The sequence below is a fragment of the Patiria miniata genome, unplaced genomic scaffold (assembly GCF_015706575.1).
Source record: "Patiria miniata isolate m_02_andy unplaced genomic scaffold, ASM1570657v1 HiC_scaffold_3, whole genome shotgun sequence".
Lineage (NCBI taxonomy): Eukaryota > Metazoa > Echinodermata > Asteroidea > Valvatida > Asterinidae > Patiria > Patiria miniata.
This window is the reverse complement of record NW_024037069.1, coordinates 8506815-8578903: the sequence shown is the minus strand read 5'-3', so window position 1 is coordinate 8578903 and position 72089 is coordinate 8506815. Positions and strand designations below refer to the sequence as shown.

At 42.8% G+C, this 72089-nt stretch overlaps 3 protein-coding genes across 4 annotated transcripts; 2 read left to right on the top strand and 1 right to left on the bottom strand.

Annotated features, from left to right (window-relative positions):
• Window positions 1-1114: 1114 nt before the first annotated feature.
• LOC119738066 (potassium channel subfamily K member 2-like) lies at window positions 1115-5934 on the bottom strand. Its single transcript, XM_038212791.1, has 2 exons — window positions 5195-5934; window positions 1115-3289 (listed from the first exon to the last, which is right to left on the bottom strand). Exons 1-2 carry the CDS (start codon window positions 5529-5531, stop codon window positions 2325-2327), a joined length of 1302 nt encoding a protein of 433 aa, XP_038068719.1. The 5' UTR covers window positions 5532-5934; the 3' UTR covers window positions 1115-2324.
• A 5645-nt stretch (window positions 5935-11579) lies between these two features.
• LOC119738372 (solute carrier organic anion transporter family member 2A1-like) lies at window positions 11580-25044 on the top strand. 2 transcript variants are annotated; one of them, XM_038213244.1, is made up of 8 exons: window positions 11582-12505; window positions 16295-16642; window positions 17555-17719; window positions 19077-19281; window positions 20983-21121; window positions 21534-21727; window positions 22207-22268; window positions 23874-25044. In XM_038213244.1, exons 1-8 carry the CDS (start codon window positions 11809-11811, stop codon window positions 24137-24139), a joined length of 2076 nt encoding a protein of 691 aa, XP_038069172.1. In that variant the 5' UTR covers window positions 11582-11808; the 3' UTR covers window positions 24140-25044. The 2 variants fall into 2 exon arrangements, with proteins under 2 accessions (XP_038069173.1, XP_038069172.1); XM_038213245.1 differs by lacking the exon at window positions 17555-17719 and having other exon boundaries at window positions 11580-12505.
• Window positions 25045-33715: 8671 nt separating this feature from the next.
• Window positions 33716-70686, top strand: LOC119736430 (solute carrier organic anion transporter family member 2A1-like). The gene is made up of 8 exons (XM_038210448.1): window positions 33716-34373; window positions 36272-36619; window positions 37515-37679; window positions 42219-42423; window positions 44351-44489; window positions 67811-68004; window positions 68487-68548; window positions 70160-70686. Exons 1-8 carry the CDS (start codon window positions 33716-33718, stop codon window positions 70423-70425), a joined length of 2037 nt encoding a protein of 678 aa, XP_038066376.1. The 3' UTR covers window positions 70426-70686.
• Window positions 70687-72089: the final 1403 nt, after the last annotated feature.

Genomic DNA, 72089 nt, shown 5'->3' with positions numbered 1-72089 from the left:
GAAGTCGACTTGACCTTCGAAGCCCTCAGCCCCGATGAATTCCGGGGATTCTGGATCGCCTTTGACCCGGCTGATGCGACGCTCAGCGTGGAAAATAAGGACGAGACACACCCTTTATTGATGGAGGCGATGGGTAAAGGTGTCCTCAGTAATCCAATACCCGTACGAGCGTTTGGTATTCAGTCGTCCTCACAGGCCGAATGGTATCTTCTCTGGCACCAAAACTGTTGAGTGATATTTTTTCCTGTTAAGTTACTGCCCCATTATACCTAGAGCAATGGGTCAAGTATTAAAGTAAAAGATCCTCGGAGGGTATTACATCGACATCTTTGGGTAATAACGTTAGAACAAAATGTCATTTGTTGTAGCAAAAGATTAACCCTATTTATATCCCAATACATGTACACGTATTTTCGACTCGAATCTACCCCAACTATTGGAGATATGGTGAACAACATATTAGGAGGGCGCTATTTAGTTTGAGTAAATACCATAGACATTACATGTAATAAAACCAAGACTTTACCAAATAAAACAGCGCCCTCTTATTGTGCCTGCTATAATTATTTCAAAAAGGCTAATAGTGGCGTCTTTACAGTGTCCAAGGCCTTGCCCGAATTACTTGGCTACGGTTGAATATTGCACACACAGCTGTGGAAGCGTTTTTGCGACGTTATTTCCGGATTCTTATAAATTTGGAAGTACCATGTGCGTCGCCAGGTTTTTTTTCCGGGGGGGGGGGCAGAAACACCGCGGCGAACCCCTTCTCCTAGCGATAAGTGTTACTGGGTTCTTTAACGTGCATTACACAACACACGGGACCTACGGCTTTACGTCCCATCCGAAGGACGAAGCAATACTGGTAAAGTGCCTTGCTCAAGAGCACAAGCAACATTTTCCCACGGTCAGGACTCGAACCCGTGTACCACGACACACGAGTCGAACACCGTAACCATTGGACCACAGCGCCCCGTCATTTAACAGCAATACTGCTTTTTTTTTTTAGGGGGGAGGTCCCCCTCTTGGCCCCACAACACACCCCCACACCCCTCGCGACGCCCATAGGAAGTACATAGTGATCCTTTTAAAATGCGCTGAAAATTAGAAACAATCAGTTTTTTTAGCGGAGTTAAAATGTTTTAATACATGCTTTTTTAATGAACATTTGTGTCTCAGTTAACCTTATCTCAATTTTCGTTTTGCCACTTTACAGGGTGTTTTGTGCCTTTTTTGTTTTATGCTAATACAAATTTCCATATTCATGAGCAAAATTGTGATGTCATTCCAGGCAGAAGCCTGTTACAGCTGTTTCAGCGCTGAAGTTGCTAGAATTTCGGATATTTTGCGGCGGCAGGGATGCCTCCTGATGAACGCATGCAAGATTCGCAGCTAGCTACCTGTCCCCATATTTAAAGTCCGAAGGACAATAGGGACAGGGAACCAGACTAAACATAAAGGGATCCAACCAACATTCCTGATATTTTCATCCAACAAAGGAAAGGCACAAAGACCTTCAACGATAATATATCCAGGTGGCAAACTTGTTTGGAATTTTAATTCAATTATTTTCGTCCCGTCCTTGCGATTAAGAGATAATTATTCTATTGCTTGGGGAAAACAACGTATAATATGCAGGTAGTTCGCCAATTGAGGTATACATGTATATAGATACTGCAGTACGTTGCAGATTGAACAGTGTTATGACCATAATTATTATGGGCCGTTGTTTTTTTCTGACACGGTAGATATGAAATGTCTTAAGAAGGTGTGTTGAAAAGGGACATTGAAATTAACCGTAAAATAATTAAATCCACCCATAATTTTATAGAGCTCTCAATAGACCACAATAATGCTAAATACATTTAAAAAAAATCAAACAGATATTACGTCACTACAAAATGGAAAATGTTTTATTTAAAATGTTAGAAAAAATTATGTTAGTCAACCATACATCACGTTTTGGAAATTGTTCTATGTTTAAAACTAAATCTAAAACTTCAAATTCATTAATACACTTAAAAACAAATACCATCGTACAAAAATAATACATGTTGTTACAAAAATACTTGTGGATATTATATTTGTTTTGTTCCCTGTACACGAGTTTTCATATATTAAATTTAAAAGAAAATAATCTTTAAACAGTATGTTACAAAGAAAACTTGGGTTGTGCACCTTAATAAAAATACTATCAAAAATAAACATGATTTCGACAATGAAAAACACGATATTAGTGCTCGGGGTGTTAGTTTTTGTCAGTCCAAACCCTCCATAAATTGCATAATAGAAAGCTAAATTACTAGTTGGCAAGAATGAATCCTGTTTCACGTGTGATCCCCCATGGATGGGCTCTTGAAAGCAGCGCGCCCGTATTCGTCCTTTGAAATAGTATAGATACATGTATTCCCATTTCTTTCAGTAACGTGACCGTTGCCCGTGGATGACCGGTGCACAGAGAGTTCGTCTGCTGCTAACTTCTTACTGTCAGAACTATCGGTCGGTGACACTGTGCACAAGGTGCCGTTGGACTCTGATAGGCAAGTGTCTATGACGATCTCTTCATAATCCGGTGGTACATCTTCCTTGTGGTTGCTAAGCGACCGCATCTCAAACGCCGCTTCTTCGGCGTCAGTCAGTCCCAAGTCCGCGGTTTTAAAATCTGAGCAAGAATCTGTCATCCTAGCGGATAACAGATTCGGCACGTGACTCAGCGCAATTTCATTTTCCAGCATGGTGTTCATGCGTTCCCGCCCTTTCTTGCTCTTCGGGCGTTCGACCTGGTAGCTGTTTGAAGGTACGATTGATTTCTTGACCGCTTTATTGGCACGCTCCGCAATGGCCGATGATAGCGCCACCAGGAGGCTGAGGCCCAGTATCACGTACAGCACCATGCAAATCTTGAGCACCCACCTAGCTGCCAGTGTGAAATCCGGATGATTACCCACCACCAAATCCCCAAATCCAATTGTCGTCAAGGTGATGAAGAGGTAGTACACCGCCGTCAAGGTGTACCATTTTTCAATGTATCCAAGCACGACGGCCGGAACCTGGAGCAGTATCGCGTACAACACCACTATGGTAAGGAGGACCATGACGGTCTTCCGTAATCGGGCAAACCTGAGGCAGAGAAGTAGGATGTTGTCAGCCTTGTCCAGTGCTTTGGTCCAGTATGCTGTCAGAGAGCGTGAAATGACACCTATAACCCATGCTGTAAGGGGTAGTCCAATGGCACCGTAGATCATGCAGACCAATTGGCCCATTGGTGTCTGAGGCGTAATGTCTCCGTAGCCTGTACAGGCAAAAACAAATTGAAATTAATTAATTGAACGATTAATGGTGGAGTGGCGCGGGGGGGGGGGGGGGTCGAACTAATTACCTGTAATTAGTATGAAGGCTTGTTATGTCAGATCAATGGTACATGGTCATGAAATAATACTCTTTACTTCACGTAGTGAGCCGGAAAGGGTGCTTCAGTATATACAAGTGCCACTATATGTATCATATGCATTCCGTTTCAACTTTGCCCAATCGCCACTCGGCCCATTTAAAAAACTGCTCACAATTTACAGAAGTACATGTACTCTCTTAAAACGTGTACAACCAAACACGATTTGCAAAAGATCTTTTCTCTTATTCGTGAAATGCAGTGTAAAGGCCAAAGTCTTTTGGGAGTCGTGAAATTTTTCTTCAGTATTTTCTAACTACATGTACACTTTCGTAAATCACTAAATCATGTTTTTTTTTAACACTTGCAATTACTGGCGATAATAAAAGTTATTTACGGTGAAGAAAAATCTGGCGACAAGGATAACTATGGTGTACCCACAGTACACACCGTACACACCCATAATTTTGTACCCATTTGTTTAATTGGAGGTTTTATGTTTCTGCTGAAAAAAAAACCACAAATAAAACTTATGCAAGGTCTTTAATAAAAGTACTTTGGTTGATTATATGCCTTTCTAGGCTCTGAACGGCGTTTCCCACGAATGATCGTATTACATATAGTTGCAAAGATTTGGGGTTCACAATGTTTAAAACTCAATGAAATTGTTTTCGAATAATGAACGCTTTGAATGCCTTGTCATGCTTGGAATGCTTTATGCACTGTTCGAAACACAAGAACCCAAGGCAAAAACTGACCATCGTCTGGCGTAAACAAACAGGGCTTTCAAACACCTTCTTCACAAAATTTCATACATTGTGTGGACTCTCTCTGGAAAGAATTCCATACAAGGCCACCACTCAAACACCCTGCACGAAGTCAATGGGCCAAGACAGAAAATATTAAAGTGTTATCAAAAGAATTTTGCACTCCTACAATAGTGTTTCTTCATCAGATTTACATCTTTTGGTACTTTACAGGTCATATTAAGGAATATGAGTGGTGGCCTTGTATGGAAATGTTTTCTTTTCTCTGAGCTATACATCACTGAAATAATTGGTAAGTAAACAATCTGAAACATTACATTGTTGCCATCTTCTGGCCAATGCGCACTTAGTGTGGGCTAGCCCCATAAATGTGGCCAATTTACTGGACTACCTCCGTAAATAAAGGCCACACTTCCACCAAGCATACTCACCCTCTTTATAGGCTAATCAGAAAGTGCTGCCTTTTTCAGATGTCTAATTTTTGTAAAATTTCATGATGAAATTTTGATACACAAACGTGTGCAAACGAATCTGGAAATTTCACGAAAAAAAGACATCTGAAAAAGGCAGCACTTTCTGATTAGCCTATAAAGAGGGTGAGTATGCTTCTTAACCAAAACTAAACTACTAAGCCTACATGTAAAAATCAAAATTCGACAAAGTTTGACATGTTTTTTTACATGATGGTGGAAGTGTGGCCTTTATTTACGGAGGTAGTCCAGTAAATTGGCCACATCTATGGGGCTAAGTGTGGGCCAAACAGAAGACCTGTGGCAAATTAAGTGGCAATGTGGCGAAGTGGTTTGGGGTGTTCTGTTCTGAGTAGGTTGAAGTGGATATAGGAAATTGCCTCAAATGCTTTTTAAGATTTATTTCTAAATTTGTTTGTTCCTGACCATTTATGACGATGGTAGGAACTTGAAATCTTCCTCCAAAGTTTTAGAAAAGTTCACGAAAAGCTAGTGTCTTATGGGCCGTCTCAAACACTTTCTCTTTTTCCGTGTAGGTCTAAATCTTCGCGTGCACGGACGCAAATCCTTACCGATTGTAGTGACAATGGTGGCTGAGAAGAAGAAGGAGTTAGGAAGATCCCAGACACTTCTCTCCTTGTCCACACGAGTATTTTGACCATGGTGATGGTCCTCGTTGAAATCTACCACGCCCCTGTCTGCCCCCGCTACCAATACTTTGCTGTAGTGGAACAACTCGTCTCTGGAGATGCAGGGATGGGAGTCCAGAAACTCCTCCATGGCTTGGAAGAAGGTGGCTTCCGCCAGCTTCTCTTCGGGGTGTTCAATTGCCCTGAATAGGAAAGCACCCGCCAGAAGGTAACCAATGAACAGAAACCATGCAATCAGCATCAGCTGCCAACGTTTCATGGTGTATGGAGTATAGTTTGGAGTCGGTGTGGTATACAAAATATAGTCGGTCGATCGCCGTACACGTTTGATACGGGATCACCCTGAGCTAGTGTGTTTCCGTTTTTGGTCGGTAGAAGTTTCCATGTGTACGGGCCCGCTTGGTACGATGTGCCTCACACAATTGACAGTCTCTGTAGCGATGTTGCGTGATCAGAAACACTCAAGCTACACGTCCTGTGTTCTCGATATATTAATATCCGTCCGCCCTAAAGGTCTATAACATTCATTTGCCGCTCTTACATATACATGTGTAACGTTGTTGGCCTCTCCTGTTCAAGAAATACCCATACACCATTCTACGTGTAGTGTACATTCCACGAACACATCTGTTACTAGTGAAAGCCGCAATTGTTGAGCGCCCACACCAACAAGAGCGTCCCGCCTGACTGATTTTCTAAATCCCCGGACAGCAAGGCCTAATTCATATTCAACCGTTTGTGGTTTTGTGTCTGGAGGTTCAGCTTAACTGCAGGTAAACCGAGGGTCTTTAACCTATAAACGCACCTCCGTGCTTTTATTATTGAAATACATGACTACAACAAGTAGCATTTCCCTCAAGGTATTTGTTGTTTGGCGGACAAACGGTCGCTTGTTTGCCCTTTTAAAACTTTTAATGGTGAGACAGCGTACGTGGGTATACATTGTATAGAGTAAAAAGTAACAACAGTAATAAAATATTCCGATGTGATTGTACGTTTTCTAAAGCATATCAGAGACTGGATGATTATAAGGACATAATAAAGATCCAAAATGGCTACCATTATGGCCTAAAATTGCGTGCATTTACCTTTTCCTCAGATATTATCAAGTAGTCTTTCCAAACCTCAGTATTGATGAGCTTCATGAATTTCACAAAGTTACTGGCACAGGCACCCTAACAAAAAAAAAGGGAAATCATGTGGCAAAAAATGTCAACATATTGATATTTAGCCCCCCCTTAAAAAAAATACAAACAAAAAGTGGGATAAATGAGGTGTCCGTAAATTGGGCTAAAAATTAGGCGAAGGGTTGCCTGACGTGGTATGGGGGACCTGAAGAAGTTGAAGGAAATCCCCCAAAATAAGAGATTATTGTTGTTTTCAATAATTATGTCTACGTCGAAACGTTTCCTTAAAAATAATTTTGTGAATTTCCTTAAACTTGTTCAAGTCTCCCACGTTAGCCAACCCTTCACCTACTTTTAGCCCAATTTACGGACACCTTGTTTTCAAAACCCCGTTTTTGCTTTCTGGTCTAAATATCACAATGTTATCATTGTTCACATGATTTTTCATAAAGTTTAATTGGGTAACTGTGCCAGTAAGAAACTAGGTGATTTTGAAGCCCAACAATTCTGAGATTTAGCAAGACTACTTGATGATATCTGGAGACAAGGGAATTGCGCGCAATTTTAGGGTATAAATTATTGTAGCCATTTTGGATCGTTACTATGTCCTCGTAATTATTCAGTCACTTATGCTTTAGAAAATGCTATTGGTGTAAGGATGTGTAAGTGAAATAAAATCACCAAATATACTTTTCAATTTTTTTTAAAATATACCCAAATATGGGATCAAAATAGTATATTACACTGCTGATATTTACAGTTTAGGCAAATTAGGCACCCTTCCCAGATGATTTTCATATGTCACCCCTTCTAGCTATCTTCTTTGAGACAATATGAATATATCTGCCAGGTTTGGTGCTTTGGACCAGTCGGTCACGATCTTGTCAAAAATTTGGTCTAAGCCACCTGACTACCACCGCGTTTACACTTGCGCCATTCCATGTAAAGCAGATTAATCCAAGCCTATTAGTCCGGCCTCATCTTGTTTACTGTGCATCAGTGTGGAGTCCCTTCAAAGCCACCAATAAGCAGAAGATCGAGATGTTTCAACAAAGAGCTGCCCCTCTTATCACCACCACCTATAGCTGGGACAATACTACATCTGGTACTGCTCTTTTTGCAAAACTGAAACTCCACCCTGGAAAACAGGAGATATGTACAGCGCCTCACAAACTCAAACAGAATCATCACCGGACAGATAGGCGTTAAACTTCTACCTGAAATAACCATGAGACAGCCAGAAATAAAAACCCGATGCTCAAAACTACTTTCAGATCCCCTATATCAAAGGACTCCAACACTCATTCTTCTATCAGACTAGCAATGATTGAAACAACCTCCCTCAGCAAATTACTGAAACCAAACAATTAAGTGATGCTCTCAGATCTTTCAGCACTCATCAATAGTCCATCCCCGATCATGCCCACCCCTTCAAAGCCGAGTAATGTTCCTGCAGGAGCTTATCAGCTACATTAATCAAAATCAAAATGAAAATGAAATACCGTGTGCGCAGCGAATTCAATACACTATTAGAAAATGATGTGAGTACGGGGTCCGGACACATGCGACTATCCTGCCGGAAAAAAGTCGCATGTTGATCACCATTTTAGTTGGCCATTACATTTTCATCGGGCACACTATGTGCGCTGTGTACGTCGAGATGTAGCCTATGTGTGAAATTACCACACCAAAAAAAGTGATGGAATCGCCAACTATATTAACCAAGGGAATATGCTTGTTGTCTTAAAAACAGTGCATGAAGCGATCTTCCATGCTTATGTCGCCGCTGAAATAGACCTTATGCGTTTAAGGCGGAGTTAGAGGGCAATGGTTAGAGGGCATGATGTGTTCAATGTAACAAAATTAAAAGAAACAAACAACGCCCTCTGAGATACCTGCAACGCATAAGGTATTGAGCTCTATAAGCAGACGAACAATAAATTCCCTTGTCAGAGTCGTTGTACGTACGTGCCTCGTTAAGTTGGGACACGTATTAAATAAGAGATATACGTATTCATATAACTGAGACGTGGAAGGAGAAACCAATTGTGTCTGTTGACCTCTGTTTCCTGATTACACCATTTTAATGCACTTAAAAGTGCATGGATGAATGAACCTTCGTTCGCCGAATATTGGTATCACGCGTAGACCTAGACTATAAATGAAATTCAGCAGAAAATTTGACGACCGTAATACCATTTACAGTCGACTCTCGTGATAACAAGGTCGATGGGACTAGCCAAATTACCTCTTTATAACAGGAATGTTGTTATAAAAGGACAGCGAAACAAAGAAACACAAAGAGAACCTGAGATTTGGGACCTCAGAATTTGCTCTTTGTAAGCAGAACCTCTTTAAATTATAAAAGTGCTCTTTATAATGAGAGTTGACTGTAACTCTGTGGTCAAGCCGAAAAGCTTGTCAAGGACAGAGGTCATTGATCTGAAAAATCAGTGGATATGGCATCACACCCAGCTCCAATCTTTAAAAAAAAATAATAATAAAACACCATGCATGAGTTTTTCTCTTCACTTCTGCTTAATTCAATTCTGTTCAGTCAATCAAGCAGAATGTAAACCGAATTCGTAAATGTTTCAAAAGAAATTTTGGTTCATACCGGTGTGGACGGAGTTTCTGTGCCCCCCAAATTCTGCCCCCCCCCCCCCCTCCAGAAAACTGTTGCTTGGCTTGTGAAGGTTATTGTGTATCCCAATCCCGAGACAGTTTATCCTAGGTTATTCTGTCCGCATAACAGGGATTATGGTCTAATGGAGAATCCCCCATATGCGGATGATATCCCCTACGCACGACTCGCTGGAACTACTTTACTAAGCTTATCTAATAGTCCCCCGCTCCTTTTGCGCAGATTCCACGCGTTTTGCCAGATAACACAAATACAAGAAAAGGGCAAATAATCTCTCATGTTGGTCAACAAATATCACGAGCATGTAAAGAAAAAAAATTAGAACCACTTATAAAGATTAGTTTAGTGTATAAATAGAGTTACACTAGGGGAAAATTCCCCTGGGGGCAGAATCCCCTGGCTTGGGGACACGTTTTCCTAGGGAATTCCGTCCCCTGGAGAGTGTGTGCGTGGGTGGGTGTGTGTGTGTGGGGGGGGGGGGGGGGGAGCAGAATTCCCTGCCACACTGGCATCATTGCCACACGCACAAGCCACGCTGTTTTCAACGCATCATTGAGGCGAAAACAACCATATAGTTCGACTACCTTCACTCGCACGCAGGATGCATGGTTGGACGACTCTAGTCGACTATTTTGAACCGGAGCCTGGTGACGTTTTTACCAGCGTTTGACATGTTTTTGCATGTATTATATTAGTATTAGTGCGCATGCCAAGATGTTATTATCTGATACGCGTTGAGCACTTTCATTTGGGAACTGTCATCGAGCATCTGAACAGCGCCTTAGGGGTGCCAGGCCAGTAAATCGGTCCGAAATTGCCTACGCCGGCTTATAACTAAATCACGATTTGCATGTCCTCAAACTCTTCAATATTTGAGCATATTGTGGCCCATGAGGGTTTGTAAACAAATATGGGTGGAAGCCGTGCACAGGACTGTGAGCTTGAGTTTCAGTGAAGTTTGGATGAAATTGGGGCCCTAAAAGTGCTCTATTTTCCAATAGAGTGTAGACACCGTTTTTCAAAATGGCGATGGGCTTCAGCACTATTTTAAGGGGTGATCGTCTTCGAATGGAAATTTCTCCTAAAAGTCATCAGGTTACCCCCATAAATTTGAAAACAAAATTAACGATGATGTAATAAGCTTTGATTTGATGAGTGTCCCGAATACCTTGGAGAGTTGTAAGGATTTTTTTCCCGAATTTCTGAAGTGGGGGCATTTATCATTAGGGTCTATATATGGCAGTTTATTTACTGGTCTGCAACCCCTAATTCTTTCGTCCACGGTGTCCTATAATGGCGCCACGTGCATACACCATTTATAGCAAGTGACGTACCCACAACTCTTTGCGAGGCTTGCGTTTCCTTCTAAGCCTTAAAAAAAGGATAAACGGTACAATCTGCCTTGGAGTGATGGGGGCGAGCAAATAGTCATTACCCGAAAACCGTCATGCAGTGTATTAGTTTCACGCATGATGTCGATATTAGGACTGGAGGTAAACTCATGGCATACGTTTTTTTCTCAAACCTCGACTTTGTTCCGGTGTCAAATGAAATTTAGAGTTCCATGAAATCCGATCCCTTTTACCTTAAAATGGACCTTGCTTTTTATGTTTGATGATGTTGATTGGACCAAAATTTAAAATGTCAATATTTGAAATAACGGAAATACCTCAATGCCTGTATTATTTCAAATAGGTGAACAGGTGTAATGACATTAATAAATGTAACTTTATAAAATATATAGAGGCCTATGAGTTACAAACTAAACAAAGAGATACGAGACACATAAAATAAACACAGCATCACACTTTACATTCTCATTTACAAGTTCGTGTCAACAGTTAATTTTATTTCACACCACACTAAATCAATGACAATTTAATGACTTCTATATAACAATATTCTTGCGCTTTTCTTGCTCACTTGATCATTTCTTGCTCGTTTCATTCCTTGTTCATTTTTGCTTATTTGCTCATTTCTTGCTCTTTTCTTGCTCATTTGCTTATTTCTTGCTCATAATTTGCTCATTTGCTCATTTCCTTTATCAATTCGTGCTCATATGCTCATTTGGCCGCCCATCTCTTTTCTCTGATCAAAGAATGAGGATAGCAACGATTTGCGAAATGAGCAGATGAGTAAGAAATGATCAAGTGAGCACGAAAAGCGCAAGAATATCGTTATATAGAAGTCATTAAATTGTTATTGATTGAGTGTGGTGTGAAATAAAATAAACTGTTGACACGAACTTGTAAATGAGAATGTAAAATGTGATGCTGTGTTTATTTTACGTGTCTCGTATCTCTTTGTTTGGTCGTCTTTTATAACTCATAGGCCTATATATATTTTATAAAGTTACATTAATTAATTTCATAACACCTGTTCACCTATTTGAAATAATAAATGCATTGAGGTATTTCCGTTATGAATGCTGTGGGTAAACCATGATCTTATTTGCATAAACTATTGTTGTTTTAAGAAAAAGGTTAAGTCAGAGAATGGACTAGGAACTGTAGATTCGCGCAAGAATGGAGGCGAACTGCATAAGCACGAATCCACAGTTCCTTGTCCGTTCTCCTTAACCCCTTAAGTACGGGGTGTAAGGGGACATTCCTCCACACATAGAGCAAGTGGCCCGCATGACTGCACAGCCTTTGTGTGGTAGTGGGACTGCACAAAAGCAGCAGCTGTGGAACTACCCACTAGCCGTGTGCCACGGCATACCACAGCTGGCAACTGCATTCCAATGAGGATTAGCGGCCGCGGGCATGACCGCTTCACGTGCGCATGGGGAGAAGGAACATATCATGGCGGAATCTTCTGCAAAATACTCGAAAACTCTGGACATTTTACCGGCTCGCGAAGCGGATGGGTGCGGCATTTGTTGCTGGGAGCCGCCTTTCCTAAAGCGCTTGGCCCGGCCCTGGGTGTTTCTGGTGGCAATGTGTGTCCACACAGCCATCGATGGCATCAACATTGGTATGCATACGGGCACCATCACCACCGTGGAAGCTCACTTCCAGCTCACGCTGAGCGAGCTGGGAAGCATGACTACCGTCTATTGCGTCGGGGGAATCCTCGGTATCCTCCTGGCCTTCTGCGTCGGCACGGTGGTCCCAGGCTGCAAGCCTTGCCTGCTTGGTGTCTCTGGGATATCACTTGGCCTTGGTGGGTTGATGTATGCCCTGCCGGCCTTTCTTCATGATCTTTACCTTCCCCCAAGTGTTGTGCTGGCAACTGGCGACAACTCCACGCAGGGCTTCGCCGGCGAGACTTCTGCCTGTTACGACTCGGACATCACCGAGGAATGTTCATCTGTGAGTGACGATGTTGCCGTCGATTCTGCCTCCATGTCGCTATTCTACCTGGGGATGTTTTTGCAAGGCGTTGGTATGATATCCTATCCGATCGGTATGGCATACGTAGCTGATTTTTCATCGCCTGGAACCACTGCGGTTTACATGGGTAAGGGAAACACTGAGCGATAGCACGCCGCCAAATTAAACCAACAACATTTGTTTTTGACACGATTGACTGACGGACAAAGACTAAGTATGAAGTCAGAGACAGAAAAGTGTTTGACATTTGTGAAGATTGCCACGGGTAGAAGTGGTGTACTTATGGGGCCCCACGCCACCCCCCCCTTTGCTGGGGAACTCTCTCTCCCTTTCGTGCCCCGCTCAGAAATTGGGGGAGGCAAGATTGGATATTTTTTATTTACAACCCCATTAAATGGTGTGAATACCGCCCCTTAGTCCCATAAATGTGACGGAAATACTGGACTACCTCCATATTTAACGTCACACATCCCACATGTCGTATAAGCACGGAGGGTCCTGTTACTAGGGGAGCCGAAAATTAATTAAAGATCGAAATTATTTTGTCAGCAGAAAATCAACCCAGCTATAGTATGCCTGCTAAATAGCACAAAATCGTTAAATTCGGTACCTTCAGAGGTCTAGTTATCCAAAAATCATGGTAATTCGTCAAAGAATGCAGACGGTTTTGAAAAAGCGTGGTGTCTCTGATATTTACCAGACTGTTTCCCGGCCACCCTAATCATAGTCAAAAGGCCAATGGGGTCAGGGAACCAGACAAGAGCATTAATCATCTACAGAGCGTGCGTCAACTTTGGCATATCACTTGCCTGTCATTCCAAAATCTTTGGCGCTCTGTGAAGTACCCGGATGCAATACGCGGCCGTGGATGTTCGCTCGTACCCCCCGCCCTGCAAACAGGACGCTGGGATACTCTGATGAATTCACGCTCTGATTTTATTGGCTGGATTTTGCGTGACCAGTGAGCTGCGCGTCATCAAGGTCATGACTCTGCAAGGTTTGAAACGGCCGTTTAAGACTGATTCATTACTCTTTTATTCCAGTTTAGAGATGTTTTTTTCTCGTTGAAAAGCGTAATAATGTAGGAAATTCTGTTTAACTTATCTGTGTTTTAAATTTACAATTCCCGTCACTCGCTCAGGCTCCGTTTCGAATCACGAACGTTCTGATTGCATTATGCGATGCTCAAAATTTTGTCCACATGGTCCGCAATGAAACAGAAATCACATCCGGTATGGAATTCGCGCAATTCTATGGGAAGTTTTCGGATAGCATTTGCGCCCATTGTTTAACTACGGTCTTGAACAGCTGCAGCCAGATTCTTTATACATAGGTCATAGGCCATTTCCTTCACAAGATTCTGTGAAGCTCATCAGAGTATCCCAGCGTCCTGTTTGCAGGGACGGGGGGGGTGGGGGGGGGGGTACGAGCTAACCGTGGATGAAGTTCGCACACAAGAGGGCGCGCTTCACTGCAGAGGGCTTCAAAGATTTTGGAATAACAGGCAACAGCAGCAGTGCGCTTTGCCAAAGTTTTGAAAAAAGCATGGCGTCTCTGATATTTACCAGACTGTTTCCCAGCCACGCTAATTATAGTGTAACATATGGATTTGGCTATAGTCTTTGGGTTGTTTGACTATACTATATGTTAGGATAGGGTAGCTGTGGCTAAGAGCAGGATGAACTGATGACTACGAAGATTATACAAAGACACACTGGTAATGACTATGAGCTCGGCTATATGGAAAACTGGTTTATTTTCAAGAACTCAATATTCTACCGGGATTGTGTATGTACAGAACTATAACCTCAGACCATACGGCTGCATCAGCTTATGGGTATGGCTGGGTACCAGAATACAGAAGTTGGAGACAGAAGACAGAGGTTCTGAAGAGTTTTGTAGATGAAGACTGGCCAGAGCATAGGGCTGAATCAGCTTATGGCTATGCCTCTGGTTTCCCAGGGAGAAGAAGAAGAACTCAATGAAAGTGGGAAAATGTGGACATTTTATACAGTTTCAGAGGGACCACTTGGAGTGAAAATAGGAGATGATGTCATATAAGGAAAACATAACTTATATGACATCATTTCTGAGTAAAGGTAGACTGACCATAGACTGACGTAATGGTCAGTCTGGGGGAGTACCCTTATGAGGTCACTTTCCCCTGTACAAGGGTTAAATCACAGTCTTGGTATGCTGTGGGTGTATTGCTTGGAAAAGAGTGACGTGAAGACCTTGGGTGTAATGTGGAACACCTGTTGTGAGAGTGGTATCAGGGATGTGTGCTCAGGGTCAGTCTAAATGTTGGTTTTACAATAGTCAAAAGGCCAATGGGGTCAGGGAACCAGACAAGAGCTTTAATCATCTACTGAGCGTGCGTCAACTTTGGCAAAGCGCACTGTTGCTATCACTTGCCTGTCATTCCAAAATCTTTGGCGCTCTGTGAAGTACCCGGATGCAATACGCGGCCGCGGATGAAGAGCGCATCAAGAGGGCGCGCTTCACTGCAGAGGGCTTCAAAGATTTTGGAATGACAGGCAACAGCAACGCTGCGCTTTGCCAAAGTTGACGCACGCTCAGTAGATGATTAAAGCTCTTGTCTGATCCCCTGACCCCATTGGCCTTTTGACTATAATTAGGGTGGCCGGGAAACAGTCTGGTAAATATCAGAGACGCCATGCTTTTTCAAAACCGTCTGCATTCTTTGACGAATTACCATGATTTTTGGATAACTAGACCTCTGAAGGTACCAAATTTAACGATTTTGTGCTATTTAGCAGGCATACTATAGCTGGGTTGATTTTCTGCTGATAAAATAATTTCGATCTTTAATTAATTTTCGGCTCCCCTAGCAACGGGACCCTCCGTGCTTATACCACATGTGGGATATGTGACGTTAAATGTGGAGGTAGTCCAGTATTTCCGTCACATTTATGGGACTAACCGCCCCTGAGCTGGAGGCCGGTAACATCCCCCCCCCTTTGGGATTTATTTTTTGGTATGGCAAAAATGAACTTTCTGTTGTTTAAATCCCCATAAGAAAAGTCCTCATTAAGTGCCCCACCGCCTATATTGTTCCCGGGTAGTAGGGGCGGATGCGCCATTTCTGCATTTAGTAGGTGTTCTATGCAAGTGTTGTATAAATGCACCATTTCGTACAATCCCCGTTTTACGCGCATTCCCAAAGTTTCACCTCCGAGTGTATTGCCTGTTGATAACAGTTAGCCAGTCGGCTTGTTGGGGCCCATATTCGTTTTGGGGTACAATGCTTGAAACTCACAGGATCATGACTTAACGATACCTCAAGAAGTTCAAAACCACTTGATGTCTTTTATGGGCGGGTAATTACTTTAAAAACCTGGGGGCTTCGCGCGCAGAAAACGATTCAGATAATTATATGTCACTTTTCGTTTGTGGTTTGTTTCCCATCCAGTATCATAGTGAACGGGGAGGACGAATGTTTACATGTCACATCATAATAAAATGGTATTCAATTGTATATTCTTCACTTCGGCTAAAGAACAATACTAGGAAAACACTCTGCTGGGATTGAAATTGGCATCAGGTGGATTTTGGTTTTATAGTGTTTCATAATCCCTGAAAATTTCGAATTGCATATGTGAGATGATATTTACTTACCATAAGCCAGCTGACTAAGTGTAGTAAAAATGTGGTAACTTCGTTTAAAATGACATTGTCACCGGCATCCCCCAGCCGATTGAGAACAAATAACGGGGGGGGGGGGGGGGGGGGGGGGGGGGGGGGGGGGGGGGGGGGCTGGATCTGGATAACTGCACTCTTCGGTGACTCTTCAGTGACACAACTGTAGGGTACAATATGCCTGGAGGGTAATTGTGGTAACGCTCCTTTTATCAATGGTTTTAGTTTTAAAACCTGCGGCACGTCTCGATTTCAGGCATCATCAATGCGGTCCTGGGCATTGGACCAGTTGTCGGGGTCATGCTGGCCGCAGCCTTCATCGGTATCTGGGTGGACTTCTACCGGCTGGTTGGAGCTGAGACCGACCTGTCCCTGGGCCCGGGAGACCCGGACTGGATCGGAGCGTGGTGGCTGGGCTTCATCGTCCTTGCTGTTCTCTTTTGCCTCTCGGCCGCTCTCTTCCCGCTTTTCCCGCGCCGGATGCCGTCATCAGCACATCGCCAGCCTGATGACGAGCACGAGACAACGGAGAAGTTCACAAGTAACGAGACACACGAGGCTGAGAACGACAACGAAGGGAACCATCAGTTTTTGGACATCAAAGGTAAGCATAATAAGTAACTAATCCAAAATGGCCTTTCTTTAAAAGCGAGGCCGCCATTATTCAGTATGTCCGGCTTATACTCGGCGCAAAATGTGCGTGCTACTGCAATTTTGTGACGTCACGCCAATTTTACGGGCTACGAAATTCGCGAATATTAAATAACTCGGTGAATTACGTCACAAACGTTTCATGATGTGAATGTTGTGGTGTAAGCTAAGCCCTTCCAGCCGCTTTTTAAAAGAAAAGAAATGGCAGAGGCACAAAAATTGAGCATAGCAGAACTATACTGCAAATGACGTCGGTTCAGGTTTCCCTTCCTATTATTAATGTTTCACCTCCTAGTGTTCAATCAGCGGTTCCGCTGCTCCGTCAAAAACAGTGAGATAAACTGCCAACATTTTGTGATCCTGTCGAATGACACCTTGCAGGTTTTTTCATCCATCCTGGAAAGGAAGGGACAAAATCGGCCTGATTATTCTGGAAGTGTGACAGTTAATCAAGACCAAAGGAAATTCTGTTTCACCCACGATTTGGATTTGTTTGAGGAAAAACAGGCATGCATTAACATGTAACCGGATTAGACTTTGATGGCACTTTCGGCCTTTTAGAAAGCCACGAGCTTTTAAACCCCTATCATTTCGAAGTCAATGACGTATTCATCATAATCGTTGTCAACCTCTACAATCCGTTTGTGGACGTCTTGGCAGTACGCGATGTTACGTAGGCTTACTGTTTATTTAACCTACGAGTAGAAATTGAAGAAAAAAATCGGGAAGGAAATTTGTGTTCTTTAATTATGACGGGCAACAGTGATCAGTGTCTTTCAGTGTGATTAGTATCTTTTGTCAAAAACAATAAACTCCGTTGATGTTAGTTTTTGTAATCGTGGTGGGATTTTTTCGGTTGATACAGAGTTCATGTGGACTGTCTGGAGGACTTTGAAGAACCCGACATGTTCCCTGACGTGTCTGTCCCAGAGTACCTTCTATTTCATCATGTACGGCTACGGGATATTCGTCCCCAAGTATCTGGAGGTACAGTTTGGGTACGACAGACAGACTGCTGATCTCTTGACAGGTATGTTTGGAATACATGATGTAACAGGACCGTTATTACTCTATGCAGTTACAATGATCTGAGAGAAATATATATAGTCAAGGGAGATTATAACTCGCTACTGAATTCCTCGGCAATTTGGTTGGAAACTTTACACCATTTTTCAACTAGGGTGATGTTCAAAGCGGACGTTCGTGGACACTATGGGACAAAAGGTGGCGCTCGTCATGGCTGCACAACTGTCGACGTTCGCGGAACGCTTTTAAAAAGGGCACCCATGACAAAAAGGGCACTTGTTAAAAAAGGCAATTGTTAAAAAAGGCACTTGTGCTAAAAAAAAGGACTCTTGCGACAAAACATAAGGGACCCTCCTCGAATGCTACGCCACTGTTATTTTGGATAGGGCAAACTCTGTAGTAGTTACTCATATTTACCCACTCTAAATACCGCTCTCATATTGTGCCCATCGAACCTACAGAAAGGATAATGAAACATTGATGTCCATTGTTTTGACGGTTACTGACGCAATGTGTTGAGACTCTTCGTGGTCTGGAGCATTGAATTCATGAACTGCAGGTAACTCTGCAGGTCTTGTGTGTGTGTGAGTTTGTTTCTGCATTCATTAGGGGACGTTGAACAATAGAGGACAATAGGGTCCCCAATTCCCGAGAGGTCCCCAATTTTGATTCGTGTAAAAAAGTACAATCAAAAGAAGGACAATAGGGGGTCCCCGATTTCAGGCGAATACACACTTGTGTGTCTGTGTCTACAAGCATCACATTCACAGTGTGGACTTCCCTATACAAGTTGTCCACAAAAACCTGCTGGTAGCAGCGACGTTGTGTGGACTTGCCCACGTCCACACAATGTTTCCTCCTCTCCGGAAAACAGGTTTAGAGGCATTTTGGGGTTAGGTTTATCCGTGGCAAAATGAAGAGAAACACTAAAGGGAATCATTGAAAAAAATTGGGTTGAAAGAGTTTTCACAGTGTGAGTAAAATGATTTTTTTCACAGGTTTTTCATAACTACACGAAAACAAAAGAATGTCCACACTAGGTATGTAACGTATGCTAGCTTGTGTGAGTGTCCTTTTGCAAGATGTTTTGTCATTTACTGCTTCTCCCCACCCAGGATTAAACCCGTGACGGCAGAGATGATTAGTGATTGATTTAAGCTGTTTCGTGCTGAAATGGAAGAATTGAGCTGTGTGCTCCCCATGAGATGGTCTTTGAAATGTTTCATTGACTCAAGTGAGCAGGGGCAATAATGATGTGGCGCCTTTGGCACTAAAACTGGTGGTTACACGCGCTTTATAAATATACACTATATTATTTATTATTTTCATAGCTATGATTTATCCGCACGTGTTTTCAACAGGTGTGCTGCTCGCCCCTGCCTACGCCGTTGGGGAACTGTTGGCGGGTTTCTTGGTGAAGAAACTGGAGCTAACACTGCACGGTACCGTCCGCCTGACCTGCGTCGTGCTGACGGCGTGTGTAGTCGGCATGGCTCTGCTCATGGTTATAGGCTGCGCCAACGACAACGTAGTTGGTGTGTTCTCCACCTACGATGGCGTGAGCAGGTAGGGAATCTACACCTCCCAAAGGCACAAGAGGTTGAAAATCGCTCCTGGTACATCTCATACGTACACAACATAATTGTTATATCGAATGATGTGTGGCGCGTAGAAAGGGCTTCGTACCAGTAGTTTTTGTACATCTTGAGGTAGCCCTTACCACATGATGACTGCTAGAGAGACAACATTTACGACTAAGTTCCCAAAGTTGTCATCCCTGGTTTTAAAGGGCTACACAAGTACAGTCTCAGAGTCTCAGGTCTTATGAGGCGTCGGAGTTACGATACGGCCCCGTTTATACGCATGATGCGAATAACTTGAAAGGTTTAATGTTTGTCCTACCTCCTCGTGAGGGCTGTGTTTTGGGGGTTCTTTTTTAAATCATGAGGTCACGTACCCAGGGTCAAACGAAGGACGGGACAGTACATTTCCCGAATCATTGCCACGTGAATGCACTTGGTTCTAGCGCCAAGCCTTACCTAGCCTTTGAATGATTATACAATTAACGTCTTGCACACGTTTTGAGACCAGTTTCATAACATTCAGACGTACCACATGCATTCTTTCGAGCTATTACATTTTCCACGAAGGGGCCGACAAAATAATGACAAATTTGAGATTGAAGTGCACGCTTCGAAACGGTTTAAGACAAACCGTCCCTCCCCCCTGAGTTGACTAACATTTTGCAGAACTGATGCACGAAGGATGGATGCCTTCTTCCCAAGCTCTCCGGGGCTTGTCTTATATAATCTTTCCCCGGCTTGAGAAAATTTACTCACCAGTGCCCTTTAGTCTAGGGGCTAGACGTTGCATGGTTTGATACGCGTAACCCGCCGCCGCGATAACCTGCTGCCGCGAGAGGTCGCTATCACGAGCAACCAACATCGCCCACGGACTTGTCAGTAGCAACGTCAAAGGGAAAGTTCGCGCAAGACCATTGGTTAACCATAGTTCGACTAAAGTTAGCCCGAACTCTGTCTAGTGGACGGTGGTTGACTACGCTAGTCGACTATTTGGAACCAACTTACTGGGGCTGGTTGCATCACTGGTAACCAATAGCCGCGCGCATTCATAACGTACAGCAAGGGAGCCAGGGCCCAGAAGTTTTGCGATGACATTGACCAGCGTTTGACTAGAGACACATTGCTATTAGTGCGCAGGCGTAAGGTACGTCACAAATCAACCATTAGTCGACTAATGGTCCTTGCCCGAACTTGGCCCAGGGTGTCTCCTGAAATCTTCCCCCGAAAAATGAGGGAAACCAGTGCGCATGCATGCGCGACTTTTGCAGGCAATAACGGTCCATTTTCAGTCCCACACATATTACTCACAGCAAAAGAGCTGACCAGTGAAGCTGCACAAAGGTCTTGTTGCATCTTTTATTGTACTTTAAGAAATTTGAGAGTTTGCTTCGGAACTACCATGATTTTTCTGAATTGCACGCTGCATATATTAGGCCAAATAGGTGCGTGCGCATAATACAACTAATAGGAGTTGCCCTAGACTAACGTTTATAGGGCAGTGGGTGCGAGTGAAGTCTTCGAAACGGTTATACTGCATACGCCCCCTCAAACGGGACGGAGATTCTGTATTTTAGCAAAACAACTGCGTGCTTAGATTGCATCTTCACGACGTCCAGTCCTTGATACTGTCATGCCTTTCTAATTTACTCTCCCCTTTTTCTTTTGTTTTCTTTATCTTATGCAGCTCGGCTTCTGTTGATTTGGAAGCACCTTGCAACCACAACTGCTCGTGCTCCATGGCCCTGTACGCACCCGTGTGCTCCAATGCAGGTCTGACGTATTTCTCACCGTGCCACGCCGGATGTAACGTCATCGGTGCCCAAGTAAAATGAAAATGATTTCCTAAAATAATTTAGCTTGCTATCTGAGGCCTTCCAAATGACATCATAGCCAAGTCCAAGTCGTGTTCGTCTATAAGCTGAGAAGTTACCTCGTAAATAATCGGCGGAAAGGTCATTAAAATTATGTTTTAGTTAATTTTTTTTTGGGGGTGGGGTGGGAACAAAGAGTAAAGGATGCCTTAATTGCGTCATTCGGACTATCCCAAAGGTTAATACCATGTTAAATGAAACCATTTTTAATTTTTCTGTTAATTTAAAGAAAAAGGTTGTTTTTCGATAAGTGATATACGAATGAAATAATAGTTGACTGAATATTTTGACACCAGTAGGTAGACTGCTTCAAACTTCCCCTTGGATTCAGATTTCTTTAACCCGTTTTACTCTGAAAATGCAGGGCAACTACTCCGACTGCGCATGCCCGATGATGCTCGGCGATGGAAGTTTGTACTCCACCGCTCGTTCTGCCTCCGTCGTAGACGGCGCTTGCGGGACACAGTGTACATCTGCCGTGCCGTTTCTCCTCGTTCTGACTGGCGTCTTTGTCTTGGCGACTTTCGGAGATCTCCTCCGTCTTACAATAATCGTGAGGTAAGTTAATTATGACGGGGTTGAGACAATAAGGCAAAAGTAGCGAAAACTCAACCAAGGTCTGTAATTTTTTTTTATTACACTAAGGCCCATAACTTTGGCAAGGCCAACGTTTTCAGTTTTCTTTTTTTTGGGGGGGGGGGCCGACTCGAAGAATTTGGAGGGTCTAAAACCTCAGTGAAACAGAAAACGAAGTTGTAGTCAAGTCCGCACAAGTCCTCAAACTTCCTCACAAGTTCACATTGTCCTCACAAGTCCCCACGAGTTCTCACAAACCCTCATAAGTCCTTACAAGTCCTCAAAAATAATCTTGCACGAGTAATAAGCTTTTCAAATTACCTGATAAGTGATAGTTGTGACGCGATAACTTCCAGTTAGACTTTTGACTGACTTATTAAATTTGACTTGTGATTGTGAGTACCCGGCTTGATATCGACGTCACATCAATGCTTCACGTCTATTTTTGTTCTCTGAAACAGGTCAGTGACGTCAGAGAGCAGACTTGTGGCGTTATCTGTGGCCTATTTGACGCAAGTTATTGGTAAGCTCATGAAGTTATGATGACGCGTGATGAAGTTATAAAAATACAATTCTAGAGGCACTATAGCACAGTTTTTACAATGCATTTTTAGACTTTGCATGGTAGAATATACAATTTGGGAACGGGACAGAGGCGTGGCTATGTATTTGTGTGGTGCTTGGCAGATGATGTCCTCGGTATAGTTTTTGGCAATACATTTCGACAAATTAAAGAGGCCGTGAAGGGCGTCACCTAGTAGTTAGCCTCGACTCCATGGGCGCGGGCGCGTTCCCTACACTAACCCCTGGCCGTGATGATGACGTAAATGACGCTGATTGGCTATATTCACAGCGTACTGCGCGCACATTTAAAAGATTGCACGCCGGGCGCGCCCATAATGCGCTCGCGTGCTTTGCACGCAACGTCACGTGCGAAACAGCCTCGACTCCAGGGGCGCGTGCTCGTTCCTTACACTAACCCCTGGCTGTGATGATGACGTAAATGACGCTGAATGGCTACTCACAGCGTACTGCGCGCGCATTTCGAAGATTGCACGCCGGCGCCCCATAATGCGATCGCGTGCTTTGCACGTAACGTCACGTACGAAAAAAAAAATCGGATTCAAAAGTCGCGATGCCTGTACAATATGGATTATGTCAGCCGCTTTTTCGCTATAAAAACCCCTGTATCTGTGGTTGTAAAGGCACGAAAGGGATACGTACATTTAATACAAATCTTTGCTAATTAACACAACGTCCAAACGTTGTGTTTGAAAGGATTGATTCTTCAAAATCACAACTTTTAACATTTTAAGATGGCGTCGGCACGTAAAACGGATAAACTGCAGCCCTAATTATAATGTACCGTATTTTGAAACATTTAAATTACACAATTCCAGGGATTACGATCGCGCAAGGCATGATGGGAAACAACATGGCGCTGCAAGATCGTACCCACGGGGCACGAGGTTGCGTGCGAAAAAAATTGTTATTCAAAAGTAGCGATGCCTGTACGATATGGATTATGGCAGCCTAGTTTTTTTCGCTAAAAAAACCCCTGTATCTTCGGTTGTAAAGGGATGAAAGGGTACGTACATTTAATACAAATCTTTGCTAGATAACGCAACGTCCAAACGTTTTGATTGGAAGGATTGAACTTCAGAGTCACAACTTTTATCATTTTAAAGATGGCGTCGGCAGGTAAAACGGATAAACTGCAGCCTAATTATAATGTTCCATATTTTGACACATTTAAATTACACAATTACAGGGGTTAAGATCGCGCAAGGCATGATGGGAAACAACATGGCGCAGCAAGATCGTACCCATGGGGAACGAGGCTGCCTAGTAGTCACTGGAAACTCTAACCGCGCCCCCTCTTGTCAGATGATGTGTTGTAGAACAAACAAAAAATACTTTGGACATTTTTCGTAAGGCGTGCCCAGTTAAGCAACTTATTGTCAAAGGCACATCAGAATTTGGGATTATTTTCAGGGGAGGGGGATCCGAGGGAGGGGGAGCGGGGAGGGGGAAGGAGGGGGGTTGAAAAGCAAATTGTGCCCAGCAAATTTGACCCCAGTTTATATACACCACTGCCTATGACCTGTAATTCTATTTTTTTCTTTAGGGGTTGTCGCCTCAGGCCAGGTATTCGGAATGGTTATCGACGGGGCGTGCGTAGTGTGGCAGGAATCGTGCGCGGGCCAACAAGGGGCGTGCCTGCTGTACGACAACCGCCCCTACCGGCTGGCCTACAACGGCCTGGCGTTGGCCGTGGGCATCTTCAGCGCCGCCGTCATGTTTCTGGTGCTCCTGTGGCCGACAGGTCGAGATCACCGATCGACGGTACGCCGTGGCGGGCCGGCCATGACATCCGTAACAGCTTCAGTGTAGACGTGTCTTTTGTTTTATTTAATTAATGAAACAACCAACATCCAAGGTGGTTATAATTATTATCATAAGTTACGTCCTTATTTTTTATCTGAAGTTTTGCTTTGGTAGGGTGGCAACATTAGACACAGATGCTGGCCTTATAGACACTATTCTTGTAAAGGAAAAATATAAAAAAGAGAAGTACCAATTTTAAAGACGATTAAGAAGATGTAAAGAAGTAAAAGTAAACAGATTTAAAAGAGAACATAACGTGTGAAATAAAAACATAACACATAACAAAGTAAATCAATGGAACAATTAACGACTACACGCGGGATAAAGGAACGACAATAAAAGTATAATGCACCCAAGACACTTATTAAGAATAAAACTGTATGCAATTTAAACGTGTTGAGCAAAGATTAGTTAAAAACAAGTTATCGAAAGAATATGGAATTCAGAGGCAATATGAGTTAAAAACAAAGTTAGTTGGAGAATATAAAAAAAACACATTGTTCAGAGAAAATAAAAGACCATTATTATTTGCACTCTTCACTTTTATTTATAGGAAGTTTTTTTTCTCGTATTTCTTGCACTGGTATATAGCTGCACGGTTGCAGGTTCGACTTTTTGGTGTCTTTCTATAATAGGGAAATACACCAAAAAGTTTGGCGAAAGAATAATTGATTGAAAAAAAGGGAGAGTCGTTATTCTTCAAATACCAAGCAAAGAAAAGCCATAAAATTATTCAAAGAAGCAAGAGAAGTGGTCGTAGTAATTAACCACACAGTGGCCAAAAAAAGGAATTATAGTAGAATACGTTCATTCAGTACAAACAAATACTGAATTTTCTGTAAATTCTTCTAAATGATTTCGTTGTCTACGTGATTTGTTGAGTGACTAATTAAATATAGAACTGTCCTTAATGTCTGACGACAGGTTGGAGGAATTGTTTTGTTTACAAGGGCCTAACAAAGTTGAAGGATAGAGGCTGATCTGATATTATGTCTAGGAGAAACGACGAAAAAGTGGAGATTTTTTTTATTCGAATGAATCAAAGAATCTCCACCTTTTGGGTAGTTTCTCCAACTTAAACTACGTCCCTCCCGCAACTCTTGTCCGGTTTACAAGGGAACAAAAAGTGCCTATTCTTATTAATGCTTTGCGGTAGGAGATGAACTCGATCCATTGTTCAGCATTGGATAGCTGTGTAAAAGCCTTACTCCCAGGCCCTGTACTGTACGAGGCAAAACGAATGGTCCAAGTCTATGCTCGGTTCTTACAAGTGGGAAGGGAAAAAACTGACTGACCAACCGACCAAACGACCGACCGACCGGTGACCGACTGACCAACCGACCCGACCGATCCACCGAGTGTATCACTCATCACTGAGCCAGACTGGACCTCGAGTGCTGATAAACATGCAAAACAAAATCACTAACACTTACACTTACGATTTAATGGGAATAAGTATCAATTAGGCTTCATAAGCTTTTATGGCCCCATATCTCTTCCAGTACCCGTCGAGCTCATGTTTGAAAGAATTTGTAGTCTTGGCATTCACAAAATAATTTTGTAGATTGTTCCAGGTGTTGACTACTCTCTGGGAGAAAAATCTTGCCTGCATCTCAGAGCTTTGTTCATCCCAGTCTGAAAGATCTTCATGTTGTGTTCTCTTGTTTCTGTTGTGTTGGAGATTTTGAAGAATCTTGTTGGTTTTGTTTTGTCAAATCCGTTGAAAATCTTGACCACTTCTATAAGGTCGCCTCTTGATCTCCTTTGTTCTAGGCTATACAAGTTGAGTACCTCTAGCCTGTCTGGATAGCTAAGATGTCCTCCAGCAGGAACCAGCTTGGTTGCTCTTCTTTGCACTTTCTCCAATGTGTAGATGTCTTTCCGCAGTCCTGGGTTCCATGCTTGGACGCAGTATTCAAGATGAGGCCTTATGTATGTTTTGTACAAAACAGCAAAACTATCCTTGGTTATCAGCTTGAAAGTTTTTTTGATAACTCTGAGCAGACTTTGTACACTGAACAGACGACTTACAGTTGGGAAAGAATCCCATATCTGGCCATCACTTGTAACCCTGTACACAAACCTATGGGACTGGTCTAAACATTTCTAAGTGTTTTCTTAGTAAAAACTCAATTTGTCCCTGCTAATTTCCACTTTTTAGGACATAGTATCACTCTCTGATGGCTGATAGGTCATTTAAGGGGAAAATTACTGATGGCCAGATGTGGGAATCTTTCCTACAGTTGTTGCAGATATACACTCCCAAGTCTTTTTCTTGAGCTGTTTCCTGTAATTTGGTGTCTCTCATCTGCATGGTAGACACATCCTGGGTTGTTGTTTCCCATATGCATGGTTTTGCATTTGTCTGCATAAATCGTAGGAGCCATATCTTGGACCAGTTCAGCAGTGCATCGATATCACTTTGAAGTTTGACTGCGTCTTCCGGTGACTTTATCGTTGTGAACATTTTACTATCATCGGCGAACATCTGAACGATTGAATTTACTATTCCAGGTAAGTCGTTGATGTGCCGGATGAAAAGAAGCGGTCCTTAGGACCGAGCCTTAAGGAACTCCGCTTGCAACGTCTGCATGACTTGATCCAGCATTCCTTACTGCTACTACCTGAGATCTGTCAACTAGAAAACCCTCAATCGCCCACTTGGCTATCTTTCCTTCAATTCCATACGTAGACAGTTTTCCTAGTAGTCGTCTATGTGGGACTGAGTCGAAGGCCGAAAAAGATGATGTCTACCGCTGCCCTCGTCTAGGTCATGGGCAGTGGCGTCGCCAAGGGGGGGGGGGGGGGGGGCACGTGCCCCCCCCCCCCTGGAAAACCTAGTGCCCCCCCGAGTGCCCCCCCATCTGAGATTTGGGTTGGTATAAAAAAATATATATATTTTGTTATATTCAACTCCCATCATCTGAGTTGGTTTTTCATAAGGACAAAGAAGCACAGTAATTCGTATTTTCTTCAAATGAGCATCAAATGTGGCACCATTTTGCATCTAGCCCATCCTCCGTATGCAAACATTTTCCAAAGGGGAGGGGGGCACCCCCTCCCCTTAGACCCCTCCCCCAGGACGGCGATCCGTATCCACCTAAGTGCCCCCCCCCCCATCAAATGCTGGTGCCCCCCTGTGCCCCCCCAGACTGAAAAGTCTGGTGACGCCACTGGTCATGGGTAACCGTTTCTAGTGTTTCAAGCAAGTTTGTCAAACACGATTTACCCTGGGCGAATTCGTGCTGCCTGTCAGTTAAAATAAGGCCATTTTTACTCACTCTTTAGCCAGCAAAATTCACCACAATTGTCATTGGGCAAAGAAAAGGTCTGCAATACTTCAGCAACTAAATTTCAAGACTCGATATTTAATTTGAAGACTCCATTCAATATTTAAAGAAAACTTTTTTCTTTAATATTTTCCATTCATGACTGTGGAGAAATGTGTAGATATAGAGACTAGATCCAGACATGCCAGATGTTTCTTCACAGTTGATTGATGTAGTATTTTTGTTGGACTGGTTGTTTTACGTGTCAGTCTATTTTCTTGTACTGCATGTTTTCAATACCTTAAGGTTTTGGACTCTCACACACCATAGGCGTAGCCAGCGGGGTGGATGGGTGGGGGGGGGGGGGGGGGGGATGTCGGGGGGGGGGGATGTCGGGGGGGGGGGTAAGGGGCTATTTACCCCCCAATATTTTGTAAATACTGCCTTTTTCCATTCAAATGCCCTTTGTTCAACGTGCCCCCCAATTATTTAATTTATAAAGATTGCCCTTTTTTTTACGAAGTGCCTTTTTTTTTTAACAAGTGCCCTTTTCAAAAAAGAAGTTGAGCCTTTTTTTTCTGGCAGGCTGCCGTTTTGGGTGCCTTTTTCAGAATTTCGCACATGTATCGCCCTGAAAAGCACCATATATTGGCCCTTTGTGTGCATAATTGTCGGTTTTGAACAGCGCCCCCTGTCTACAATTCACAACGGATGTGCAAGTGCCCTTTAAAACAATTTTTTACCCCCGCCACATAAAAATGACCGTGCTACGCCCCTGCACACACAGTATTGAGATTTCTAAATGTTCGGATAATCACCGAGTATAAAGCACTTAAAACCTATGGCCTCGACCGATAGACTTACCGAAGCTCAGCAGGCCAAAACCTAGCATGAAACTGCTAACCAAGCCAGCCACTGCCGTAGTGGGGGACAAACTGTCCACAAAATGGGGTAGGAGCACGCCCAGCGACTTGAAACTTCCCAGGCAAATGAAGGCCCAAAAGAAGCGAGAAACTATGATCATCCATCTCCAAGGGTGAGGAGGTGACGGTGGTACGGCCTGGCTGTGCATTTTGACCCGATGGGAGGGACACAGAGTGGACTATCCTGCGAACTGACTGTGAATAGTATCCCAATGCCAATGGTACTAAGGGGCCATTCAAAAGTTTCTTCTTTTTTTTTGTTGCTTTTTATGCTTGATGATGTTGATTGGACCAAATAATTTAAAATTTCAATATTTGAAATAACGGATATACCTCAATGCCTTTGTTATTTCAAATAGGTGAACGGGTGTTATGAAATTAATGAATGTAACTTTATAAAATATATAGAGGCCTATGAGTTATAAAAGACGACTAAACAAAGAGATACGAGACACGTAAATTAAACACAGCATCACATTTTACATTCTCATTTACAAGTTGGTGTCAACAGTTTATTTTATTTCACACCACACTAAATCAATAACAATTTAATGACTTCTATTTAACGATATTCTTGCGCTTTTCGTGCTCAATTGATCATTTCTTGCTCGTTTCATTCCTTGTTCATTTTTGCTCATTTGCTCATTTCTTGCTCTTTTCTTGCTTATTTGCTCATTTCTTGCTCATTAGCTCATTTCCTGATCAATTCGTGCTCATCTGCTCATTTGGCCGCCCATCCTCAAATCTCTTTTCAATGATCAAAGAATGAGCATAGCAACGATTTGTGAATGGCCGGCGAAATGAGCAGATGAGCAAGAATTGATCAGGAAATGAGCAAGAAATGAGTAAGAAAAAAGTAAATGAGCAAGAAATGAGCAGGGAATGAGCAAATTATGAGCAAGAAATGAGCAAATGGGCAAGAAATGAGCAGATGAGCAAGAAATGAGCAAGGAAAGAGCAAATGAGCAAGAAAGAGCAAGTGAGCAAGAAAAGAGCAAGAAAAGGGCAAGAAATGAGCAAATGAGCCAAATGAACAAGGAATGAAACGAGCAAGAAATGAGTAAGAAAAAAGTAAATGAGCAAGAAATGAGCAGGGAATGAGCAAATTATGAGCAAGAAATGAGCAAACAGGCAAGAAATGAGCAAATGAGCAAGAAATGAGCAAATGAGCCAAATGAACAAGGAATGAAACGAGCAAGAACTGATCAAGTGAGCACGAAAAGCGCAAGAATATCGTTATATAGAAGTCATTAAATTGTCATTGATTTAGTGTGGTGTGAAATAAAATAAACTGTTGACACCAACTTGTAAATGAGAATGTAAAATGTGATGCTGTGTTTAATTTACGTGTCTCGTATCTCTTTGTTTAGTCGTCTTTTATAACTCATAGGCCTCTATATATTTTATAAAGTTACATTTATTAATGTCATAACACCTGTTCACCTACTTGGAATAATAAAGGCATTGAGGTATTTCCGTTATTTCAAATATTGAAATTTTATCAAGCATAAAACGCGAAGAAAAGAAGAAGAAAAACAAATTAAATGCTATGAAAGGCCTTTACTGAATAGGCATGTTCAGTACACTTGTAATAACTAACAATACATCGCTTAAAATATGATTTATGTGTACAATTACCTCCTCATCGGGAACCGGCATACAAAAACACACTTAAAAAGTGCGTCCGCTATGTGCTCTCCCTAATAGCCGTCTGTATACCCTTTCTTTTGTATAACCAATTATCTATACAACAGTATGGTGGCCGTTCATTGCCGTTCCCCTTTTTCAGTAAATATTTCAAAATTTACCGCCCTACATAGTTTTCTTTTCAAAATGTTTTAAAAAACTATTTAAGTTAATTCAAAAAAAATAAAATTCTTATAAAAATAATTTCAAAATTAAAATTCTTATAAAAAAATAATTTCAAATTTAAAATGCTTATAAAAATAATTTCAAATTTAAATTTCTTATAAAAATAGTTTCAAATTTAAATTGCTTATAAAAATATTTTCAAATTTAAATTGCTTATAAATAATTTCAAGTTCATGTTTAAAATGAAAGTAGATTTTACACAAAATGAAAGTGATTTCAAAAGTGAACTTCATATTCGTGACGGCCTATGGTTGCCACAGTATCCCACAGTGCTTTGCCGATGGGGATGCATAGAGTTAAACAATTCTATGTGGGGGTGTTGGGCCGCGCGCTGTATCCAATATCGCGCAGTCTAGTACAGGGTAAGGACTAGTAGCAACTCTAGCTTTACAGTTTAGTACAGATCGGTGTCATGGCGGAACCGAAGGACACGAACGTGGGGCCTAGTGCTGACGGTTTTTACTCTCATAATGACGCTTGGAAGGAGGATAATGACCTGAAAGAAGAGATGGACAAGTATGTAAAGCAACTGCTTAAACGAGAGGAGATTCTCAGTGTCTAACCCTATAAATGTGGCCAATTTACAGGACTACCTCCGTAAACATAGGCCACACGTCCACCATGTACAAAAACTTGTCGCACTTTGTCAAATTTTGATTTCCACATTTAGGCTTAGTTTATAGTTTACTTTTGCTTTAGAAGCATACTCACCCTCTTTAAAGTCTAATCAGAAAGTGCTGCCGTTTCAGATTCGTTTGCACATGTTTTCGTATCAAAATTTCATCATGAAATTTCACGAAAACTAGACATCTAAAAAAATGCGACAAGTTTTTGTACATCACGTACATGTACATGTACATGGTGGACGTGTGGCCTATGTTTACGGAGGTAGTCCTGTAAATTGGCCACATTTATGGGGCTAGAAACTGAGAATCTCCTCTCGTTTAAGCAGTTGCTTTACATACTTGTCCATCTCTTCTTTCAGGTCATTATCCTCCTTCCAAGAGTCATTATGAGAGTAAAAACCGTCAGCCAGTGGTGTCGCCAAAGGGGGGCCAGGGGGGGCACGTGCCCCCCCTGGAAAACCTAGTGCCCCCCGAGTGCCCCCCCCATCTGAGATTTGGGTTGGTAAAAAAATATATATATATTTTGTTATATTCAACTCCCATCATCTGAGTTGGTTAAATAGCAATTTCTGGAGATATCTTCAGATCGAATTTAGCATCAAATGTGGCACCATTTTGCATCTAGCCCTAGCCCTGGTGGACTCCCTTTCCTCCCTACGTTACGGAGGGAGTCCTGAGTACACATGTGCTCACAACCGAACGAAAACATTTCTGACCAATAATTTCAATATTTTTACCTTGTTGGAGAAGCTAATTTCTACGTCGTAGTATTCTATGTGTCCTTATCTGTTAGCACGCTGGGTTCAGGAATTCCATATGCGATGCTGACTGACGTCAATCAGGAAAATAAACTCGAAAGCATCGTTAAACTTGTACGTGTTTAGTCTCTTTTCATCAGTTTCTCACCGCCGAGTCTATTCTAGTCGTACATCATGTACGTCTGTACGGTGCAGCGTGTAGTCTGGTTCCCTAGACCGGACAATTATTCCCGACGCTCATTATCACATCTGGTCCGGGGGACAGACTATGCCGCATGAATATGCAGTGCGCACGCGCGATTTGCTTAGTAACCACCCTCATACGCAGGCGCACTTACTTGAAGGTGCGGTCGCTAATCCAATGACCGAGCGTGTTGTCGCGCCAGTTACCAGAAACACGTTTCGGCTTTGGTCATTGGTTGAGCGTTTTCCTGACATCGGTTGGCTGGAGTGACGTCACGGTTCCAACCAAAACTAAACAAATGAGGGCGCTTAGCGTGCGTGCGCGCTTTCGGATTGTACGCACGTACATTTGTACATATCATGTACATTGTACATGACGTACGACTCTGGGAATAAACTGATGAAAAGCGACTACAAACACGTACAAGTTTAACGTTGCTTTGGAGTTTATTTTCCTGATTAACGTCAGTCAGCATCGCATATGGAATTCCTGAACCCAGCGTGCTAACAGATAAGGATACATAGAGTATGTAGGCGTGAAATAAGCTTCTATAACGAGGTAAAACATAACAAAACTCTGGTAAAAATGTTGGGATGGTTTCATGTAGAAAAGTCTTGTCCTGGACGTTAGTCGTATTGCAATGAAGACTTCGTCCAACCTGGGCTACATCTAGCCCATCCTCCGTATGCGAAAATTTTCCAAAGGGGAGGGGGACACCCCCTCCCCTTAGACCCCTCCCCCAGGACGGCGATCCGTATCCACCTAAGTGCCCCCCATCAAATGCTGGTGCCCCCCCTGTGCCCCCCCCCCCCAGACTGAAAAGTCTGGTGACGCCACTGCCGTCAGCACTAGGCCCCACGTTCGTGTCTTCGGTTCCGCCATGACACCGATCTGTACTGTAAAGCTAGAGTTGCTACTAGTCCTTACCCTGTACTAGACTGCGCGATATTGGATACAGCGCGCGGCCCATCGCCCCCACATAGAATTGTTTAACTCTATGCATCCCCATCGGCAAAGCACTGTGGGATACTGTGGCAACCATAGGCCGTCACGAATATGAAGTTCACTTTGGAATCGCTTTCATTTTGTGTAAAATCTACTTTCATTTTAAACATGAACTTGAAATTATTTTTATAAGCAATTTAAATTTGAAAATATTTTTATAAGAAATTTAAATTTAAAATTATTTTAAAAAGCAATTTAAATTTGAAAATATTTTTATAAGAAATTTAAATTTGAAATTATATTTATAAGCAATTTAAATTTGAAAATATTTTTATAAGAAATTTAAATTTGAAATATTTTTAAAAGCAATTTAAATTTGAAAATATTTTTATAAGAAATTTAAATTTAAAATTATTTTAAAAAGCAATTTAAATTTGAAAATATTTTTATAAGAAATTTAAATTTGAAATTATTTTTATAAGCATTTTAAATTTGAAATTATATTTATAAGCAATTTAAATTTGCAAATATTTTTATAAAAAATTTAAATTTGAAATTATTTTTAAAAGCAATTTAAATTTGCAAATATTTTTATAAGAAATTTAAATTTGAAATTATATTTATAAGCAATTTAAATTTGAAAATATTTTTATAAGAAATTTAAATTTTAAATTATTTTTAAAAGCAATTTAAATTTGAAAATATTTTTATAAGAAATTTAAATTTGAAATAATTTTCATAAGCATTTTAAATTTGAAATTACTTTTATCAGAATTTTAATTTTGAAATTATTTTTATAAGAATTTTATTTTTTTTGAATTAACTTAAATATTTTTTTAAACATTTTGAAAAGAAAACTATGTAGAGCGGTAAATTTTGAAATATTTACTGAAAAAGGGGAACGGCAATGAACGGCCACCATACAACAGGCTTCGCGCCTCGTGAATTCTTAAATTGCGAATCCAAACTTTCTCGTATATTCTCCTTAACGGAGAGTAACATATCATGGCGGAATCTTCTGCAAAATACTCGAAAACTCTGGACATTTTACCGGCTCGCGAAGCGGATGGGTGCGGCATTCGTTGCTGGGAGCCGCCTTTCCTAAAGCGCTTGGCCCGGCCCTGGGTGTTTCTGGTGGCAATGTGTGTCTACACGGCCATCGATGGCATCAACATTGGTATGAGTACGGGCACCATCACCTCCGTGGAAGCTCACTTCCAGCTCACGCTGACCGAGCTGGGAAGCATGACTACTGTCTATTGCGTCGGGGGAATCCTCGGTATCCTCCTGGCCTTCTGCGTCGGCACGGTGGTCCCAGGCTGCAAGCCTTGCCTGCTTGGTGTCTCTGGGATATCACTTGGCCTTGGTGCGTTGATGCTTGCCCTGCCGGCCTTTCTTCATGATCTTTACCTTCCCCCAAGTGTTGTGCTGGCAACTGGCGACAACTCCACGCAGGGCTTCGCCGGCGAGACTTCTGCCTGCTACGACTCCGACATCACCGAGGAATGCTCATCTGTGAGTGACAATGTTGCCGTCGATTCTGCCTCCATGTCGCTATTCTACCTGGGGATGTTTTTGCAAGGCGTTGGTATGATATCCTATCCGATCGGTATCGCATACATAGCTGATTGTTCATCGCCTGGAACCACTGCGGTTTACATGGGTAAGGGAAACACTGAGCGATAGCACCCCACCAAATTAAACCAACAACATTTGTTTTTGACACGATTGACTGACGAAAGACTAAGTAAGAAGTCAGAGACAGAAGAGTGTTTGACATTTGGGAAGATCGCCACGGGTAGAAGTGGTGTACTTATGGGGCCCCACGCCAACCCCCCCCCTTCGCTGGGGAACTCTTTCCCTTTCGTGTCCCGCTCAGAAATTGGGGGAGGCAAGATTGGATATTTTTATTTACAACCCCATTAAATGGTATGAATACCGCCCCTTAGTCCCATAAATCGTCGCTTTGCTCACGAAGTGACAAAAACCTCGAAAATCGATAATTATTCGATTTTGAGTTTTACTAGCCATTTTATTATAGTTGTCTCAAGGAACAATTTGACCAAGTTTCAAGGCAAAATATTGTTTACTTTCTTAATTATTGTAAACAAACAATTGTCAAAAAGCCTGAAATCGGTGATTTTCATTTTACGAAGTGTAAAAAAGTCTCACGAAGTGACAAAAAGTCACCTCGTGAGCAGGGCCGGAGGAATTATACATTGGTCTTCACGCGACAGGATGGGAGCATACACGCGCGCGCGAACGATGTTGAAAAAGAACAGACGCGCGCGCGCTCAACTGTCGTGACGCGCAAAAGTAACAAGTTTGTTGCGCCGAAAAAAGTTTCATGATCCCACGAAGTGACAAAAACTGTGTACAAAGTAATTGGCAAAATATGGGAGTTTAAAAATTGATGTTCTCACGAAGTGCAAAAAAGTTGTATTAATGAATTACTGTTTAATTACGAACTATTTTTAACAAACAACTATGAATTAGCAAAGAGCAAATCATATCATATAGGATAATGCCAAAAATTCCGAATTCTGTTACTGCAAAGTGGTCGAAAATGTCTTTTGATAAAATTAATAACTTCAAATGCGATTATCTCAGGATGAACTTTTTTCAAATTTTGAGGTTTTTGTTACTTCGTGAGCAAAGCGACGAAATGTGACGGAAATACTGGACTACCTCCATATTTAACGTCACACATCCCACATGTGGTATAAGCACGGAGGGTCTCGTTGCTAGGAGAGCCGAAAATTAATTAAAGATCGAAATTATTTTGTCAGCAGAAAATCAACCCAGCTATAGTATGCCTGCTAAATAGCACAAAATCGTTAAATTCGGTACCTTCAGAGGTCTAGTTATCCCAAAATCATGGTTTCACTTCCGAGTGTATTGCCTGTTGATAACAGTTAGTCAGTGGGCTTGTTGGGGCCCATATTCATTTTGGGGTACAATGCTTGAAACTCACAGGATCATGACTTAACGATACCTCAAGAAGTTCAAAACCACTTGATGCCTTTTATGGGCGGGTCATTACTAGGGGGCTTCGCGCGCAGAAAACGATTCAGATAATAATATTTCACTTTTCGTTTGTGGTTTGTTTCCGATCCAGCATCAAAGTGAACGGGGAGGACGAATGTTTACATGTCACACCATATTAAAATGGGTATTCAATTGTACATTCTTCACTTCGGCTAAAGAACAATGCTAGGGAAACACTCTACTGGGATTGAAATTGGCATCAGGTGGATTTTGGTTTTATAGTGTTTCATAACCTTGAAAATTTCAAATTGCATATGTGAGATGATATAAACCAGCTGACTAAGTGTACTAAAAATGTAGGTAACTTCGTTTAAAATGACATTGTCACGGGCATCCCCCAGCCGATTGAAAACAAATCACGGGGGGGGGGGGGGGGCTGGCTGGATAACTGCACTCCTCGGTGACTCTTCAGTGACACAACTGTAGGGTACAATATGCCTGGAGGGTAATTGTGGTAACGCTCCTTTTATCAATGGTTTTAGTTTTAAAACCTGCGGCACGTCTCGATTTCAGGCATCATCAATGCGGTCCTGGGCATGGGACCAGCTGTCGGGGTCATGCTGGCCGCAGCCTTCATCGGTATCTGGGTGGACTTCTACCGGCTGGTTGGAGCTGAGACCGACCTGTCCCTGGGCCCGGGAGACCCGGGCTGGATCGGAGCGTGGTGGCTGGGCTTCATCGTCCTTGCTGTTCTCTTTTGCCTCTCGGCCGCTCTCTTCCCGCTTTTCCCGCGCCGGATGCCGTCATCAGCACATCGCCAGCCTGATGACGAGCACGAGACAACGGAGAAGTTCACAAGTAACGAGACACACGAGGCTGAGAACGACAACGAAGGGAACCATCAGTTTTTGGACATCAAAGGTAAGCATAATAAGTAACTAATCCAAAATGGCCTTTCTTTAAAAGCGAGGCCGCCATTATTCAGTATGTCCGGCTTATACTCGGCGCAAAATGTGCGTGCTACTGCAATTTTGTGACGCCACGCCAATTTTACGGGCTACGAAATTCGCGAATATTAAATAACTCGGTGAATTACGTCGCAAACGTTTCATGATGTGAATTTTGTGGTGTAAGCTAAGCCCTTCCAGCCGCTTTTTAAAAGAAAAGAAATGGCAGAGGCACAAAAATTGAGCATAGCAGAACTATACTGCAAATGACGTCGGTTCAGGTTTCCCTTCCTATTATTAATGTTTCACCTCCTAGTGTTCAATCAGCGGTTCCGCTGCTCCGTCAAAAACAGTGAGATAAACTGCCAACATTTTGTGATCCTGTCGAATGACACCTTGCAGGTTTTTTCATCCATCCTGGAAAGGAAGGGACGAAATCGGCCTGATTATTCTGGAAGTGTGACAGTTAATCAAGACCAAAAGAAATTCTGTTTCACCCACGATTTGGATTTGTTTGAGGAAAAACAGGCATGCATTAACATGTAACCGGATTAGACTTTGATGGCACTTTCGGCCTTTTAGAAAGCCACGAGCTTTTAAACCCCTATCATTTCGAAGTCAATGACGTATTCATCATAATCGTTGTCAACCTCTACAATCCGTTTGTGGACGTCTTTGCAGTACGCGATGTTACGTAGGCTTACTGTTTATTTAACCTACGAGTAGAAATTGAAGAAAAAAATCGGGAAGGAAATTTGTGTTCTTTAATTATGACGGGCAACAGTGATCAGTGTCTTTCAGTGTGATTAGTATCTTTTGTCAAAAACAATAAACTCCGTTGATGTTTGTTTTTGTTCCGGTTGATACAGAGTTCATGTGGACTGTCTGGAGGACTTTGAAGAACCCGACATGTTCCCTGACGTGTCTGTCCCAGAGTACCTTCTATTTCATCATGTACGGCTACGGGATATTTGTCCCCAAGTATCTGGAGGTACAGTTTGGGTACGACAGACAGACTGCTGATCTCTTGACAGGTATGTTTGGAATACAGGATGTAACAGGACCGTTATTACTCTATGCAGTTACAATGATCTGAGAGAAATATATATAGTCAAGGGAGATTATAACTCGCTACTGAATTCCTTGGCCACTTGGTTGAAAATTTTACACCATTTTTCTATTAAGGGCGCTGTTCAAAGCGGACGTTCATGGGCACTATGGGACAAAAGGTGGCGCTTGTCATGGCTGCACAACTGTCGACGTTTGTGGAACGTTTAAAAAAAAAGGGCATCCATGACAAAAAGGGACTCGTTAAAACATGTATTTGTGCAAAAAAAGGACTCTTGCGACAAAACATAAGGGACCCTCCCGGAATGCTACGCCACTGTTATTTTCGATAGGGCAAACTCTGTAGTAGTTACTCATATTTGCCCACTCTAAATACCGCTCTCATATTGTACCCATCGAACCTACAGAAAGGATAATGAAACATTGCTGTCCATTGTTTTGACGGTTACTGACGCAATGTGTTGAGACACCTTGTGGTCTGGAGCATTGAATTCGTGAACTGCATGTAATTCTGCAGGTCTTGTGTGCATGAGTTTGTTTCTGCATTCCATTGGGGACGTTGAACAAAAGAGGATAATAGGATCCCAATTCCCGAGAGGTCGCCAATTTTGATTCGTGTACAAAACATTTTGGAGGTCTTCCTAAAAAAGTACAAACAAAAGAAGGACAATAGGGGTCCCCGACTTTAGGCAAATAACAAGCATTACATTCTCAGTGTGGACTTCCCAACAAAAGATGTCCACATAAACCAGGTAGCAGCAACGTTGTGTGGACTTGCCCACGTCCACACAATGTTTCCTCCTCTCTGGAAAACAGGTTTAGATGCAGTTTTGGGTTAGGTTTATCCGTGGCAAAATGAAGAGAAACACTAAAGGGAATAATAGAAAAAAAAAATTGGGTCGAAAGAGTTTTCACAGTGTGAGTAAAATGAGTTTTTATTCAACAGGTTTTTCTCATAACTACACAAAAACAAAAGAATGTCCCTACTATAGGTATGTAACGTATGCTAGCGTGTCTGTGTGTGTTTGTGTCCTTTTGCAAGATGTTTTGTCATTTACTGCTTCTCCCCACCCGGGATTAAACCCGTGACGGCACAGATGATCAGTGATTGATTTAAGCTGTCTCGTGCCGAAATGGAAGAATGGAGGTGTATGCTCCCCATGAGATGTCTTTGAAATGTTTCACAATGATGTGGCGCCTTTGGCACCGATACTGGAGGTTAGGCCCAAAAAAAAGTCTCCGGTTTCTGGTATGCGCGCGCGTCGCCGTAGCCATGCGCGTCGGCAAAATGAAAAAGTTGTTTTTTCAATAAAAGATGATGTCTCAAAACCGCCAAACTCACTGGTTTGACTGAAATCATGCTGCACAATTTTAACGTGTTTTTAGATTGGGTTATAGTCGCGAATAAGCTTCATGTGGCCTCTCTGGACTCCCATATATTTGCACTAAGTTTAGTCGGGCACCATTTGCAGTCATCAGCCGACATTTGAAGCAAAAAAAATCAGGTAAAAAAAAAAAAAGCCGCGTCGCCGCACCACTTTTTGGGCAAGCTCCATACCAGAAACCGGAGACTTTTTTTTGGCCTGAGAAGACGAACGAAGGACGCTCACAGGGGGAACAGAATAATAGAATCGCGTTAAAGGGAATGAAACGAACTCCAGTGATGTGCACTGAATGAGACACAATAGCATGAATCTGGCAAAGGGACAGACAGTGAGCATACAGGATGGAATAATACTTTATTTATTCAGATTAATTGGTAAAAACACCTGTCTCCCAAAAATACAACTATCCAATTAAAAGTAGTATACCAAATTTGATTAAAAACCGTCCAACAGAGTAAAAATACATTAACAACAATAATTCCCTTAATTACAATAATTCCCTGAATAATATGAAAAATCTGTGCGACAATTACATGTAGTCGTGTATATTATAATTATTTTGAGTTGCATTATAACAGTGTGTTTTTGATTCGTGTACAAAACATTTTGGAGGTCTTCCTAAAAAAGTACAAACAAAAGAAGGACAATAGGGGTCCCCGACTTTAGGCAAATAACAAGCATCACATTCTCAGTGTGGACTTCCCAACAAAAGATGTCCACATAAACCAGGTAGCAGCAACGTTGTGTGGACTTGCCCACGTCCACACAATGTTTCCTCCTCTCTGGAAAACAGGTTTAGATGCAGTTTTGGGTTAGGTTTATCCGTGGCAAAATGAAGAGAAACACTAAAGGGAATAATAGAAAAAAAAATTGGGTCGAAAGAGTTTTCACAGTGTGAGTAAAATGAGTTTTTATTCAACAGGTTTTTCTCATAACTACACAAAAACAAAAGAATGTCCCTACTATAGGTATGTAACGTATGCTAGCGTGTCTGTGTGTGTTTGTGTCCTTTTGCAAGATGTTTTGTCATTTACTGCTTCTCCCCACCCGGGATTAAACCCGTGACGGCACAGATGATCAGTGATTGATTTAAGCTGTCTCGTGCCGAAATGGAAGAATGGAGGTGTATGCTCCCCATGAGATGTCTTTGAAATGTTTCACAATGATGTGGCGCCTTTGGCACCGATACTGGAGGTTAGGCCCAAAAAAAAGTCTCCGGTTTCTGGTATGCGCGCGCGTCGCCGTAGCCATGCGCGTCGGCAAAATGAAAAAGTTGTTTTTTCAATAAAAGATGATGTCTCAAAACCGCCAAACTCACTGGTTTGACTGAAATCATGCTGCACAATTTTAACGTGTTTTTAGATTGGGTTATAGTCGCGAATAAGCTTCATGTGGCCTCTCTGGACTCCCATATATTTGCACTAAGTTTAGTCGGGCACCATTTGCAGTCATCAGCCGACATTTGAAGCAAAAAAAATCAGGTAAAAAAAAAAAAAAGCCGCGTCGCCGCACCACTTTTTGGGCAAGCTCCATACCAGAAACCGGAGACTTTTTTTTGGCCTGAGAAGACGAACGAAGGACGCTCACAGGGGGAACAGAATAATAGAAACGCGTTAAAGGGAATGAAACGAACTCCAGTGATGTGCACTGAATGAGACACAATAGCATGAATCTGGCAAAGGGACAGACAGTGAGCATACAGGATGGAATAATACTTTATTTATTCAGATTAATTGGTAAAAACACCTGTCTCCCAAAAATACAACTATCCAATTAAAAGTAGTATACCAAATTTGATTAAAAACCGTCCAACAGAGTAAAAATACATTAACAACAATAATTCCCTTAATTACAATAATTCCCTGAATAATATGAAAAATCTGTGCGACAATTACATGTAGTCGTGTATATTATAATTATTTTGAGTTGCATTATAACAGTGTGTTAATTATCTCAAATTTCTGAAAGATTAACGAAATACATGTACAAAGTCAATTGCAAGACTGAGCAGGAAAATATATACTAGAAAAACTGCATAGGCCTTGTTATATTTCTACAGAAATTCTATTGATAGAGGATAGTCGTTGTGTTTTCCAAGCTTTTGATAGCATTTTTGAATACAACCGTTGAATGTCAATGAATCGAAAAATAAAAGTTTTGAATTTATGGGACGGAGCAGCGTTTTGTGCATTTTCACTTTGACGTAGGCCATGATGACATTTCATGCCAGATTGACTTATTCCTTAAACTTGAGCAGCCGTCGTATTTCTTAGACCTCATGGGTAGACTTTATGCGTATAGCGGCCATCTTTTTGGGCATCCTTCGTTATTTTAATTCAGTAACAATGAGTGCTTAAAAGGTTTATTTCTGGTATGTCACAGCAAGACAAATGTATTGCCTTGATGACTGGTACCTATATAGTCCATATACGCCTTTTTTGAAATATTGTGGGCAGGAGAGAGCGCCTTTTTTCAGTGGGTGACCTCTCTTGTATATTCACCCCGCAAATGTATTATATTATGTTATTCATTTTTTAAAATTATTTTATTGAAAATACAACATGACAAAAAATGAAAAGCCCCGCTTCCTCCTTTTTTTTCAAACACCCGGACGAGAAACATGTTTTTTTTTTATTCGGCCTAAGGAGCCAGCCGACAGGTTGCTTGTATGAGGCTGCATCCTCAGGCCAAAAAAAAAGTCCCCGGTTTCTGGTATGCGCGCGCGTCGCCGTTGCCATGCGCGTCGGCAAAATGAAAACGTTTTTTTTTTCAATAAAAGATGATGTCTCCAAACTGCCAAACTCACTGGTTTGACTGGAATCATGCTGCTGCACAATTTTAACGTGTTTTTAGATTGGGTTATGGTCAAGAATAAGCTTTATGTGGCCTCTCTGGACTCCAATATATTTGCACTAAGTTAAGTCGGGCACCATTTGCAGTCATTGGAAGCAAAAAAAATCAGGTAAACAAACAAAAAAAGCCGCGTCGCCGCACCACTTTTTAAGCAAGCTCCATACCAGAAACCGGAGACTTTTTTTTTGGCCTTACATGCACTTTATAAATATACACTATTACTTATTATTTTCATAGCTATGACTTATCTGCACGTGTTTTCAACAGGTGTGCTGCTCGCCCCTGCCTACGCCGTTGGGGAACTGTTAGCGGGTTTCTTGGTGAAGAAACTGGAGCTAACACTGCACGGTACCGTCCGCCTGACCTGCGTCGTGCTGACGGCGTGTGTAGTCGGCATGGCTCTGCTCATGGTTATAGGCTGCGCCAACGACAACGTAGCTGGTGTGTTCTCCACTTACGATGGCGTGAGCAGGTAGGGAATCTACACCTCCCAAAGGCACAAGAGGTTGAAAATCGCCCCTGGTACATCTCACCGTACACAACATAATTGTTATATATCGAATGATGTGTGGCGCGCAGAAAGGGCTTCGTACCAGTAGTTTTTGTACATCTTGAGGTAGCCCTTACCACGTGATGAATGCTAGAGAGACAACATTTGCGACTAAGTTCCCAAAGTTGGCATCCCTGGTTTTAAAGGGCTACACCAGTACAGTCTCAGAGCTATGAGGCCGAATCCCCAAGGCCCAATGCCTCATGAATCCGACGCCTCGTGATTCCGAAATTTCGGACTTATCAGGCGTCGGTGTTAAATATGAGGTGTCGGAGTTACGATACGACCCCGTTTATACGCATGATGCGAATAACTTGAAAGGTGTAATGTTTGTCCTACCTCCTCATGAGGGCTGTGTTTTGGGGGTTATTTTTTACATCATGAGGTCACGTACCCATGGGTCAAACAAAGGACGGGACATTACGTTTCCCCCAATATCATTGTCATGAGAATGCACCTGGTTTAGAGCCAAGCCTTGCAGAGCCTTTGAAACAGTTAACGTCTTGCACACGTTTTGGGACAAGTTTTATAACATTCTAACGTACCACATGCATTCTCTTGAGCTATTCAATTTCCACGAAGGGGCCGACAAAATAATGACAAATTTGAGATTGAAGTGCACGCTTCGACGTGGTTTAATACAACCCGTCCCTCCCCCGATGTGACTAACATTTTGCAGAACTGATGCATGAAGGATGGATGTCTTCTTGATGGCTGTTCAAAAATAAACATCTCTCCCAAGCTCTCCGGGGCTTGTCTTATATAATCTTTCCCCGGCTTGAGAAAATGGACTAACCAGTGCCCTTTAGTCCCGGGGCCAGACGTTGCATGGTATACGCGTAACCCGCTGCCGCGAGAGGGCGCTATCACGACCAACCAACATCGCCCACGGATTTGTCAGCAGCAACGTCTAGGGTGTCTCCTGAAATCTTCCCCCAGAAAAAAATTAGGGAAACCAGTGCGCATGCATGCACGACTTCTGCAGGCAATATCTGTCCATTTTCAGACCCACACATACTCACAACAAAAGAGCTGACCAGTGAAGCTGCACAAGGTCTTGCTGCCTCTTTGATTGTAGTAAAAGTTCTGTCTGTAAAGGCAGGTGTTTATCTGTGGTTTCCTTGGCATGAAACGACTGAAAATATTTCTACTCGCCCTGAATGGGATGTTAGTCCATCGCAGGTTACTCCCCAGCTAATGCCGGTGTAGCGTGAATTTACGTTTCTATGAAAATCGGACTCATTGGTAATACTGCGCTTGCGTAAGTATGATAATTAGGAAAGTGACCGGTCACGTGAGAGGGATTAACAAATTCAAGGGAAAAGGGGTCCGATGTTCATAGGAGTCGGATTTTCATGTGACACCGGTACCCATTTATACTCCTGGGTGGAGAGGGGCAAGTGGGGTTGAAGTGCCTTGACCAAGGAATCTTTGATTGTACTTTAAGAAATTTGAGAGTTTGCTTCGGAACAACCATGAATTTTTTTTAATTGTGAGCTGCATGTATTAGGTCAAATAGGTGCGTGCGCATAATACAACTAATGGGAGCTGCCCCAGACGTTGCTGCTGGCAAGTCAGTGGGCAATATTGATTGGGCGGCCGGCGGCGGGTCATCGCGTATCAAACCATGCAACGTCTAGCCCTAGACGACCTTTCATAGGGCAGTGGGTGCAAGTGAAGTCTTCGAAACGGTTATACTGCTTACGCCCCCTCAAACGGGACGGAGATCTGTATTATAGCGAAACAATTGTGTGCTTAGCATGCATCTTCATGACGTTCAGTCCTCGATACTGTCATACCTTTCTAATTTACTCTCCCCTTTTTCTTTTGTTTTCTTTATCTTATGCAGCTTGGCTTCTGTTGATTTGGAAGCACCTTGCAACCAGAACTGCTCGTGCTCCATGGCTCTGTACGCACCCGTGTGCTCCGATGCGGGTCTGACGTATTTCTCACCGTGCCACGCCGGGTGTAACGTCATCGGTGCCCAAGTAAAATGAAAATGATTTCCTAAAATAATTTAGCTAGGCCTTCCAAATGACATCATAGCCAAGTCCAAGTCGAGTTCGTCTATAAGCTGAGAAGTTACCTCGTAAACAATCGGCGGTCATTAAAATTATGTTTTAGTTAATTTTCTGGGTTTTTTTTTTGGGGGGGGTGGGAACAAAGAGTGAAGGATACCTAAATTGCGTCATTCCAACTATCCCAAAGGTTAATACCGTGTTAAATGAAACAATTTTAAAATTTTCTGTTAATTTAAAGAAAAAAGGTTGTTTTTCGATAAGTGTTATACGAATGAATTAATAGTTGACTGAATATTTTAACACCAGCAGGGAGATTGCTTCAAACTTCCCCTTGGATTCAGATTTCTTTAACCGTTTTACTCTGATAATGCAGGGCAACTACTCCGACTGCGCATGCCCGATGATGCTCAGCGATGAAAGTTTGTACTCCAGCGCTCGTTCTGCCTCCGTCGTAGAGGGCGCTTGCGGGACGCAGTGTACAGCTGCCGTGCCGTTTCTCCTCGTTCTGACTGGTGTCTTTGTCTTGGCGACTTTTGGAGATCTCCTCCGTCTTACAATAATCGTGAGGTAAGATAATTATGACGGGGTTGAGACAAAAAGGCCAAGCTAGCGAAAACTCAACCAAGGTCTTCAATTGTTCTATTACACTAAGGCCCATAACTTTGGCAATTAGGCCAACGTTGTCAGTTTTTTTTTTTGGGGGGGGGAGGGGCGACTCGAAGAATTTGGAGGGTCTAACCTCAGTGAAATATAAAACAAGGTTGTATTTAAGTCCACATAAGTCTGCACAAGTCCTCATAGGTCCTCACAGATCTAAACAAGTTCTTACAAGTCCTCACAAATCCTCATAACGTCGCGTCAGTGCAACAAGGTCGTATCCCCTAAAATGTAGTAGTAGTAGGCATCCGTCCGTCAATACTGACGATGGACTGCGCCCGGGGGATTGTCGTCTTTGTTGCAGCGGCGGCTGTGGCTGAGCAGTCCAATTCTTGCATGACAGTCTCTGCCGCAATTAGCGCAGACGAAAGGAGAGGGGACTGACTCAGGGGTGGGGGCTGCTACTCGCAATTTCCTCCTCTGCCTCTTCTCCTGCAGCAAGGAGGTGCGCCTCTCGTCAGCGCGGTGGATCCCTGCGGCAACTGTCTTTCTCCAAGCACTGCGATCCTGGGTGGCTTCCTCCCAGCTGTTGGGGTCTATGCCAGCCTGCCTCATGTCGCGTTTACAGACGTCCTTGAATCGTAGGTTCGGACGACCAATTGGCCTGGAGCCTGACGAAAGCTCGCCATACAGGATGGCCCTTGGAAGACGACCGGAGTCCATCCTGTGGACGTGACCGAGCCATCTGAGGCGGCGCTGGCTCAACATGGCGAACATGCTGGTGGAGGTGTTCCAGGCCTCACTGCTGTATAGCAGAGTGCTGATGACGCATGCTTGGTAGACCTGGAGTTTTGTGCACACAGTTAGTTTCTTGTTAGACCACACTCTCTTTGCCAGCCTGGCCATCACTGTGGCGGCCCTGGCAAGACGGGTGCTCAGTTCTGCGTCAAGTGACAGGTTGCTGGCGACTGTTGATCCGAGGTAAGTGAAGGTGCCCACACAGTCTAGGGTCTTGTTGTCAATAGAGATGGAGGGTGGGGTTTCGACTTCTTGGCCCATGACATGGGTCTTCTTAATGCTGATGGTAAGGGCGGACTCCTTGCATGCATAAGAGAGCCTGTCCACCAACTGCTGGAGCCCTGTCTCTGTGTGTGATGCTAGAGCTGCATCATCTGCAAATAGCATTTCCCTCAGGAGTACACTGGTCACTTTCGTCTTTGACCTAAGGCGGGCAAGGTGGAAGAGTTTGCCATCAGCTCTTGAGTGTAGGTAGACGCCTTCAGGGGATGAGCCAAATGCAAACGACAGCAGGAGAGAGAAGAAAATTCCGAAGAGGATCGGTGCAAGAACACAGCCCTGCTTCACTCCGCTGCGGATTGGGAAGGCCTCTGAAGTTTCTCCATCACAACAGACTGAACCCTGCATGTTGTTGTGAAATGATGTCACGATGCTGAGAAGTTTTGGAGGGCAACCAATCTTTGCAAGCAGCTTGAAGAGACCATCTCTGCTAACAAGGTCGAAGGCCTTTGTGAGGTCGACGAAAGCGAGATACAAAGGTCTCCTCTGTTCACGGCATTTCTCCTGCAGTTGTCGAAGGGTGAAGATCATGTCCAACGTGGATCTTGCTGCCCTGAAGCCACACTGTGTCTCAGGGTAGACGCGCTCCGCCAGAAGCTGGAGCCTGATAAGGGCAACGCGTGTGAAGACCTTCCCCACAGTGCTGAGCAGAGAGATGCCGCGGTAGTTGTTACAGTCGCTGCGGTCGCCCTTGTTCTTGTACAGGGTGACGATTTTGGCGTCACGCATGTCCTGGGGGACGGCTCCTTCATTGCAGCAAAGGCAGAGGAGGTCGTAAAGATGTGGCAAAAGGGTTGGTTTCCCAAGTTGGATGATGTCAGGTGTTATCCCATCAGCACCTGGGGCCTTGCCGCAAGCGAGGCTGTCAATGGCTTTACTGAGCTCCTCTTGCGTGGGGTCCTTGTCAAGTTCCTCCATCACAGGCATGTTTGCGATGCCATTCAAAGCCTCCTCTGACACTGTGTTTTCTGTGGCATATAACTCCATGTAGTGCTCAGCCCACCTTTCCATCTGTTTGCTGCTGTCGGTGATGACTTCACCGGACTTGGATTTCAGAGGCGCCGTTTTTTTGATGGAGGGACCTGTGGCTTGCTTGATCCCCTCGTACATACCCCTGATGTCACCTGTGTCGGAAGCGGCTTGTACGCGGGAGGAGAGTTTGAGCCAGTAGTTGTTTGCGCAGCGTCGTGCTGTTTGCTGGGCCTTGCCCCTAGCTTTTCTAAGAGCCTCAAGGTTCCTCGTCGATGGATTATTTTTGTACTTGAGGAAGGCGGTGCGCTTGGCCTCGATAACTGGCTCCATCTCCGCTCCATTGGCCTCAAACCAGTCTGCATTTTTCCTCACTTTTTTGCCATATGCTGCGAGGGCTTGGTCATAAATGGTGTCACGCAGGCAGTTCCACTTGTCCACAGCACTTTGCTGATTGGAGGAGGAGAGTGCTTGATCAAGTGAGGTGAGGAAGAGCTGGGTGACAGTTGGATTTATGGAGCGGCTGGCGTTGATGCGGGGACGTGCCTTCTGCTTGGCATTGTGGACCTGCCTGGGCTGTAAGCTTGGCCTTACTGAGAACGAGGGAGTGGTCCGTGTCACAGTCCGCGCTATGAAAAGTGCGGGTGAAGTGGACAAAGTTGAGTGTCTCTCGTCTCGTGATGATGAGGTCGAGCTGGTGCCAGCGTTTGGATCTTGGGTGTCTCCAGGAGACCCTGTGCAATGGCTTAGTCTGGAAAAAGGTGTTGGTGATGCAGAGCTGATGATAGCAGCACAACTCTAGCAGTCTCTGCCCATTCTCGTTCATACTCCCCACTCCGAAGTGTCCAAGGCAGTCTGGCCAGGATTCGTGGTCGGCGCCAACCCTAGCATTGAAGTCCCCCAGGAGGAACAGGTGCTCGTTCTTTGGGATGGTGCTGATGGCAGTGTCAAGCTCCTCGTAGAACTTGTCTTTTGACTCAGGGGGAGAGCAGAGGGTTGGGGCGTAAACGCTCAACAGATTGGCTGGTCCACTGCTGGTGGATATACGGATGGCAAGGATGCGTTCGGAGCCTCCTTTTGGTGGTACAGTTGTGGCAATCAGGGTGTTTTTCACTGCAAAGCCAACGCCATGTTCTCGGGTCTCTTCTGCGCTCTTGCCATGCCAGAAGAAAGTGTAATTTTTCTCCTTAAGGGAACCACAGTCAGCAAGCCGTGTCTCTTGGAGAGCAGCAATGTCGACATTGAGTCGGTCGAGCTCATGGTCGATGATGGCGGTCTTGCGAGAGTCGTCAATGTGGTCAAGGCTGTCTGAGAGCCCTGTGCGCATGGTTCTAACATTCCAGCTTGATATGCGAAAAGCTGGCATCTTCGTTTTATTCTTTCCTTTTTTGTATGGTGCGGTGTTAACGTCCGCTTGTCGTGCTTTACACTAAGCCCCAAGCACCCAATGAGGCAGACGGACGTTGGCGGGTCGACACCTTACTGGCCGGGGGCTGCCCGGCTTGAGGCGGGCGGTAGCCGACCAATGGAACGCGATGGTTCCTCCCACCATTGAAGCTGGCCCGTGGCGCCCCGTTTCCTACGCCAATTGGATGGGACTTATAACCCGTAACTGCCAGCTGCCGTGTTGTTTCCTCACTCTAGGGTGAGGCTGGAGTGGCCTCTCCAGGGCGCAAGCCTGGGCATGAAGTACGGAGATCCTGGGTTGCCCATGCGTCAGAATCCCCCTCTCGGCCTTGCTGATGGGTTCCAAAGGAATGCGAGCATGACGTTTGGCACCAGCTTGGCTGCAGGAGCTGCCGAATCGGTGTTTGCTCCGCCCTGGTCGTTGGCTGTCTGATGTAGCTCATCCGCCCAGTGGTGCAGTGTAGACAACACCCTCTCACGTGGTTTCGCCCGCCAGCTGAGGCGGTATACCGGGGTGTGGCACTTGGAGCCAGCACGTGAGAGATTTAGGAGATGGATGAGAACCAGTGATGCCTGTCCACTCTACCAAGAGAGTGCAGCTGACAGACAGCAAAGGTACTATCTCTATCCAGAGCCCCCTACACCCCCCCTAAAATGACATAAACGCAAAACGCAAGTTTTAGAATGTCGAAAGGTCGTATCTTGCTTAAAATAACCCGGATGTACACGCAAAGTCAATGGACGTCGAGATACGACCTTGTTGCATGCACGGAGCGTATTCGCGCGAGATACGTCTTTGTTGCAGAATCGAGTTACGACCTTGTTGCACTGACGCGACGATAATTCCTCACAATTCCTCACAAGTCCTCAAACGTCCTCACAAGTCCACACAGTCCTCACATGTACTCATACATCTTCACAGGTCCGTACAAGTCTTAACAAGTCCCCACAAGTCCCCACGAGTTCTCACAAACCCTCATAAGTCCTCACAAGTAATCTTGCGTGAGTAATAAGCTTTTCAAATTACCTGATAAGTGATATAGTTGTGACGCGATAACTTCCAGTTACACTTTTGACTGGCTTGTTAAATTTGACTTGTGATTGTGAGTACCCGGCTTGATATTGACGTCAAATCATTGCTACACCTCTTTTTTGGTCCTCTGAAACATGTCTGTGACGTCAGAGAGCAGACTTGTGGCGTTGTCTGTGGCCTATTTGACGCAAGTTATTGGTAAGCTCATGAAGTTATGATGACGCGTGATGAAGTTATAAAAATACAATTTGAGCGGCACTGTAGCACAGTTTTCACAATGCATTCTTAGACTTTGCATGGTAGAAATATATACAAGTTGGGAACGGGACAGTGGCGTTGCTTTGTATTTGTGTGGTGCTTTGGTGGTTGGCGGATGATATCCTCGATATAGTTTTGGGCAATATATGTACAGTATACATTTCGACAAATAAAGAGGCCGTGAATGGCGTCACCTAGTAGTCGCTGGAAACTCTAACCGCGCCCCCTCGTGTCAGATGATGTGTTATAAAACAAACAAAAAATACTTTGGACTTTTTTCGTAAGGGTGCCCAGTTAAGCAACTTAAGTTAAGCAACGCCACATCAGAATTCGGGATTTTTTTTGGGGGTGGGGGGGGGGGGGTGGGGGAGGGGGAGGGGATCCGAGGGGGAAGGGGAGCGGGGAGGGGGAAGGGGGGGGTTGAAAAGCAAATATTGTGCCCGGCAAATTGAACCCCAGTTTATATACGCCACTGCCTATGACCTGTAATTCTATACTTTGTTTAGGGGTTGTCGCCTCAGGCCAGGTATTCGGAATGGTTATCGACGGGGCGTGCGTAGTGTGGCAGGAATCGTGCGGGGGCCAACAAGGGGCGTGCCTGCTGTACGACAACCGCCCCTACCGGCTGGCCTACAACGGCCTGGCGTTGGCCGTGGGCATCTTCAGCGCCGCCGTTATGTTCCTGGTGCTCCTGTTGCCGACCGGTCGAAATCACCGATCCACGGTACGCCGTGGCGGGCCGGCCATGACATCCGTAACAGCTTCAGTGTAGCCGCGTCTTTTGTTTTAATTAATTAATTAATGAAACAACCAACATCCAAGGTGGTGATAATTATTATCATTAGTTACGTCCTTATTTTTTATCTGATGTTTTGCTTTGGTAGGGTGGCAACATTAGGCACAGATGCTGGCCTTATAGATACTATTCTTGTAAAGGGAAAATAAAACAAAGAGAAGTACCAATTTTAAAGACGATTAAAATGATGTAAAAAAGTAAAAGTAAACAGATTTAAAAGAGAACATATTGTGGGAAATAAAGCACATAACAAAGTAAATCAATGTAGCAATTAACGACTACACACGGGATAAAGGAACGACAATAGAGTATAATGCACCCATGACACTTAAAAAGAATAAAACTGTATGCAATTCAAATGTGTTGAGCGAAGATAAGTTAAAAACAAGTTATCGAAAGGATATAGAATTCAGAGACAATGTGAGTTAAAAACAAAGTTAGTTGGAGAATATAAAAAAAACACATTTTCAGAGAAAATAAAAGACCAGTATTATTTACACTCCACTTTTATTTAGGAAGTTTTTTCTCGTATTTCTTGCACTGGTACATAGCTGCACGGTTGCAGGTTCGACTTTTTGGGTGTCTTTCTATAATAGGGAAATACACTGGAATTTAGGCGAAAGAATAATTGATTGAAAAAAAGGGAGAGTCGTTGCTCTTCAAATACCAAGCAAAGAAAAGCCATAAAATTATTTAAAAAGCTAGAGAAGTGGTCGTAGTGGTTAACCACACAGTGGCCAAAAAAAGAAGGAATTATAGTAGAATACGTTCATTCAGTACAAACAAATACTGAATTTTCTGTAAATTCTTCTAAATGATTTCGTTGTCTACTTGATTTGTTGAGTGACTAATTAAATATAGAACTGTCCTTAATGTCTGACGACATGTTGTAGAATTGTTTTGTTTACAAGGGCCTAACAAAGTTGAAGGATAGAGGCTGATCTAATATTATGTCTAGGAGAAACGACGAAAAAGTGGAGATTTTTTTTATTCGAATGAATCCAAGAATCTCCACCTTTTGAGTCGTTTCTCCAACTTAAACTACGTCCCTCCCGCAACTATTGTCCGGTTTACAAGGGAACAAAAAGTGCCTATTCTTATTAATGATTTGAGGTATGAGATGAACTCGATCCATTGTTCAGCATTGGATAGCTGTGTAAAAGCCTTACTCCCGGGCCCTGTACTGTACGAGGCAAAACAAATGGTCCAAGTCTATGCTCGGTTCTTACAAGTGGGGAAAAAAACCTGACTGACAAACCGACCGAACGACCGACCGACCGGTCACCAACCGACCCGACCGATCCACCGAGTGTATCACTCATCACTGAGCCAGACTGGACCTTGAGTGCTGAAAAACATGCAAAACAAAATCACTAACACTTACACTTACGACTACTCTCTGGGAGAAAAATCTTGCCTGCATCTCAGAGCTTTGTTCATCCCAGTCTGAAAGATCTTCATGTTGTGTCCTCTTGTTTCTGTTGTGTTGGAGATTTTGAAGAATCTTGTTGGTTCTGTTTTGTCATATCCGTTGAAAATCTTTACCACTTCTATATGGTTGCCTCTTGATCTCCTTTGTTCTAGGCTATACAAGTTGAGTGCCTCTAGCCTGTCTGGATAGCTAAGATGTCTTACTGCAGGAACCAGTTTTGTTGCTCTTTTTTGCACTTTCTCCAATGTGTAGATGTCTTTCCGCAGTCCTGGGTTCCATGCTTGGACGCAGTATTCAAGATGAGGCCTTATGTATGTTTTGTACAAAACAGCAAAACTATCCTTGGTTATGTGCTTGAAATTGTTTTTTGATAACTCTGAGCAGACTTTGCACACTGAACAGACGACTTACAGTTGGGAAAGAATCCCATATCTGGCCATCGCTTGTAACCCTGTACACAAACCTATGGGACTGGTCTAAAAATTTCTAAGTGTTTTCTTAGTAAAAACTCAATTTGTCCCTGCTAATTTCCACTTTTTAGGACATATTATCACTTTCTGATGGCTGATAGGTCATTTAAGGGGAAAATTATTGATGGCCAGATGTGGGAATCTTTCCTACAGTTGTTGCAGATATACACTCCCAAGTCTTTTTCTTGAGCTGTTTCCCGTAATTTGGTGTCTCTCATCTGCATGGTAGACACATCCCGGGTTGTTGTTTCCCATATGCATGGATTTGCATTTGTCTGCATAAATCGTAGGAGCCATATCTTGGACCAGTTCAGCAGCGCATCGATATCACTTTGAAGTTTGACTGCGTCTTCCGGTGACTTTATCGTTGTGAACATTTTACTATCATCGGCGAACATCTGAACGATTGAATTTACTATTCCAGGTAAGTCGTTGATGTGCCGGATGAAAAGAAGCGGTCCTAGCACCGATCCTCGAGGAACTCCGCTTGCAACGTCTGCATGACTTGATCCAGCATTCCTTACTGCTACTACCTGAGATCTGTCAACTAGAAAACCCTCAATCCACTTGGCTATCTTTCCTTCAATTCCATACGTAGACAGTTTTCCTAGTAGTCGTCTATGTGGGACTGAGTCGAAGGCCGAAAAAGATGATGTCTACCGCTGCCCTCGTCTAGGTCATGGGCAGTGGCGTCGCCAAGGGGGGGGGGGGGGGGGGGGGGGGGGGGGGGGGGGGGGGCCAGGGGGGGCACGTGCCCCCCCCCCTGGAAAACCTAGTGCCCCCCCGAGTGCCCCCCCATCTGAGATTTGGGTTGGTATAAAAAAATATATATATTTTGTTATATTCAACTCCCATCATCTGAGTTGGTTTTTCATAAGGACAAAGAAGCACAGTAATTCGTATTTTCTTCAAATGAGCATCAAATGTGGCACCATTTTGCATCTAGCCCATCCTCCGTATGCAAAAATTTTCCAAAGGGGAGGGGGGCACCCCCTCCCCTTAGACCCCTCCCCCAGGACGGCGATCCGTATCCACCTAAGTGCCCCCCCCCCCATCAAATGCTGGTGCCCCCCTGTGCCCCCCCAGACTGAAAAGTCTGGTGACGCCACTGGTCATGGGTAACCGTTTCTAGTGTTTCAAGCAAGTTTGTCAAACACGATTTACCCTGGGCGAATTCGTGCTGCCTGTCAGTTAAAATAAGGCCATTTTTACTCACTCTTTAGCCAGCAAAATTCACCACAATTGTCATTGGGCAAAGAAAAGGTCTGCAATACTTCAGCAACTAAATTTCAAGACTCGATATTTAATTTGAAGACTCCATTCAATATTTAAAGAAAACTTTTTTCTTTAATATTTTCCATTCATGACTGTGGAGAAATGTGTAGATATAGAGACTAGATCCAGACATGCCAGATGTTTCTTCACAGTTGATTGATGTAGTATTTTTGTTGGACTGGTTGTTTTACGTGTCAGTCTATTTTCTTGTACTGCATGTTTTCAATACCTTAAGGTTTTGGACTCTCACACACCATAGGCGTAGCCAGCGGGGTGGATGGGTGGGGGGGGGGGATGTCGGGGGGGGGGGATGTCGGGGGGGGGGGGGTAAGGGGCTATTTACCCCCCAATATTTTGTAAATACTGCCTTTTTCCATTCAAATGCCCTTTGTTCAACGTGCCCCCCAATTATTTAATTTATAAAGATTGCCCTTTTTTTTACGAAGTGCCTTTTTTTTTTAACAAGTGCCCTTTTCAAAAAAGAAGTTGAGCCTTTTTTTTGGGCAGGCTGCCGTTTTGGGTGCCTTTTTCAGAATTTCGCACATGTATCGCCCTGAAAAGCACCATATATTGGCCCTTTGTGTGCATAATTGTCGGTTTTGAACAGCGCCCCCTGTCTACAATTCACAACGGATGTGCAAGTGCCCTTTAAAACAATTTTTTACCCCCGCCACATAAAAATGACCGTGCTACGCCCCTGCACACACAGTATTGAGATTTCTAAATGTTCGGATAATCACCGAGTATAAAGCACTTAAAACCTATGGCCTCGACCGATAGACTTACCGAAGCTCAGCAGGCCAAAACCTAGCATGAAACTGCTAACCAAGCCAGCCACTGCCGTAGTGGGGGACAAACTGTCCACAAAATGGGGTAGGAGCACGCCCAGCGACTTGAAACTTCCCAGGCAAATGAAGGCCCAAAAGAAGCGAGAAACTATGATCATCCATCTCCAAGGGTGAGGAGGTGACGGTGGTACGGCCTGGCTGTGCATTTTGACCCGATGGGAGGGACACAGAGTGGACTATCCTGCGAACTGACTGTGAATAGTATCCCAATGCCAATGGTACTAAGGGGCCATTCAAAAGTTTCTTCTTTTTTTTTGTTGCTTTTTATGCTTGATGATGTTGATTGGACCAAATAATTTAAAATTTCAATATTTGAAATAACGGATATACCTCAATGCCTTTGTTATTTCAAATAGGTGAACGGGTGTTATGAAATTAATGAATGTAACTTTATAAAATATATAGAGGCCTATGAGTTATAAAAGACGACTAAACAAAGAGATACGAGACACGTAAATTAAACACAGCATCACATTTTACATTCTCATTTACAAGTTGGTGTCAACAGTTTATTTTATTTCACACCACACTAAATCAATAACAATTTAATGACTTCTATTTAACGATATTCTTGCGCTTTTCGTGCTCAATTGATCAGTTCTTGCTCGTTTCATTCCTTGTTCATTTTTGCTCATTTGCTCATTTCTTGCTCTTTTCTTGCTCATTAGCTCATTTCTTGCTCATTTCATGCTCATTTCATGCTCATTTCCTGATCAATTCGTGCTCATCTGCTCATTTGGCCGCCCATCCTCAAATCTCTTTTCAATGATCAAAGAATGAGCATAGCAACGATTTGTGAATGGCCGGCGAAATGAGCAGATGAGCAAGAATTGATCAGGAAATGAGCAAGAAATGAGTAAGAAAAAAGTAAATGAGCAAGAAATGAGCAGGGAATGAGCAAATTATGAGCAAGAAATGAGCAAATGGGCAAGAAATGAGCAGATGAGCAAGAAATGAGCAAGGAAAGAGCAAGTGAGCAAGAAAGAGCAAGTGAGCAAGAAAAGAGCAAGAAAAGGGCAAGAAATGAGCAAATGAGCCAAATGAACAAGGAATGAAACGAGCAAGAAATGAGTAAGAAATGAGCAGGGAATGAGCAAATTATGAGCAAGAAATGAGCAAACAGGCAAGAAATGAGCAAATGAGCAAGAAATGAGCAAATGAGCCAAATGAACAAGGAATGAAACGAGCAACAACTGATCAAGTGAGCACGAAAAGCGCAAGAATATCGTTATATAGAAGTCATTAAATTGTCATTGATTTAGTGTGGTGTGAAATAAAATAAACTGTTGACACCAACTTGTAAATGAGAATGTAAAATGTGATGCTGTGTTTAATTTACGTGTCTCGTATCTCTTTGTTTAGTCGTCTTTTATAACTCATAGGCCTCTATATATTTTATAAAGTTACATTTATTAATGTCATAACACCTGTTCACCTACTTGGAATAATAAAGGCATTAAGGTATTTCCGTTATTCCAAATATTGAAATTTTATCAAGCATAAAACGCGAAGAAAGAAGAAGAAAAACAAATTTAATGCTATGAAAGGCCTTTACTGAATAGGCATGTTCAGTACACTTGTAATAACTAACAATACATCGCTTAAAATATGATTTATGTGTACAATTACCTCCTCATCGGGAACCGGCATACAAAAACACACTTAAAAAGTGCGTCCGCTATGTGCTCTCCCTAATAGCCGTCTGTATACCCTTTCTTTTGTATAACCAATTATCTATACAACAGTATGGTGGCCGTTCATTGCCGTTCCCCTTTTTCAGTAAATATTTCAAAATTTACCGCCCTACATAGTTTTCTTTTCAAAATGTTTTAAAAAACTATTTAAGTTAATTAAAAAAAAATAAAATTCTTATAAAAATAATTTCAAAATTAAAATTCTTATAAAAAAATAATTTCAAATTTAAAATGCTTATAAAAATAATTGCAAATTTAAATTTCTTATAAAAATAGTTTCAAATTTAAATTGCTTATAAAAATATTTTCAAATTTAAATTGCTTATAAAAATAATTTCAAGTTCATGTTTAAAATGAAAGTAGATTTTACACAAAATGAAAGTGATTTCAAAAGTGAACTTCATATTCGTGACGGCCTATGGTTGCCACAGTATCCCACAGTGCTTTGCCGATGGGGATGCATAGAGTTAAACAATTCTATGTGGGGGTGTTGGGCCGCGCGCTGTATCCCATATCGCGCAGTCTAGTACAGGGTAAGGACTAGTAGCAACTCTAGCTTTACAGTTTAGTACAGATCGGTGTCATGGCGGAACCGAAGGACACGAACGTGGGGCCTAGTGCTGACGGTTTTTACTCTCATAATGACGCTTGGAAGGAGGATAATGACCTGAAAGAAGAGATGGACAAGTATGTAAAGCAACTGCTTAAACGAGAGGAGATTCTCAGTGTCTAGCCCCATAAATGTGGCCAATTTACAGGACTACCTCCGTAAACATAGGCCACACGTCCACCATGTACAAAAACTTGTCGCACTTTGTCAAATTTTGATTTTCACATTTAGGCTTAGTTTATAGTTTACTTTTGCTTTAGAAGCATACTCACCCTCTTTAAAGTCTAATCAGAAAGTGCTGCCTTTTCAGATGTCTATATTTCGTGAAATTTCAAGATTCGTTTGCACATGTTTTCGTATCAAAATTTCAACATGAAATTTCACGAAAATTAGACATCTAAAAAAGTGCGACAAGTTTTTGTACATCACGTACATGTACATGTACATGGTGGACGTGTGGCCTATGTTTACGGAGGTAGTCCTGTAAATTGGCCACATTTATGGGGCTAGAAACTGAGAATCTCCTCTCGTTTAAGCAGTTGCTTTACATACTTGTCCATCTCTTCTTTCAGGTCATTATCCTCCTTCCAAGAGTCATTATGAGAGTAAAAACCGTCAGCACTAGGCCCCACGTTCGTGTCTTCGGTTCCGCAATGACACCGATCTGTACTGTAAAGCTAGAGTTGCTACTAGTCCTTACCCTGTACTAGACCGCGATATTGGATACAGCGCGCGGCCCATCGCCCCCACATAGAATTGTTTAACTCTATGCATCCCCATCGGCAAAGCACTGTGGGATACTGTGGCAACCATAGGCCGTCACGAATATGAAGTTCACTTTGGAATCGCTTTCATTTTGTGTAAAATCTACTTTCATTTTAAACATGAACTTGAAATTATTTTTATAAGCAATTTAAATTTGAAAATATTTTTATAAGAAATTTAAATTTAAAATTATTTTGAAAAGCAATTTAAATTTGAAAATATTTTTATAAGAAATTTAAATTTGAAATTATTTTTATGAGCATTTTAAATTTGAAATTATATTTATAAGCAATTTAAATTTGCAAATATTTTTATAAGAAATTTAAATTTGAAATTATTTTTAAAAGCAATTTAAATTTGAAAATATTTTTATAAGAAATTTAAATTTGAAATTATATTTATAAGCAATTTAAATTTGAAAATATTTTTATAAGAAATTTAAATTTGAAATATTTTTAAAAGCAATTTAAATTTGAAAATATTTTTATAAGAAATTTAAATTTGAAATTATTTTTATAAGCATTTTAAATTTGAAATTATATTTATATTTATAAGCAATTTAAATTTGCAAATATTTTTATAAGAAATTTAAATTTGAAATTATTTTTAAAAGCAATTTAAATTTGAAAATATTTTTATAAGAAATTTAAATTTGAAATTATATTTATAAGCAATTTAAATTTGAAAATATTTTTATAAGAAATTTAAATTTTAAATTATTTTTAAAAGCAATTTAAATTTGAAAATATTTTTATAAGAAATTTAAATTTGAAATTATTTTTATAAGCATTTTAAATTTGAAATTACTTTTATAAGAATTTTAATTTTGAAATTATTTTTATAAGAATTTTATTTTTTTGAATTAACTTAAATATTTTTTTAAACATTTTGAAAAGAAAACTATGTAGAGCGGTAAATTTTGAAATATTTACTGAAAAAGGGGAACGGCAATGAACGGCCACCATACAACAGGCTTCGCGCCTCGTGAATTCTTAAATTGCGAATCCAAACTTTCTCGTGTATTCTCCTTAACGGAGAGTAACATATCATGGCGGAATCTTCTGCAAAATACTCGAAAACTCTGGACATTTTACCGGCTCGCGAAGCGGATGGGTGCGGCATTCGTTGCTGGGAGCCGCCTTTCCTAAAGCGCTTGGCCCGGCCCTGGGTGTTTCTGGTGGCAATGTGTGTCTACACGGCCATCGATGGCATCAACATTGGTATGAGTACGGGCACCATCACCACCGTGGAAGCTCACTTCCAGCTCACGCTGACCGAGCTGGGAAGCATGACTACTGTCTATTGCGTCGGGGGAATCCTCGGTATCCTCCTGGCCTTTTGCGTCGGCACGGTGGTCCCAGGCTGCAAGCCTTGCCTGCTTGGTGTCTCTGGGATATCACTTGGCCTTGGTGCGTTGATGCTTGCCCTGCCGGCCTTTCTTCATGATCTTTACCTTCCCCCAAGTGTTGTGCTGGCAACTGGCGATAACTCCACGCAGGGCTTCGCCGGTGAGACTTCCGCCTGCTACGACTCCGACATCACCGAGGAATGCTCATCTGTGAGTGACAATGTTGCCGTCGATTCTGCCTCCATGTCGCTATTCTACCTGGGGATGTTTTTGCAAGGCGTTGGTATGATATCCTATCCGATCGGTATCGCATACGTAGCTGATTGTTCATCGCCTGGAACCACTGCGGTTTACATTGGTAAGGGAAACACTGAGCGATAGCACCCCACCAAATTAAACCAACAACATTTGTTTTTGACACGATTGACTGACGGACAAAGACTAAGTAAGAAGTGAGAGACAGAAGAGTGTTTGACATTTGTGAAGATCGCCACGGGTAGAAGTGGTGTACTTATGGGGCCCCACGCCAAACCCCCCCCCCCCCTTCGCTGGGGCACTCTCTCCCTTTCGTGCCCCGCTCAGAAATTGGGGGAGGCAAGATTGGATATTTTTATTTACAACCCCATTAAATGGTATGAATACCGCCCCTTAGTCCCATAAATGTGACGGAAATACTGGACTACCTCCATATTTAACGTCACACATCCCACATGTGGTATAAGCACGGAGGGTCTCGTTGCTAGGAGAGCCGAAAATTAATTAAAGATCGAAATTATTTTGTCAGCAGAAAATCAACCCAGCTATAGTATGCCTGCTCAATAGCACAACATTGTTAAATTCGGTGCCTTCACAGGTCTAGTTATCCCAAAATCATGGTTTCACTTCCGAGTGTATTGCCTGTTGATAACAGTTAGTCAGTGGGCTTGTTGGGGCCCATATTCATTTTTGGGTACAATGCTTGAAACTCACAGGATCATGACTTAACGATACCTCAAGAAGTTCAAAACCACTTGATGCCTTTTATGGGCGGGTCATTACTACGGGGCTTCGCGCGCAGAAAACGATTCAGATAATAATATTTCACTTTTCGTTTGTGGTTTGTTTCCCATCCAGCATCAAAGTGAACGGGGAGGACGAATGTTTACATGTCACACCATATTAAAATGGGTATTCAATTGTACATTCTTCACTTCGGCTAAAGAACAATGCTAGGAAAACACTCTACTGGGATTGAAATTGGCATCAGGTGGATTTTGGTTTTATAGTGTTTCATAATCCCTGAAAATTTCAAATTGCATATGTGAGATGATATAAACCAGCTGACTAAGTGTACTAAAAATGTAGGTAACTTCGTTTAAAATGACATTGTCACCGGCATCCCCCAGCCGATTGAAAACAAATCACCGTGGGGGGGGGGGGGGGGGGGCTGGCTGGATAACTGCACTCCTCGGTGACTCTTCAGTGACACAACTGTAGGGTACAATATGCCTGGAGGGTAATTTTGGAAACGCTCCTTTTATCAATGGTTTTAGTTTTAAAACCTGCTGCACGTCTCGATTTCAGGCATCATCAATGCGGTCCTGGGCATGGGACCAGTTGTCGGGGTCATGCTGGCCGCAGCCTTCATCGGTATCTGGGTGGACTTCTACCGGCTGGTTGGACCTGAGACCGACCTGTCCCTGGGCCGGGAGACCCAGGCTGGATCGGAGCTTGGTGGCTGGGCTTCATCGTCCTTGCTGTTCTCTTTTGCCTCTCGGCCGCTCTCTTCCCGCTTTTCCCGCGCCGGATGCCGTCATCAGCACATCGCCAGCCTGATGACGAGCACGAGACAACGGAGAAGTTCACAATTAACGAGACACACGAGGCTGAGAACGTTAATGAAGGGAACCATCAGTTTTTGGACATCAAAGGTAAGCATAATAAGTAACTAATCCATATTATGGCCTTTCTTTAAAAGCGAGGCCGCCATTATTCAGTATGTCCGGCTTATACTCGGCGCAAAATGTGCGTGCTACTGCAATTTTGTGAGGCCACGCCAACTTTACGGGCTACGAAATTCGCGAATATTAAATAACTCGGCGAATTTCGTGGCAAACGTTTCATGACGTGAATTTTGTGGTGTAAGCTAAGCCCTTCCAGCCGCTTTTCAAAAGAAAAAAAAAGGCAGAGGCACGAACATTTAGCAATACCAGAACTATACTGCAAATGACGTCACTTAAGGTTTCCCTTCCTATTATTAATGTTTCACCTCCTAGTGTTCAATCAGCGGTTCCGCTGCTCCGTCAAAAACAGTGAGATAAACTGCCAAAATTTTGTGATCCTGTCGAATGACACCTTGCAGGATTTTTCATCCATCCTGGAAAGGAAGGGACAAAATCGGCCTGATTATTCTGAAAGTGTGACAGTTAATCAAAACCAAAAGAAATTCTGTTTCACCCACAATCTGGATTTGTTTGAGGAAAAACAGGCATGCATTAACATGTAACCGGATTAGACTTTAATGGCACTTTCGGCCTTTTAGAAAGCCACGAGCTTTTAAACCCCTATTATTTTGAAGTCAATGACGTATTCATCATAATCGTTGTCAACCTCTACAATCCGTTTGTGGACGTCTTTGCAGTACGCGATGTTACGTAGGCTTACTGTTTATTTAACCTACCAGTAGAAATTGAAGAAAAAAATCGGGAAGAAATTTGTGTTCTTTAATTATGACGGGCAACAGTGCTCAGTGTCTTTCAGTGTGATTAGTATCTTTTGTCAAAAACAATAAACTCCGTTAATGTTTGTTTTTGTAATCGTGGTGGGATTTGTTCCGGTTGATACAGAGTTCATGTGGACTGTCTGGAGGACTTTGAAGAACCCGACATGTTCCCTGACGTGTCTGTCCCAGAGTACCTTCTATTTCATCATGTTCGGCTACGGGATATTTGTCCCCAAGTATCTGGAGGTACAGTTTGGGTACGACAGACAGACTGCTGATCTCTTGACAGGTATGTTTGGAATACAGGATGTAACAGGACCGTTATTACTCTATGCAGTTACAATGATCTGAGAGAAATATATATAGTCAAGGGAGATTATAACTCGCTACTGAATTCCTTGGCAACTTGGTTGGAAACTTTACACCATTTTTCTACTAGGGGCGCTGTTCAAAGCGGACGTTCATGGGCACTATGGGACAAAAGGTGGCGCTCGTCATGGCTGCACAACTGTCGACGTTTGCGGAACGTTTTAAAAAAAGGGCATCTTTGACAAAAAGGGACTCGTTGAAACATGCACTTGTGCAAAAAAAAGGACTCTTGCGACAAAACATAAGGGACCCTCCCCGAATGCTACGCCACTGTTATTTTCGATAGGGCAAACTCTGTAGTAGTTACTCATATTTACCCACTCTAAATACCGCTCTCATATTGTGCCCATCGAACCTACAGAAAGGATAATGAAACATTGCTGTCCATTGTTTAAACGGTTACTGACGCAATGTGTTGAGACACCTTGTGGTCTGGAGCATTGAATTCGTGAACTGCATGTAATTCTGCAGGTCTTGTGTGCGTGAGTTTGTTTCTGCATTCCATTGGGGACGTTGAACAAAAGAGGATAATAGGATCCCCAAGTCCCGAGAGGTCGCCAATTTTGATTCGTGAACAAAACATATAGGAGGTCTTCCTAAAAAAGTACAAACAAAAGAAGGACAATAGGGGTCCCCGACTTTAGGCAAATAACAAGCATTACATTCTCAGTGTGGACTTCTCAACAAAAGATGTCCACATAAACCAGGTAGCAGCGATGTTGTGTGGACTTGGCCTCGTCCACACAATGTTTCCTCCTCTCTGGAAAACAGGTTTAGATGCATTTTTGGGTTAGGTTTATCCGTGGCAAAATGAAGAGAAACACTAAAGGGAACAATAGAAAAAAAATTGGGTTGAAAGAGTTTTCACAGTGTGAGTAAAATTAGTTTTTATTCAACAGGTTTTTTTCAAAACTACACGAAAACAAAAGAATGTCCCTACTATAGGTATGTAACGTATGCTAGCGTGTCTGTGTGTGTTTGTGTCCTTTTGCAAGATGTTTTGTCATTTACTGCTTCTCCCCACCCGGGATTAAACCCGTGGCGGCACAGATGATCAGTGATTGATTTAAGCTGTCTCGTGCCGAAATGGAAGAATGGAGGTGTATGCTCCCCATGAGATGTCTTTGAAATGTTTCATAATGATGTGGCGCCTTTGGCACCGATACTGGTGGTTAGGCCCCCAAAAAAGTCTCCAGTTTCTGGTATGCGCGCGCGTCGCCGTAGCCATGCGCGTCGGCAAAATGAAAAAGTTGTTTTTTTCAATGAAAGATGATGTCTCAAAACCGCCAAACTCACTGGTTTGACTGGAATCATGCTGCTGCACAATTTTAACGTGTTTTTAGATTGGGTTATAGTCGCGAATAAGCTTTATGTGGCCTCTCTGGACTCCCATATGTTTGCACTAAGTTTAGTCGGGAACCATTTGCAGTCATCAGCCGACATTTGAAGCAAAAAAATCAGGTAAAAAAAAAAAAAGCCGCGTCGCCGCACCACTTTCTGGGCAAGCTCCATACCAGAAACCGGAGACTTTTGTTTGGCCTGAGAAGACAAACGAAGGACGCTCACAGGGGGAACGGAATGATAGAAACCCGTTAAAGGGAATGAAACGAACTCCAGTGATGTGCACTGAATGAGACACAATAGCATGAATCTGGCAAAGGGACAGACAGTGAGCATACAGGATGGAATAATACTTTATTTATTCAGATTAATTGGTAAAAACACCTGTCTCCCAAAAATACAACTATCCAATTAAAAGTAGTATACCAAATTTGATTAAAAACCGTCCAACAGAGTAAAAATACATTAACAACAATAATTCCCTTAATTACAATAATTCCCTGAATAATATGAAAAATCTGTGCGACAATTACATGTAGTCGTGTATATTATAATTATTTTGAGTTGCATTATAACAGTGTGTTAATTATCTCAAATTTCTGAAAGATTAACGAAATACATGTACAAAGTCAATTGCAAGACTGAGCAGGAAAAGATATACTAGAAAAACTGCATAGGCCTAGTTATATTTCTACAGAAATTCTATTGATAGAGGATAGTCGTTGTGTTTTCCAAGCTTTTGATAGCATTTTTTAATACAACCGTTGAATGTCAATGAATCGAAAAATAAAAGTTTTGAATTCATGGGACGGAGCAGCGTTTTGTGCATTTTCACTTTGACGTAGGCCATGATGACATTTCATGCCAGATTGACTTATTCCTTAAACTTGAGCAGCCGTCGTATTTCTTAGACCTCATGGGTAGACTTTATGCGTATAGCGGCCATCTTTTTGGGCATCCTTCGTTATTTTAATTCAGTAACAATGAGTGCTTAAAAGGTTTATTTCTGGTATGTCACAGCAAGACAAATGTATTGCCTTGATGACTGCTACCTATAAGGTCCATATACGCCTTTTTTGAAATATTGTGGGCAAGAGAGAGCGCCTTTTTTCAGTGGGTGACCTCTCTTGTATATTCACCCCGCAAATGTATTATATTATGTTATTCATTTTTTAAAAATTATTTTATTGAAAATACAACATGACAAAAAATGAAAAGCCCCGCTTCCTCCTTTTTTTTTCAAACACCCGGACGAGAAACATGTTTTTTTTTATTCGGCCTAAGGAGCCAGCCGACAGGTTGCTTTTATGAGGCTGCATCCTAAGGCCAAAAAAAAAGTCTCCGGTTTCTGGTATGCGCGCGCGTCGCCGTTGCCATGCGCGTCGGCAAAATGAAAACGTTTTTTTTTTCAATAAAAGATGATGTCTCAAAACCGCCAAACTCACTGGTTTGACTGGAATCATGCTGCTGCACAATTTTAACGTATTTTTAGATTGGGTTATGGTCAAGAATAAGCTTTATGTGGCCTCTCTGGACTCCCATATATTTGCACTAAGTTTAGTCGGGCACCATTTGCAGTCATTGGAAGCAAAACAAATCAGGTAAAAAAAAAAAAAAAAGCCGCGTCGCCGCACCACTTTTTGGGCAAGCTCCATACCAGAAACCGGAGACTTTTTTTTTTGGCCTTACATGCACTTTATAAATATACACTATTACTTATTATTTTCATAGCTATGATTTATCTGCACGTGTTTTCAACAGGTGTGCTGCTCGCCCCTGCCTACGCCGTTGGGGAACTGTTAGCGGGTTTCTTGGTGAAGAAACTGGAGCTAACACTGCACGGTACCGTCCGCCTGACCTGCGTCGTGCTGACGGCGTGTGTAGTCGGCATGGCTCTGCTCATGGTTATAGGCTGCTCCAACGACAACGTAGCTGGTGTGTTCTCCACGTACGATGGCGTGAGCAGGTAGGAAATCTACACCTCCCAAAGGCACAAGAGGTTGAAAATCGCCCCTGGTACATCTCACCGTACACAACATAATTGTTTTATATCGAATGATGTGTGGCGAGCAGAAAGGGCTTCGTACCAGTAGTTTTTGTACATCTTGAGGTAGCCCTTACCACGTAATGAATGCTAGAGAGACAACATTTGCGACTAAGTTCCCAAAGTTGGCATCCCTGGTTTTAAAGGGCTACACCAGTACAGTCTCAGAGCTATGAGGCCGAATCCCCAAGGCCCAATGCCTCATGAATCCGACGCCTCGTGATTCCGAAATTTCGGACTTATCAGGCGTCGGTGTTAAATATGAGGTGTCGGAGTTACGATACGACCCCGTTTATACGCATGATGCGAATAACTTGAAAGGTTTAATGTTTGTCCTACCTCCTCATGAGGGCTGTGTTTTGGGGGTTATTTTTTACATCATGATGTAACGTACCCATGGGTCAAACAAAGGACGGGACAGTACGTTTCCCCCAATATCATTGCCATGTGAATGCACCTGGTTTAGAGCCAAGCCTTGCAGAGCCTTTGAATGATTTAAACAGTTAACGTCTTGCACACGTTTTGGGACAAGTTTTATAACATTCTAACGAACCACATGCATTCTCTAGAGCTATTACATTTTCCACGAAGGGGCCGGCAAAATAATGACAAATTTGAGATTGAAGTGCACGCTTCGACGTGGTTTAAGACAAACCGTCCCTCCCCCTGATGTGACTAACATTTTGCAGAACTGATGTATGAAGGATGGATGTCTTCTTGATGGCTGTTCAAAAATAAACATCTCTCCCAAGCTCTCCGGGGCTTGTCTTATATAATCTTTCCCCGGCTTGAGAAAATGGACTCACCAGTGCCCTTTAGTCTAGGGGCTAGACGTTGCATGGTATACGCGTAACCCGCTGCCGCGAGAGGGCGCTATCACGACCAACCAACATCGCCCACGGATTTGTCAGCAGCAACGTCTAGGGTGTCTCCTGAAATCTTCCCCGAGAAAAAAAAGAGAGAAACCAGTGCGCATGCAGGCACGACTTCTGCAGGCAATAACTGTCCATTTTCAGACCCACACATACTCACAACAAAAGAGCTGACCAATGAAGTTGCACAAGGTCTTGCTGCATCTTTGATTGTAGTAAAAGTAAAGTCTGTCCCGAGCCAATGTGGCTCATCAGGCCGGTGTTTATCTCCGTTTTCCTTGGCATGAAACGACTGAAAATATTTCTACTCCCCCTGAATGGGATGCCAGTCCATCGCAGGTTACTCCCCAGCTAATGCCGGTACACATTTATACTCCTGGGTGGAGAGGGGCAAGTGGGGGTGAAGTGCCTTGCCCAAGGAATCTTTGATTGTACTTTAAGAAATTTGAGAGTTTGCTTCGGAACAACCATGATTTTTTTTTAATTGTGCGCTGCATGTATTAGGTCAAATAGGTGCGTGCGCATAATACAACTAATGGGAGTTGCCCTAGACGTTGCTGCTGGCAAGTCAGTGGGCAATATTGATTGGGCGGCCGGCGGCGGGTCATCGCGTATCAAACCATGCAACGTCTAGCCCCTAGACTGCCTTGGGTGCGAGTGAAGTCTTCAAAACGGTTATACTGCTTTCGCCCCCTCAAACGGGACGGAGATCTGTCTTATAGCGAAACAATTGTGTGCTTAGCATGCATCTTTATGACGTTCAGTCCTCGATACTGTCATACCTTTCTAATTTACTCTCCCCTTTTTCTTTTGTTTTCTTTATCTTATGCAGCTCGGCTTCTGTTGATTTGGAAGCACCTTGCAACCAGAACTGCTCGTGCTCCATGGCTCTGTACGCACCCATGTGCTCCGATGCGGGTCTGACGTACTTCTCACCGTGCCACGCCGGGTGTAAAGTCATCGGTGCCCAAGTAAAATGGAAATGATTTCCTAAAATAATTTAGCTTGCTATCTGAGGCCTTCCAAATGACATCATAGCCAAGTCCAAGTCGTGTTCGTCTATAAGCTGAGAAGTTATTTCGTAAATAATCGGCGGAAAGGTCATTAACATTATGTTTTAGTGGGGGGTTTTTTTTTTGGGGGGGGGGACAAATAGTTAAGGATGCCTTAATTGCGTCATTCGGACTATCCCAAAGGTTAATACCGTGTTAAATGAAACCATTTTTAATTTTTCTGTTAATTTCAAGAAAAAGGTTGTCGATAAGTGTTATACGATGATGAATTAATAGTTGAAACTGAATATTTTAACACCAGCAGGTAGACTGCTTCAAACTTCCCCTTGGATTCAGATTTCTTTTACCCGTTTTACTCTGAAAATGCAGGGCAACTTCTCTGACTGCGCATGCCCGATGATGCTCGGCGATGGAAGTTTGTACTCCACCGCTCGTTCTGCCTCCGTCGTAGACGGCGCTTGCGGGACACAGTGTACATCTGCCGTGCCGTTTCTCCTCGTTCTGACTGGCGTCTTTGTCTTGGCGACTTTCGGAGATCTCCTCCGTCTTACAATAATCGTGAGGTAAGTTAATTATGACGGGGTTGAGACAATAAGGCAAAGCTAGCGAAAACTCAACCAAGGTCTGTAATTTTTTTTTTATTACACTAAGGCCCATAACTTTGGCAAGGCCAACGTTTTCAGTTTTCTTTTTTTTTTTGGGGGGGGGGCCGACTCGAAGAATTTGGAGGGTCTAAAACCTCAGTGAAACAGAAAACGAAGTTTTAGTCAAGTCCGCACAAGTCCTCAAACTTCCTCACAAGTTCACATTGTCCTCACAAGTCCCCACGAGTTCTCACAAACCATCATAAGTCCTTACAAGTCCTCAAAAATAATCTTGCACGAGTAATAAGCTTTTCAAATTACCTGATAAGTGATAGTTGTGACGCGATAACTTCCAGTTAGACTTTTGACTGACTTATTAAATTTGACTTGTGATTGTGAGTACCTGGCTTGATATCGACGTCACATCAATGCTTCACGTCTATTTTTGTTCTCTGAAACAGGTCAGTGACGTCAGAGAGCAGACTTGTGGCGTTATCTGTGGCCTATTTGACGCAAGTTATTGGTAAGCTCATGAAGTTATGATGACGCGTGATGAAGTTATAAAAATAAAATTCTAGAGGCACTAAAGCACAGTTTTTACAATGCATTTTTAGACTTTGCATGGTAGAATATACAATTTGGGAACGGGACAGAGGCGTGGCTATGTATTTGTGTGGTGCTATGGTGCTTGGCAGATTATGTCCTCGGTATAGTTTTTGGCAATACATTTCGACAAATTAAAGAGGCCGTGAAGGGCGTCACCTAGTAGTTAGCCTCGACTCCATGGGCGCGGGCGCGTTCCCTACACTAACCCCTGGCCGTGATGATGACGTAAATGACGCTGATTGGCTATTCACAGCGTACTGCGCGCACATTTCGAAGATTGCACGCCGGTCGCGCCCATAATGCGCTCGCGTGCTTTGCACGCAACGTCACGTACAAAACAGCTTCGACTCCAGGGGTGCGTGCTCGTTCCTTACACTAACCCCTGGCTGTGATGATGACGTAAATGACGCTGAATGGCTACTCACAGCGTACTGCGCGCGCATTTCGAAGATTGCACGCCGGGCGCCCCCATAATGCGATCGCGTGCTTTGCACGTAACGTCACGCACGAAAAAAAAAATAGGATTCAAAAGTCGCGATGCCTGTACGATATGGATTATGTCAGCCGCGTTTTTCGCTATAAAAACCCCTGTATCTGTGGTTGTAAAGGCACGAAAGGGATACGTACATTTAATACAAATCTTTGCTAATTAACACAACGTCCAAACGTTGTGTTTGAAAGGATTGATTCTTCAAAATCACAACTCTTAACATTTTAAGATGGCGTCGGCACGTAAAACGGATAAACTGCAGCCCTCATTATAATGTACCGTATTTTGGCACATTTAAATTACACAATTCCAGGGGTTACGATCGCGCAAGGCATGATGGGAAACAACATGGCGCTGCAAGATCGTACCCACGGGGCACGAGGTTGCGTGCGAAAAAAATTGTTATTCAAAAGTAGCGATGCCTGTACGAAATGGATTATGGCAGCCTCGTTTTTTTCGCTAAAAAAACCCTGTATCTTCGGTTGTAAAGGGACGAAAGGGTGCGTACATTTGATACAAATCTTTGCTAGATAACGCAACGTCCAAACGTTTTGATTGGAAGGATTGATTCTTCAGAGTCACAACTTTTATCATTTTAAAGATGGCGTCGGCAGGTAAAACGGATAAACTGCAGCCTAATTATAATGTGCCATATTTTGACACATTTAAATTACACAATTCCAGGGGTTAAGATCGCGCAAGGCATGATGGGAAACAACATGGCGCAGCAAGATCGTACCCATGGGGAACGAGGCTGCCTAGTAGTCACTGGAAACTCTAACCGCACCCCCTCTTGTCAGATGATGTGTTGTAGAACAAACAAAAATACTTTGGACATTTTTCGTAAGGTGTGCCCAGTTAAGCAACTTATTGTCAAAGGCGCATCAGAATTTGGGATTTTTTCAGGGGAGGGGGATCCGAGTGGGAGGGGGAGCGGGGAGGGCAAGGAGGGGGTTGAAAAGAAAATTGTGCCCAGCAAATTTGACCCCAGTTTATATACACCACTGCCTATGACCTGTAATTGTATATTTTGTTTAGGGGTTGTCGCCTCAGGCCAGGTATTCGGAATGGTTATCGACGGGGCGTGCGTAGTGTGGCAGGAATCGTGCGCGGGCCAACAAGGGGCGTGCCTGCTGTACGACAACCGCCCCTACCGGCTGGCCTACAACGGCCTGGCGTTGGCCGTGGGCATCTTCAGCGCCGCCGTCATGTTCCTGGTGCTCCTGTGGCCGACCGGTCGAAATCACCGATCGACGGTACGCCGTGGCGGGCCGGCCATGACATCCGTAACAGCTTCAGTGTAGACGCGTCTTTTGTTTTAATTAATTAATGAAACAACCAACATCCAAGGTGGTGATAATTATTATCATTAGTTACGTCCTTATTTTTTATCTGAAGTTTTGCTTTGGTAGGGTGGCAACATTAGACACAGATGCTGTCCTTATCGATACTATTCTTGTAAAGGAAAAATAAAAAAGAGAAGTACCAATTTTAAAGACGATTTAGAAGATGTAAAGAAGTAAAAGTAAATAGATTTAAAAGAGAACATAATGTGTGAAATAAAACATAACAAATAACGAAGTAAATCAATGGAGCAATTAACGACTACACACGGGATAAAAGAACGACAATAGAGCATAATGCACCCAAGATACTTTTTAAGAATAAAAGCTGTATGCAATTCAAACGTGATGAGCGAAGATAAGTTAAAACAAGTTATCGAAAGAAGATGGAATTCTGAGACAATATGAGTTAAAAACAAAGTTAGTTGGAGAATATAAAAAAACACATATTCAGAGGAAATAAAAGACGAGTATTATTTGTACTCTTCACTTTTATTTAGGATGTTTATTTTCTCGTATTTCTTGCATTTGTATATAGCTGCACGGTTGCAGTTGCGACTTTTTGGTGTCTTTCTATAAAAGGGAAATACACTGGAATTTAGGCGAAAGAATAATTGATTGAAAACACGGGAGAGTCGTTGTTCTTCAAAAACCAAGCAAAGAAAAGCCATAAAATTATTCAAAGAAGCAATAGAAGTGGTCGTAGTAATTATAATCACACAGTGGCCAAAAAAGGAATTATAGTAGAATACGTTTATTCAGTACAAACAAAAACTGAATTTTCTGTAAATTTTTCTAAATGATTTCGTTGTCTACGTAATTTGTTGAGTGACTAATTAAATATAGAACTGTCCTTAATGTCTGACGACAGGTTGGAGGAATTGTTTTGTTTACAAGGGCCTAACAAAGTTGAAGGATAGAGGCTGATCTAATATTATGTCAAGGAGAAACGACGAAAAAGTGGAGATTTTTTTTATTCGAATGAATCAAAGAATCGCCACCTTTTGAGTCGTTTTTCCAACTTAAACTACGTCCCTCCCGCAACTAGTGTCCGGTTTACAAGGGAACAAAAAGTGCCTATTCTTATAAATGCTTTGCGGTATGAGATGAACTCGATCCATTGTTCAGCATTGGATAGCTGTGTAAAAGCCTTACTCCCGGGCCCTGTACTGTACGAGGCAAAACAAATGGTCCAAGTCTATGCTCGGTTCTGACAAGTGGGAAGGGAAAAAAAACTGACTGACCAACCGACCGAACGACCGACCGACCGGTGACCGACCGACCAACCGACCAACTGACCCGACCGATCCACCGAGTGTATCACTCATCACTGAGCCAGACTGGACCTTGAGTGCTGAAAAACATGCAAAACAAAATCACTTCTATACTACAATCACGAAAATGATTGGAGGGCGCTGCCATTTTCCCGACCGGTCTCCCGACCCGCCAGCGCCCGTTGGCCGCGGGGGATGCGGAACGGGGCCCGGCTATTTCCAACCCTATTTCCCATAATTCCCTTCCCCATTGGGCCGCGCCGGCCATCTTGCGTATGGGCCGGTGTCACATGAAAATTCGACTCCTATGAAAATCGGACCCCTATTTCCCTATTATTGGTTGATCCCTCG

Excerpts from the sequence above, each read along its gene's own strand:
- LOC119738066 (XM_038212791.1), bottom strand. The coding sequence starts at position 5,531 with ATGAAACGTTGGCAGCTGATGCTGATTGCATGGTTTCTGTTCATTGGT. Across the intron at positions 3,290-5,194 it reads CACCATTGTCACTACAATCG|GCTACGGAGACATTACGCCT; the intron begins GTAAGGATTTGC and ends TTGCCTGTACAG.
- LOC119738372 (XM_038213244.1), top strand. The coding sequence starts at position 11,809 with ATGACCGCTTCACGTGCGCATGGGGAGAAGGAACATATCATGGCGGAA. Across the intron at positions 17,720-19,076 it reads GACTGCTGATCTCTTGACAG|GTGTGCTGCTCGCCCCTGCC; the intron begins GTATGTTTGGAA and ends TGTTTTCAACAG. Across the intron at positions 19,282-20,982 it reads ACCTACGATGGCGTGAGCAG|CTCGGCTTCTGTTGATTTGG; the intron begins GTAGGGAATCTA and ends TATCTTATGCAG.
- LOC119736430 (XM_038210448.1), top strand. The coding sequence starts at position 33,716 with ATGGCGGAATCTTCTGCAAAATACTCGAAAACTCTGGACATTTTACCG. Across the intron at positions 36,620-37,514 it reads TCAGTTTTTGGACATCAAAG|AGTTCATGTGGACTGTCTGG; the intron begins GTAAGCATAATA and ends CGGTTGATACAG. Across the intron at positions 37,680-42,218 it reads GACTGCTGATCTCTTGACAG|GTGTGCTGCTCGCCCCTGCC; the intron begins GTATGTTTGGAA and ends TGTTTTCAACAG.